Genomic DNA, 64,159 nt, shown 5'->3' on the forward strand with positions numbered 1-64,159 from the left:
TCACCACACGCTGAAGGTCATCATTCATGGAAGCTAGGGCTGCGACTTCGGTTTTTCGGATTAATAAGTTCGATTATATCAGTTTCTGGTTAATTTTTGTTTCTGAAATGCTTACCGAACTTAACCAAAATTAGGATCGGTTCGACTCGCAATTAGTTGTGTTATTTAGCTCTAAAACCGAAATAACCGAAATTATGTATTTTATACGTTTATTGGTCCAAGTCCAACATGCCCAATAATAAAATACTAAAAAAAAGAAAAGAGAATTGGCCCAAAACAAAATTGACTCAGTGAAACCTAAATGATTTTAGGTGTTATTCCACCTTTATCTTCTATTATTCCAGCGACAGCTCAAAAACAAAATACCAATCGAAACCGGCAACCCATTCTGTCATAATCGAGATCAAACGAGGATGACAACGATTTTTCGTGCAGAAAATAGGAAATAAAAAGTATCAAATCGGCTGAAGTATCAAAGAAGAAGAATTTGCTCAGTTACGCTCCCAAGTCATCTCTGGAACTTGTGTATTATCGAGGGCATGAAAGGAAAAAGTTGGCTGGATCTAAGAAGGAGAATTCATTATTAAAAATTTGTTTTTTTCCTTTAAAAGAAATTCGGTTAATCGTTCGGTTTGGGTGAACCAAACCGAGAATCTTGGTTAACCGATTCTAAATCATATTCATTCCGACCAGTTTGCTCAATTAAAAGAACCCGAACCGATTTGCTTAAATTTTGGTTCAGTTTGATTCGGTCAAATCAGTTCGGTTCGAAGTCCCAGGCCTTTTAATTAATGGAAGCTATCACTTTTACTTGCATACCATGCAAAACATCAGTGCAGTTTTGATTCTGATCTCATGTCCTTTTAATAAGACTGGTAAAAAACTCCTCTCCAACATTACCAAATCACTCCTATAAATATCCTTGAGTCCTATATTGCCATAATACAATTTTTAACAACTCCCGGATTAGCTGTAACATGGAAGAATTTTGTGTTCCTATCACTAAGGAAGAGGCACTTGTTGTGACATTTTAATTTCCAGTGGTATTCTTTATCTCTATAGGCTTGATTAAGATCATCCACTAGTCTGTTGATGTCATGAGTAGAGTGAGTACCATTAGTGAGCTCCTTATCCAATTATTTTTTAAAATTTTTTGATCTTCACGTAGCATTCAACATATTCTCTCTTTTGGGTTCGAATTCTCTTAAGGTGCATTTTTACATTTAATTTGGGTTAGTTCGGATACCTGGTCGGTTTTTACATACCACTCAAACCAAACTGTCAATTTTGAATCGGATTCGTGTTTGAGTTTTGGGTCGGTTAATATGCTCAGACATATATGTGAGTATTGCTGCTCGTATTGTATATATCAACCCGTATATGCTGCTGGGTGGATGTCAAAACAAGTTGTTAGCTCATCAACTCAGTTCAATTTTATGAATTCGAACTTTTTTTTTTAAACTCACAATTTTTTAAAACTATCAAGCTTTTTAAACTAATACATGAGTTATATGATCGAGTTTCACCTAGTCGACAATTATATAAACGAATTCTAACAAATTATAGAAGTTAATCGCAAATTAAACTTTTTATACTTGAAATGTTATTATTATGTATGTTATAAATATATACAGCTAAATACTACAACAAAAATCACTGTGTACGAACTGATACATCTCTCAGAGAGCTAAGTAGATCGACAAAACAACAACAAACATTTAATATTGGGGAGACAGGAACAATGTTTCCTCCGAGCGATTCCCCAATAATGCTCAAGTTTAACATTGGCCACTTGACTAAACGATAGATAATTAGTTGACTAAATGGAAATAGGGAGAAATTCACGTGTTTAGCATTTAATGTACGAAAAAAACATGCAAGTATTCCTCGTACATAATCTCTTTTAATATTACATGACTTATCTAAATGATTAGATCCCTATTTTTGTGTTTATGTGGCTTGGTAATAGATTCTTTGATATTTGGGATATTAGGAAGCTTTCTTGTGGCTTGGGATCGAGTTTTATGGGACCACTAGTTGTAGTGTATTTGTTATTATTATTTATTATTTATTATTTATTATAAAAAAAAGGGTCAGGTCGTTTTACGATAAAGCGTTGCAAATCATTCGCAACTTTTAGCGACTGGTTGGCGAGAGAACAACAACCAAAATTATCAGTCGCCAATTAGTAGTTGCGTGTTGACTCTTTAGCGACTGATTATTTTAGCGATGCTCTGTTTAGCGGCTATGTACGTCAGTCGCCAATCAGTCGTTTGGGACTATAAAGTGATTGTTTTGTAGTAGGTAATTCTATGTTTTCTTGTAGTGGATATCACGATGAAAATGAATAGAAACAAACTAGGTCGAAACATTTGTGGTCATATCACAGGACATTTGTGGTTTCAGTACGAAAGTAGCTACACCGAGGTAGCTGTCAGATTATGATGATGAGCAAATGTAAACTGTCTTACAAAACAAGAGTAGATTAATCTCAAGTAACAACAGTCAAAACACGTTAAACCCTAACAAATTTTATCCAAATCCAGCAACAAAATAACATTGTAGCTTCACATTAGCGAAAGAACAAATAGAACATACATGGCATCAATCAGATCGAATTGCAAAAAATCAATTAAGAATTAAATATAGAACAAATAAGACGGAACAATTCCATATTAAGCAGTATAATTAATTTTCTTTTTCTGTCAAATATTTTTTTTTTCTTGTAACAAAAAAAATAAAGAAAACTCACGATTACTGAGACTTCTTTTGATGCGGAATTAGCTAAGATGGTCGAGAAAGGATCGTTGAGAAACAGACTCTGGACGTACAAAAGAAAAAAAATCATAAACATCACTAGTAAAAAAAATATGTATAGCCACCAATATATTCGTGGTTGAGCCTAAATATTTGTGGCTATAAGTAAAAACTGTCATGAATAGTCACGAAAAAAAATCGTAGATATAGCTTCGTATCAAAATTATTGGCGTTGCATTTCGTAACAAATTGTTTAGACACGAATTTGTCACTCCCCTTCGTGACTATATATAGTTACAAAACGATCACCCTTAATTCGTGGCTAATGCTAGCTACGAAGGTATAACGGTTTGTCGGTGGCTAACATTAGCTACGAAATAGTCACAAATCTTAGTGGCTATATAAGGCACGAATTGGTCACATTGTTTGAGTAGCTAACTAGCCACGTCTTTGTCACCTCGATGGTTCGTGATAATATAGCCACAAATTTACAAAATATCAATTTAGTAGCTATGCTATGTAAGCCACTATAGTTTTTAGTGGCATTCCGGTGACAAGGTAGCTTCCAAAGCAACGATTGTAACTTGTTTCGTAGCTGATTATTTGCCAAAAAAACAATAATATTAATTACTAAAAATAAATACCTGTAACTAAAAGCCAAATTCTCAAAACGTGAAATCCAAATACAGATATTTTTCATTACCAAAAGTAGTTTGATGTTTACATATTACCAAAAGGACTTGCTAAACAACAATTAGTCTTACTTACATACCAAAAATAGTTACTAAATAACAATAAGTAGTAAACATCAAACTACTTATATTGTACCAAAAGATTTGCTAAATAACAGTCCATCCATCAGGATTAGATAAGCAGCTTGCAGCAGCATTCTTGCTCTTCTTCTTTGCTGGTTATGTTCCCTAATACTCCATTAGAGTGTCCCAATCAGCCTCACCAATGTACTTGGGTTTCTTATTTGCTCTCTTCTTTTTGCTGATGCGATCACAAATTGAAGTCATAGTGTGCTGCTTCTACTGGTAGTGGACAGTCTCATGAAAACGAGGTTCCCAGTAGTAGTGTTGCTACAAAAAAAAAGGGAGAAGAGAGATTAGTAGTTTGTAAGTTAGTTGGAAAATATTGTTGACTTAGGGTATAGAAACATTAATTACCGCAAAAGTTTGCCACCAATGATATGTCCTCTCATCAGGAACGTCTGACCAGTTCCTCCATAGTCCCATGAAATTTGCGTTCCATGTTGTTCGTACAAACTTGTAGACAGAGGGGTCAACACCAAACCTGAGAGAAGAGAGAGTAAAATTAGATTCAGCCCATGAACAAAAAAACACAATTGTAGTTCTTACAAACTAACCATAAAGCTCCATTGAGTTTTCTTAGGTGGAGGTGTGGCTGGGATTCTCTTTCAGGAGCACTCAGCAATGCATCGAAAGTTTGCTGGTTGTAGTTGTTTGCCTGTGAAGATGCTGCGCTTGTAGAACGTGTGGCTCCTGGCGGAATGGCACTTGGTGGCATCCATCTTCGTTAAGTTTAAACATAGAACAAAGCCAAGTTTAGAATCCATATCTACAAATCCTATCCATCTAAAACATGTTCTTAAGAGAGTGAAATGAGTAAAAGTTCAGGTTATAGACTCAAATTCAACAATCCCCTAAGACTTTTCTCATAAACATTTACGATGAGTTGAATCTACCAGCGCAGTTCATTAATCTTTACTTCTTCTTCCTTTTCCTTGTTTACAATAATAAATCAATTTTGTTGAATTGTTCCTTTTTTACGGCAGTAACCGAAGAACAACTCTCAATAATAAATCAATTTTGTTTGATATGTTGTAGAGTTACACACGATTAAAGCAAATACACAAGAAAAGATCTAAACAACCTTATAGAGAAATAGAAATAGAGCATGGAGACAAAGAGAGAAAGAGACAGAACAAGTAATTAGGAAACGAAAGAAGAAGAAAAATCAGAAGAAGAAGACAGATACCTGCTGGACCTGAATCGGAGGGCCGTGGGCGACGATGGCCGGAGATACTCATTTTGTGGGTCAAGGAAGAGATCGATCAAATCGGATTTTGAGTTCGGCGACAACAGCTTCAACGGAGGACAATAAGAGGGCTTTAGGTTTTTTTTTTTGGTTTTTTTCTCTAAGGCTTTGAATGGTTGTACAGTATGCTCCGAAGCAGACTAAAATTAGACTAGTCTGCATTTAATTTACCATTCACCATTGCATACCAGTATGCATTGTTGCATACCAGTATGCATTGTTGCATACTAAAAATCTCCATACTAGTATGCATTTGAGGTATGATAATTGAGTGGTTGTACGATAATTTGGTGGATAGTGAGGTATTTTGGGACTCCCCATGGTCCACGATCTTTTCTTTGGCTGTATGGTGGGGTTGGAAGTGGCGGTGTGGGAATGTCATTGGTGTGGTTGGTAAATATCGTGATATGGTGAAGTTTATTAAGCTGCTTGGGAAGGAGGTTTTTCAGGATATTGTACATACTGGTGCGGTTAGATTGGGTGCTGTAGGGTGGAGAGTATGATCTCATGGACTAAACCGAGTTCGGGATGGGTGAAAGTTAACATAGATGGTGCCTCTAGAGGTAACTCAGGGTTGGCTACAGTAGGGGGAGTCTTACGAGATAGTAATGGAGACTGGTGTCGAGTATTTCCCTTTAATATTGGCATATGCTCAGCGCCGTTGGCTGATCTATGGGGTTTATTATGGGCTCTATATGGCTTGGGAGTGGAAGGTGACCTATGTGGAGTTGGAGGAGGACTCGGAGGTCATGGTTGGATTTCTTATGAAAGGAATTAGTGACTCTCATCCGCTGTCGTTCCTAGTATGCTTATGCTATGGCTTTATTTCAAGGGACTGGATAGTCCGTATTTTTCACATGTATATGGAAATTAATCGTCTTGCAGATGGATTAGCTAACTATGCCTTCTCTTTACTGCTTGGTTTTTCTTTTCTTTTTGATGTTTGTCCTGATGATGTTCGTTTGGATTTGTTGGCGGATGTAAACTGGACTGTGTACCCACGAAACATTCGTGTGTAATTCTTTTTCTCTTTTGAATAAATTATAGGAGACATTGTCTCCTATTTCTGACCAAAAAAAATCTCATACATCACAATATTCACATCGAAAAATTAACCTCATGATTTTCAGTCTTATACAAAATTTTATCAATATCAAGCACAACTCCTAGATAAGATTCTTCAAGAAGAGAACTAGATATTTCAGGCATTATAATATTAAACTTGAGATTATGAGCATTCAATGCAAGGCATGTGAAAATCCTCAAAATAATGAGTGTCAAGGGTTAAAACGCATGTACCTTCTATTTCGATTGGTGGAGCCCAATATATTACCTATTCAAAGATCATGAGCTTCTTGTTCTTCAAAGGATGTAAGTTCCCTTACTCCAAATGCTGCCTGAAATGATAAGAGGGTTCAACCGGATTAAAACCGCTAAGTCACTCCTTACCAATGTAGGGTATTCCTTGTGATGTTCATCCAACTTCACTTTTTGTTCCGGTGTAAGAATACTCTCAGAAAATGGTGGTTCCACATATGACTCATCATTCTCTTCTTGTGGCATATCATTGTATTCCATGGCCAACACACCTCCCTTCTACTTCGCGACATTTTAAAAAAAAAAATATGTATTTCATATACACCTAAAACACTAAAAAGAAAGAGAAAATATTAGTTAACAACATAAATTTAAATGCTCTAGACTATAAACTAATCTTAAATCTCTAATGAACGCAATTGGTCTCTGGCAACGGCGCCAACTTGATTGCTCGAGTACTTACCCGATACATTTAATCGCAAGACAATATATATGGGGTCGAATCCACAAGGACCAATAGTACACTAAAGATTAGCGATAGCCGTAAATAGCTAAAGCGAACAAAAGTTAGTTTGTTTGGTTTCATGTTTGTAAATAAAAATGCTAAGAAAATAAACGATTAACTTATGAGCTTAAAACATTGGCCCATAGGGTTTCCCTTAATTAAAACCCTAAACCCCAATAGAGAGAATACTCACACATATTAAATTGAACAACACAAAGAGATGAAGAAGACATAATAGATTAGTGAAATAAACAAGAAAAGGGTTTATAAATCTTCTCCAAATTATCAAAGAGGATGGATCGCTAGAATCCCAAAATGTGTCTCACAAAAAAGTCTCAAAAGCAGCCAAAAACTCAGAAAATAGAATGTCTTCTGCTAAATAGGTTTTTGGGTATTTATATCCTTATTTAAATAAAAGAAATAAAATAAAAGTGAAAATAGAAAAATTCAGAAAAAGGAAATAATTGTCTGAAGCGCATGCACACTTCACCATACTTCTCATAGTCCAGCAGGCTTGTCCACAAACTTCACTAGACTTCAACAGACTTCTTTAGAAACTTCGCCAACTTCTCCAAACTTCAGCAGACTTATCCACAAACTTCTCCAGACTTGTCCACATACTTCAGCATACTTGTCCAGACTTCATGATTCGATTCAACTGTGGAGATGTTTTAAAGTCACTTCCTACTTCTTTACTCTAGGTAAGTTCAAATCCAACTAAAAGACTCCAAATCCAGCACATCTTCTCCACACCTAATTATAGCTCAAGAAAAGACAAAAAAGACACAAAGACGGACAAAAATGCGACAAAAGACTCAGAACAATTACTAAATGAAGGAAAAAAAACACCACATATCAGTGGTTAAGATGGAGATGATTGGGGGTTCTTAGGATAACAAACATGGGTGGTATGGGATTTTATCTAGGCTTACCTGAGAGTTTCGATTGGTCTAAAACCAAGGGTCTCTCTTTTGTTCGAGATAGGTTGCATAGTCGGAAGAATGGTTGGACGGAAAAATTGCTTTCAAAAGGGGAAAAAAAGTGATGATTGATTCAGTTGCAACTGCTGTACCAACTTTTATGATGTCTTATTTTCGGTCACCAAAAACAATCACATACAAACTTACAAGTGCAGTGGCAAATTTCTGGTGGAGTACTAATGGTTAGTCAAAGGATATGCATTGGTTAGCCTAGGAGAAATTATGTTGTAGGAAGCAGTTCGGCGGGCTGGATTTCAGGAACGTAGAGGACTTTAATTCGGCTATATTGGCAAAACAATTGTGGTGGCTGATTAAAGCTCTCGAATCGTTGTTTGCCAAGTTCTGTAAAAGTAGGTACTATCGGAATTCAAATCCAATCGTTGTTTGTCTGATATGATATCCTTAATCTAAAAAACAAAAGAGAGTATCCATATTCCATACTTGAATATATAATATCAAGCTATCGAAACTACAAAATTCCATAACAAAAACACTCATAAGTACGTAACTAGCAAGAAGGAACAAATAAGTGTAGGAAATCCATCGAGCATTTTGAACAAAAGTAAACTAAGCATCATCGTCCTACAACTTCCTCCTCTTGCATAAGGAAGTGACTACCAAGAAATAAATAAATATCTAAAGAAGACTCTGGCATCAAAATTTCTAAAGGAAAGCCCAATTCCATCGAGATAGCTGAAAAAAATAGAGCATTACTTTGAGGGGTGTGATGGATTTCGTCGAGATTAACGGCTATTAGAGCCATTATCTCGAGGGGGCGTGTGGAGAAAAGATCTCACATCGGATAGATGTGAAAGATTTGAGTAATGTACAAAGGGTTAAAGCCTCTCCACTCATAGTCAATTGGTTTTGAGTTGGAAGTCCATAACAAACCCTAATTTAACATAGTATCAGAGCTAACACATGTTGGCCCCTTAATTAATCCGGCTCGGAAAGGGGTCCGATCACCCTATTAATTGATGGTCCAAAGAAAAGCCCAATTCCATCGAGATAGCTGGAAAAAAATAGAACATTATCTCGAGAGGCGTGATGGATTATGTGGAGATTAATAGCTATAAGAACTATTATCTCGAGGGGGCATGTGGAGAAAAGATATCACATCAGATACATGTGAAGGGACTTGAGTAATATATAAAGAATTTAAGGCATCTCCACTCACACCCAATTGATTTTAAATTGGAAGCTCATATTAAAACCTAATTTAACAAAAACAAAGCAAACTGAAGCTGGTTTGCATCAACAAAATGATGATTCAAAAAACACTCTCAAGTATCAAACACGAGCACTATGACGAAAATCAAGATGATTATTTTAATGGCTAGTCATAAACTCTCTCAAGTATCATGATTGCTGTAAATCTAGAATCCAGACACCTTTCTTTGTAGTCTTATAAATAAGATTAAGGACGTCCTTCTCGTTTTTAATCATCAAGTAGTTTAATTTGTAGCAAATTTGCTTTAATTTGTCTCTGATACTATTTGTAATTTTATAGCTACGTTTAGTAACAAATTAGCTACAAAATTTATTACTTAAAATTTTGTCACTAATTTGTAATTGTTTGTAGTTAATATTTGTTATTATTTTTTTTGTACCAAAAAAATGTAACTATATGATGATAATTTACTAGTGTTTAGCTAAATGTGTGACTATACACATCCCTACTATATTAAAAGAGAAGTACAACTTATACATCGGACAAAAATACCCCTCACGCCAACAAGTAGAATCATCAGCGAGAAGGTTAACAGTGACTTTTGTGTTAGCTGAATCGGGTTTTATTAAAATACATACCCGAAATTTCGAAATCGGATATATTTGACAAATTGTGGGCTTTCTATCATAGACAAATTGTGGGCTTTCTATCTTCTCCTATATGGGCTCCAAATATCTATAAAAACAATAAAAATCAACATTAAAAGTCCTTTGCAAATTTAGAATATCTCAAATTTAAGATAGCAATCTCCTTTGCAACAAAATCTTCCCAACAAAATACAAAATTTAAGATAGCAATCTCCTTGCAAATTTAGAATATCTCTTAAAAATCTAATCAATATACTAAAAAGATAGCAATCTTATCAATTTTCTAAAATCCCTAAATAATCTCATCAATATAATTAATTACACCTATAAACAATAGCTTCAACGAACGTTAATAAGATATTTGATGAATATCCCCTAATATATACGAACAAGATTTTACCTAATTGATCATTAGTAACTCCTTCCTATAAATATAACTTTAGTATCAAAAGATCCAATACACCATACCTTCATCTCTCTCCTAGTAGACTCTCTCCAATGGCTGCCGAAATCAATCCTATCACAGATTTGCAAACAATCAAACCATTCAAAACAGGATGGAGGATTCAAGTGAAAATCATTCATTCTTGGAAGCAATACACCGTCTTCTCCGGAGAGACTCTCGAAATGGTTTTAGCAGACATTTCTGTAAGTTTTCTCTATTCTACTGCCATTGTTTCATTTGAACAATATTTAGCTATTAATTGTTTAGATAATCTACTTCTACTTTTAAAAAAATAGGGTACCCTCATTCATGCAACGGTCAAGAAGCCACAATTTGGAAAATTCCAGAAAATGATCATCACTGGAAATTGGGTGATCATTGAAATGTTTTCCCGGTTAATTGATTCGGGAAACCAAATTAAATAACATGTTTAGATTTGCAACTACTTATCTTATGGATATTATGATGTCTTGATATATATGCTTCACTTTGACTGTATATTCTTCAACATCTACTGCATAAAATGTATAATATGTCAAGTAATCATATACAAAATACTTTAAGTAAGCTGAAAGTATTGTTTTGGCTACACAATTATGATTTTCAAATATAAGATCGATTGTTTTGGATACATATAGGGTAAGGGTATAGTCCTATGTAAACAAAACAATATACAGAAAGCAACTGATAATTTAAAACAACTTACCAATCCAATTGAATTGGTTAATTGATTCGGGAAACTATTTGGGCGAAATTGGATCAATCCGATTGACACTTTTATCAACCACATAAACCCACTGAATTGCTTTAGATTAATTGGTTGTGTAAACCTGTCGGATTTAACAGCTCTATGAAAAAAGATTTGGAAGAATGGAAGATCTGGGATCTAAGGTTGATCGAATGGAAGATGAAGAGAAAACGATGAAAATGTTCACTTTGATCGAAAGAATGTAGTAAACTCAGATTCATTTTCCTGTTATCAAGATAGAGGTTTTTTTTGTTTAAAAAAAAATTATCCTAAGAGGTCTTCGTAGCCCACATCTGAAATCTCTAGAAAACTAAACCCAGACCTAATTTTGTAGGTGTATTAATAAAAGCATATTAGCCCAATTCATGTTACTCAAAAATCCCTATAACATATTTTGAAAAACCACTATTAAAAGTCATATACATATATACACTATTAAAAACCACTATTGTACTTAAAATTATTTACATATATTGTATGGTCAGCACATTTATATATAATATGGTCAGCACATTCACGGTATAGATTCAGCATGTATATGACGCCTACAAAAATAAATACATAGTATTATGTACATATTAATTTTAATAAATGAAAATTTCTAAATAAAATTCGACAACCACGTCGTAAGTATATTATTATTTCATTCTATTTATATCCCATCTTATTACATATTTCACTAACCAGTTTCTTAGAATTGTATACTACTGTTTCAAAATAATGGTCTACAAAAATTTTAAAACTCACAATGTAATAAATACTCTATTTAAATAGTGGTTTAAGCAGCAATACCAAATAGGAGGAACATAAATCTATATATTCAACAATCACTAACATCTTATATATTGTTTTCTGTTCTAACAATACTTAAACATTTCCTGCGCTGTAGCGCGGATCAGATTCTAGTAAGACAATTAAAAGGGAAGTACAAGAAGAAATGTATTGATATATATATATATATATATATATATATATATATATATATATATATATATATATAAGAAGCTGATAAAATTTAAGTGCTGAGGTACGACGGTTAGATCATAAAAACTTAAGCATGTATCTACCATAAATAATTATAAATTTGTTTCTAAAGCTAGCAAAAGCTACATGCTCATCATAAATAAATATAGTTGTATTTCTAAAGACTAACGTTCAATCAGAAAGTGATTCATCGATCAAGTATATATCTTCAAGAGTTCATAGAATTGTACCGATCCTAAACAGTTATAATTTTCCCAAACACCCCATACTTCTAGTCAGTGGCGGATCCAGAAAACAAATCGGTATGGGCACATATTATTAATTAATATTTTTAAATTTTATATAATAATATTTTTAAGTAAAAAATAACTTCTAATTACTTTTAATATATTAAAATTGTAAAATCAGAAAAGACACAAATTTATTTTGGTTTATAAATATATTTCATTACATATATACTATAATTTAGTTGCTAAGTTACAAATCAGAACAAACATGTAATTTTTTTAAAAGTATAATCGGCATTTATAAAATATCACATAAATCCAAACTCTAAGAAATAAATGAAAAAATAGATAATAAAATGTTTACTTAGTTACTCATTTTACTAACATTTTTATAATTCAAATGTAATCTTTACAGTTTAAAAATAATAATTTTGTTTCAAAAGTCAAAATGGAATTACAATGGTTAAAATAAAAGTATAAAACTAAGTGAATATCATTTATTGAGAAACTATAAAGTATAAATGGAATAAAGAAATTACCGACAAGGCTCAATCAGAAAGAAAAAAAAATGTTAGAACTTAGAAAAGACACTAAAAAGGACATGTAACAAGAAAAATATAGAACAATAACCAGAAAAAAACAAGAAAAGTATCTGACAAAAAAATAAAAACAAACAAAAAAGGAAAAAAAATGAAGCAGATAAAAAGTTATAAATTTGGGAACCCAAAACTTAGTGTGGGGCAACACGTAACCATACGAGCTACGAGATCATAATAACGAATTAACCACTACTTAAGCAAAATTTAACTTAGTATGGGGCACGTGCCCCACCCCATGACGACGTTGATCCGCCCCTGCTTCTAGTGCCAAGTTCTAAGGGTGATTTCTGAAGGATGCTGACGTATCTAACCTCGAGAATCATTGTGTTTGAACTGATCCATCTTCTGAAGAGCTTAGTATATCTACAAAACACCAACAAACATATAATATTGGCGAGACAGGAAAAAGGTGGCCTCTAAACAATACTCCAACGCTTGAAGTTAATATTGGCCACTTGGCTAAACGATAAATGATAAGTTGATTACATGGAAATAGGGTGAAGATGGTTTCAGAAGAATGTTAATATTCTTCGAGAGGGCTAGGTTGAAATCAATAAAGCGTAACCAAAAGACTTGTCAAGTAGATAAAACCTGACTCAGACAGTCAGAACTGTATTCACATGATATACCTGACTCAGACAATCAGACCCTTTTTCATATTGTATTTCGTTGTTCAAAAAATATTTGCAGTAGGCGGGTTGACCCACTTATACAAGTGCTTTCGACCTATGATTTGGAGTTTCATGCGGATAATAATATGGGTTAGTGAGCAAACCACATGTTTAGCATTTAGTGTCCACCTCATAGATAGGTCATTAAACCAGCTCCAATACTGAGAAACTCATTTAAATTTCTTAAAATTAAAATTTTTAAATATTTTATGAAAAAAAGATTAACCAATAAGAAAGAGATAAAAGAGTAGAAACGTTTGTACAACAGTTTCTAAGACCATCTTAAATGGAACGGTGAGACCTTTCCGAAAAAACTAAAAAAATATACTTTTATTACATATCACTCATTTTTATTTATTTATTTAATATGTGTACAATTAGATAAATGACATATGTCTATTTATTCTTTAAAATGTTTTTCAGGGTTCTCACACAAGCAACGATTCTCTTTTTTCTATTCTTTCTTTTTTTTTTATTATTTTCTTAATAAAAGCATTTACATGAGCAACCCCGATAGAGCTATCCTAAAGTACCTAAAACAAAAAACCTTTCTTAAATTTCTCTTTTCTTAGTTATGTATTTCTTATATTTTTAATATTGATTTAAAGAAACCCTTCCACAAAACAGAGTTGGAGGTGTTTTTAGAGCATCTCCGTTGTAGGATGAGAAAGGGTATCTCATAAAAATTATATTAATAAAAAAAAGTAAAGTGAGGGAGAAAGACAGAAATCGTTTCTTATTTAATTTGTGAAACTATATAGTTTGATCTTTTTGTAGACACATGTCATATACACAGCAATTCAACTACTAAAAATAAATTAAAAATAAATTGTATCACTAAAAGGATTTTATATATATTTGTAAAAAAATTCTCACTGTTTTCGAACGATGGAGCTGCTCTTAGTTACATTTGGAATCTTTTAAAAATATTAAATGAATGTATGAGCATTGTAAATGTTTGTTTTTTAATGAATGTAAATTTATTCAACCAAAAACACTTTGTTTAGCAGAATTTTTTTTAAAAAAAGGAAAAAAATATTGCTTATTAATTTGAAGCTGTAGAGCCATATAATTTATTGGAATTCTAGAGTTATTACTAAATCATTCGTACATAGAATGTTTACATATTTGTCTAGCTAGGTTAGATGGTCACTCTGTTTTAGTCATCATGTAGTGGCGGATCCAGAAAACAAATCGGTATGGGCACATATTATTAATTAATATTTTTAAATTTTATATAATAATATTTTTAAGTAAAAAATAACTTCTAATTACTTTTAATATATTAAAATTGTAAAATCAGAAAAGACACAAAATTATTTTGGTTTATAAATATACTTCATTACATATATACTATAATTTAGTTGCTAAGTTACAAATCAGAACAAACATGTAATTTTTTTTTAAAAGTATAATCGGCATTTATAAAATATCACATAAATCCAAACTCTAAGAAATAAATGTAAAAATAGATAATAAAATGTTTACTTAGTTACTCATTTTACTAACATTTTTATAATTCAAATGTAATCTTTACAGTTTAAAAATAATAATTTTGTTTCAAAAGTCAAAATGGAATTACAATGGTTAAAATAAAAGTATAAAACTAAGTGAATATCATTTATTGAGAAACTATAAAGTATAAATGGAATAAGTAAATTACCGTCAAGGCTCAATCAGAAAGAAAAAAAAATGTTAGAACTTAGAAAAGACACTAAAAAGGACATGTAACAAGAAAAATATAGAACAATAACCAGAAAAAACAAGAAAAGTATCTGACAAAAAAAAATAAAAACAAACAATAAAGGAAAAAAAAATGAAGCAGATAAAAAGTTATAAATTTGGGAATCGAACTAGACACCCAAAACTTAGTGTGGGGCAACACGTAACCATACGAGCTACAAGATCATAATAACAAATTAACCACTACTTAAACAAAATTAGTATGGGGCACGTGCCCCACCCCATGACAACGTTGATCCGCCCCTGACATCATGGCTGAAACCCCCAAAACTACCGACCAAGCTGCTCTCCAGATGCCTGGTTGGTCTCGTGGATCAAGATGATGATTGATCCAAAGCAGAGGGTGAGAGATTTAATATTTCACACAAACCTTTGCTCGTGATTTACGGGAACATATTCAAGACGCTTCCGTGTGACCAATGGACCACGTGTTCAACATCTATGACTGGAGTGGGCCAATTTTCGACAGCAACTGCTTCAGACGTAGCAGTAGTTTGTGTTCCTTCTGTAGCCATAGCATTCAATAAACAGAAACAAAGAAATTAAACAATGCAACCGATCGAATCAAGACATCTCGTCTACAGATTTAAAAGAGAAACAGACAAACAAAATCAACCGATCTAGAGACTAGGTTTCAGGATTTTGTGCTTTGATATCATGTTGAATTAAGAGAATATGTGTGCTCGTTACAAGAATATATACAAGTACAACTAAGAAAATTCCTAAACGTGACTTGTCGAGCAAGTAAATAACATAAGTGGGTAAACTAAGCCCATAGCCCAATAAATATGGAACTCTTTATCTATTGGGCTTCTAACATAAAGATAACTAAAGTAATCCACAACAACTTGTTCAATGTCTTCTTCTGAATCAACAACCACTCCAAAATTCCAATGATCTTGTTATTGGCACGACATTGTTTGGTAAATGCGTGAAAAAAATTAGTGTTCTCATCGCATATATTACTATGTATAAACAATGAAAATTACTCAGTTTCCACACGTATTCAAGTAGTTGTTTATACGTATTAAGCAAACGTATAGAAAAAATTTCTAGGTATTAAACTTGTGGTGGTTTCAGATCTCGTAATATAATTATCTTTGTTAATTGGTGGACCAAGGCCAGCACACATTATCAGAATTTGGTAACGTATAAAAAAAGTCTTTCACGTTACAATGTTGAATATACACAAACATAAAACAAAATGCATTAAAAGCACGTAAAATGGCCCTTGGATTTTTTATTGGTATGGGACACTTCACGCTTGGTGATTACTTAAATCAATTCCCAATTATAATCTTACGCAACTAAAAAAAATGATTTAAAACTAAGACAGACCAAATAAAATCAAGATTACAAAGGGTGTGAATGGTTGCATCGGTCAGGAGTACAAATCTATCAGTGGATTAAAACACTTTTTGTTTACCATTCACAAGTTTAGTGTGCAGTGATGTGGTCTGAAAAATACAGAAAGAAAACCGCTGCAAACCAACTACAAACTATTTTTGTGTACAAATAAAGTTGGTCCGCAGCGATCTGTTGTCCGCCTTATTTTTGAGATGGACTAAACCGTTGATGGATTTGACCGCCCTAACCGCAGTTACCATTTAGATCCAAAGTCTTTTACTTGATTTTCTAAGGCTAAAATGTTTTCTTATCCTCAACAATTATCTTAACATGCAGACTAAATAACATATGTACACCAAGATTACATAGTATTTTTACTTCAAGTAACGAAAACGTGAGCCTCACAACAAATAACTTTCTCTTCTCTCCAGATTGACATCTATATTTTTCTTCTCTTTTCTGTAATTCCCTATTATATCTTACTCAATAATAACAATAATAATAATAATAATAATAAGAAACATATCTATATCACCACACAAAAATCCATAGAGAAGAAAATTTAGCCATCTTAAATCCCGCTTTAACTGAATAATTATTATGAAAAAATCCTCAATAAAATCTGGTTGAAATTAAAGAATTTAAAATATATTGATTCTTTGGGTAACCTTTCACAGAACACTGCAAAGTCTGAAATGTCTGATTTACGGTTTGTGAAATTCTTCAGAGCCTACTACATGTGTAAGTTGATGGCGCTTCCAAGGAATCGATAAGACAATTTAATTTACTTGGTGCTAAATGTTAGCGGAGTAACCACTCCCGTCTACGCTTGGAAATGAAGGCTTTAATATGGAATATGAAAAATATCCTTTCAAAAATAATTGATTATCAAGTGTCCGAAACAAATTATACTCAGAGCTTGTCGTGATGAAATGCTCCGTGTCTATTAGAGTGACATGCTTTCTCCATTAATCTATTAGGTAAGTTTGAAATGCTCCGTGTCTTTTTATAGGTTTTTCTTCCATTCTAATAATTATCTTCGTTCTTATTTTAAAACGGAAAAAATGTTATTTAAAACATTAACTTTAAAATTATGGTCATTTAAACCATGAACTTTATTGTAAGTCACTTAAAATATTAATTTTCATTTGACTAGTTATTTTAAACATTAAGTTTCGTTGACTAAACTAAAAAAGACATGACGTTAAATCTGATAACTAAACAACTAACAAACGTTATTCTGCAGTTAACACTCTCCATTAATGATAAAACGACCAAAACTGTGTACTAAACGAAAGACGAAATACGCTAAAAAAATAATATATCACTTGCTTTGTTAAGCTAATTAATGTCATGTCGAGTTTAGCTTAGTCAACGAAACTTAATGTCTAAAAAATTTCATTCAATGAAAGTTGATATTTTAAATGGTCTTCAACAAAATTCATGTTTTATATAACCTAAATTTATAAGTTTATGGTTTAAATGGTCACAGTTTAAAAGTTCATAGCTTAAGTGACATTTTTTTCGAATTAAAATTTTCATCAAAACGACGTCGTTATGTTTTTTTGTTTGGTCAACAAAACTTAATGTTTAAATAACTTACAACAAAATTCATGATTTAAATGGCTACAATTTAAAAATTTATGGTTTAAATGATATTTTTTCCATTCTAAAGCATATTGTTTAATTCGATCCTTTAGACTCTAGATTACTATTTTCAGAATTTGCTTTTGTAAAAAAAAAAATCTTCGAATTACACAACCAATCATGATGTGATTTTTAATTAGTCGTGTTGAAATAAAAATCATTTTCCAGATTTTTATTATTATATATTAAATCCTCGTCACTCAACCTATAAATACTCTTGTAGATGACCAAACGAACAAATCATTCAAACTTCAAACATCTAATATATTGGTCCAATAAGCTCCATATCCTCCTGTACTGAGCGATTTTGATTCAATTTCTGGTAACTTCCTCTCTCTTCAATTCTAGCTCTGTTTTATCTGTTTACGTCCTTCCTTGCTTTGAAGTATAATTAGGTTTTGCACAATACATTCACTTCTGAAAATCTAGTCGACTTGTAACAGTTTTTAATACATAGATAGAACTATATACTGTTATATTATTAATTTAATATTTTTTGTGTTGTCGTACTTTCTATTTATTATTATATTTGTCGTTTTCATATTTTTACAAGTAACACTATTTTTCTCTCTGTACTTAACATTCAATAAGTGACTAATCCAAATTAAAAATTTTGCTTTGGAAATTTAGGAACCAATATTAAATTTTTAATCCCGAATGATGTGTGTTAGTAAAATTTAAACATCTATATACTTCTACAAAATTATATTTCATAACTAAGGATATTAATTTGTTTTTAACTATTTCTACAGAATTAGGCAATATAATTTAAGATCCAATTATTTTTGAAAAAAGGTGGTCATTAAAGTTTACGATTTATTAACAACTTTAGTTAAGAAGAAGGCATTAAAAATGAAAAATGTATTTTTATAGAACAAGAAAAACATGATGTATGCAAACTCTGCCCTAAATCTCTCTTAACTTCTCTTGATTTTTTTGCTTTTAGTAATATCATCAATGGCTTTATCCGAAGAAACGATGTCGAAATGCTCCGGACACCTGAGTGCTTACAAATCCGCTTGTGAAGACCATCCAGAGCTCAAATCCTTTGATGCTTCGCTTCAGCAGAAAACCGTCAAAGCGATAGACTCGCTTACCGACGGACACGAAGCACACAAGAATGTCTACCAGCACCTGCTTCAAGTTAGCCAAGAAGTATCAAACTTCATTCTTGAAAGCAAAGACGATGTGTGGGAGAGCAAAGCTCTAAGATCTTTGGTCCAAGCCTATTTTGACAATACCATGAAGACTTTAAAGGTTTTCGATAATGTAATGGAGTGCGTGGACAAAGCAGAACTGGGCCAACTCTACATTCGAGAGGCCATGGCAGAGTTTGAGAAAGAGTCAGCAGTAAAGGATGTAGGTGGAAAAAAAAAAGAAATATGAAGAAACCGTGAAGGAGCTGATGAAGTTTAAGGCCATGGGAGATCCTTTTGATGGCCAAGTGCTCACAACTCAGTTCGAGTTGATCAAAAACCAGCAGGAATCCCTTCTGTCGGAACTGTGTGTTGCTAAAACAAAGATAGCCGAGGAATATAGTACTGCACATAAAGCGAGTATACTTTCGAATGTGTTATTCGGCGCTGCGTTTGCCCTTGCTGCCGTCGCATCAATAGCTGTCATGGCTGTAGCCGTGGGTGTGGCTGCGCCCTTCGCTGTTCTACTAATACCAGTGCTTGCGGTGGGATGGGTAGGCGTCAGCGTTTACTTGGAGAGAAAGATGAAAGGTCTGAAGAAACAGGAGAAAGATGGGAACAAACAGGGAGGTGTAGCAGAGTCGGTGGAGAAGGGTACGGAAATCAACGAAGAGTCGTTGAAGGCCGTATCTGAACAAGTCAACGAGCTAAAACAAAAAATCTCGACTATTTCGATAGCTGTGGATGAAGTTAGGCCCTATTCGTTTCATCATTTAGCATTTCCATCTAAATGATCTATTTAAATGATACATCTAAATGATTCATTTCAATATCAAATGACCCAACAAACAAGACAAAAAAATAGTTCATTTCGATGGTCGATCAATAATTCTCCTGTTATTTTTGGATGAATCATCTTCATTCAAATGGTCCAACTAGAATCATCCAAATAAGTTTTAAATATTTGTCTAAAATTTTAAAACTCATTCAGATGACCCATGTGAATGATTCCAGATGATGCTCTTTTTTTTTGACAAAAACAAACAACATTTGAATGGTTCATTCAAATGGTTCATCCAAATGAATAAACGAACAAGCCTTAGTGCGGATGATGAGGAGAAAACGAAAAAAGCCCTGGAGTTCATCGGGAAAAGAATAGATAAACTAACAGAAAAAAATCAAGGAGGTTGGTGATAATGTGGCTGAGCATAGCAAACTGATCGTTGAGGCGAAATTTCACGTCCTGGAAAAGATCAACGGTTCTGGAAAATATCATCCCGGTTAAACTTTAAAGATCCTTGTTTTGTTGTTCGTTTTTTTATTTTTACTTTTGTAACATTGACCATCCCAGAGGATTATGGTTGATATGTACCAGTACCACTCTCTATCCCGTATGTATTTTATAATTCGTGTAATAAAGTTGTTATATTGTTTTTACATTCATCTTCACATACTAAACGACCAAAATAATTTACTTAATTTCCTTATTGTATAAAACAACTTTTGTTAGAGATTCACGAGGTGATCTGATTTCGATGTTCAGTTTCTCATGAACTAGTGAGTTTAAAATGTATATTTATAATATGTCTTCTACGATCAAGTAATCAAACTGCAAAATGCCGTAAGGAAAACAGTCAAAAGAAAACTAAGCATCAACCTACAACTTCTTCCTCTTGCATAAGGAACTAACAGTATTAATGAGCAAAAATAAGGAACAAATAAAGTCTTACCAATATTAGATCTAAACTCTCATCATGGTGCTCGGGAACGGATGCATCCACTGTGGGAGAACGAACAAGGCAAATTGCGATTCTAAAATGTATTTCATATCTCTAGGGCAATCACCGGAATTCAGAATGCGACCGTCGCTGCTACGTTCCATCGCATTGTGGACCGCAAGGCCTCCATTGTATAAGTTGATAGACAACAAACATTGGCTACTCCAAAAGTATACTGTTTTAGCATCAAAAGGGTTTATTCCCAACGGAACATAATCGATACTGGTCTTCATAAAATCCAAAGAGACGTCAGATACTAGTCGCCACTGCCAGCTCTCTAGCTTCCATATACATAACTTATCCTCTAGATTTCCATCATCTTTTGTTACGGAGAATATGTTCATATACATGAGAAAACCTTGAGAAGTTGTGCAAGACCTTCTGAATTTTGGAACTTTATCTAAATCAGGAAATGGCGTAGCACGGCTACGGTCAGAGCCCGTTTCAATAGCGTAGAAATCGACTGATACAACGAAATCTTGATAGTCCAAACCATGTGCAAGCCAGTGAAGACTTCCATTCAAGCTAATGGGATTGTTAAACTCCTGAGAGATATAAGTGAAAGGAAACTTTGCACTGTCGAGACTCCACAAACCTGTCTCAGATGAATATATGAGGAAAGTGAAGTTAGGTTTTAACAAAACAACTTTGAAACCTAAAACGACGCCGCTCTCAACTCTTGTGGCTATTCCCAAAATCCAGAAACGTTCATCCTTTTGTGAGGCTAGAGGAAGGATCTCGACGCATTGCCTTGAAACAGGATTAGCAACGTAGAAAGATTGATTGGAAACTCGATGAATCAAAATCAATCCAACTTCTGTGTAAGACACGACTCTAGCTTCATTATAATTCTCGAACTTGTCGGTTAGGAAAGACGAGATGTAAGAACCGAGAGAACGTTTAAGATTCCAGTTGTCTGATCCGTAGTGAGACATGATCTCTGTCTCACAACCTCTACACATGAGCGACCATGAGGAAGAATGAGAGTTTTGGTGGAGAGATTGGAAAAGGTCGGGGAAACAACGAGACTCAATGATTGATTTCCATAGCTTGCAAACGAGTTTGGGAGCGGTGATGATGCTCTTTAGTGGCAATCTCGCGAGTATCATCTCCCATAGATCCTCCGTGAGCAGATCTATGTCACTCTTTATCTGTCTGATCTCCATCAATCGGATTAGGTTTTTCTTTCGGTGAGCGTGCTCGATTAGGGTTTCACTCGATTGTGTAATATTGCCAATATTATATTGAGAACGGGGAAAAAGTCGGTAAATGCAGAGACGATGCCCCAAGATTTTTAGGGTAGACAAAATATAAAAAAATTAGAAACATTTTTATTGACCAAATAAAATCTTTCGGTTTGAGTTTCTGCAAACAAATCTTTCAAATTCCAAAATCGCCCATTTCTATAATTTTACTCTTAAAAATAAAAACTAGTAATCATACAAATTTAAAAAGATAATACACAATACAACTCTCAGATATATCTTCAAAAAGTTTTTAAGATTATCTATTTTATATTTGAATATTTTAAAATGTAAATTTAAACTCTTCGTTTCAATAACTTCAATTTGATATTGTGTTAAAATTTAACTGGTACACATATAATTTTTATGATTTTGATTATATTATAATTGATTAAGTTTTTTTTTTAATTTTTAATATAGATGATGGGGTGTTATAGATATATTTTAGTGTATTGGTAACAAAAAGTTGTGTTATTGAATTGTGATTTGTATTAATATTTCCATTAAAAATCGTAATTAAGGTAGATAAAATATTATGGTTAACATTCTCCATTAGACTTTATTATAAATATTTTATCCAATTTTTAATATTTATTCAAATGGCAAGGATTAATTATTCAAATCTTACAAACAAAAGATTACAACTGTACTTCAAAAATGTTATTATAAATTAATGACTTTTACGAACTTGACAGTGATAACGAGATGTTTTTATTTTTTTGCTCAACCAAAGATTTAATTAAAAAGGAATCCCCAAGGTTGATATCAAGATGTTATATCATGAACTATTATTTCTTTCCTTGGATTAATTAACCTTTATTTTTGGAGATTGAAAAGTGATAACAATGGTGTTTTGGAAAGTTTTTGTTTATAAAGGAAACCCTTCAGTTTTTAATCAATGCTATAAAAACTTCAATAAGCAATTTTTGAAACTGAGTATTGGTCCCATAAGACGACATACTAGAAAAAACTGATACTCCCTCTCTTTTAAATTAGTTGTCCTTTAAAATTTTTATCCACCAAAATTAAGAAAATAATTAAAATTTATGTTTTACCTTTCATTAATAAAGTTTCTAATTTTAAATTGATCAAGACATTAAAAAATTAGGATAAAATTGAATTAATTATCATTGAAAATCTAAAACGATAACTATTATGAAACAAAATTTTAATTGTTCTAGAAACGGAGGGAGTATCAATCAGCAAAAATAAGAATCGAGCTTATAAAGTCTCGTAGACATGTGCAAAACTCGTGTCACGCAATGTTGAAGAAAGGCAATCAAGGGATCTGTTGCAGGCTTGCGGCCATGGTTTGAGAACAAAGGTAGCAAAATATGATTCATATAAAAAAATATATATATATATGATTCATATATTCCGTCATTTGGATCCGAACTCGTGGGCAGAATAGAAAATGGCCAGTATACGTTCATTTCCAGATTCCAACTCTTTGTGGATGGTCTGACCCGTATTTAAAGCCCAACAAATTTATAAGTAGATTTTAGGGCATCAATATTAACAGTCACTTGCGATACAGCGGTTAAACATTCTTCAAAATCCGCTTTTCGCCTTTTGTAGCGATTTATGTGGGTTTGAATTTTTTTTCTTCGAAACCCGGGAAGGGAAGAAGGAGGTGGGATTTGGACAGTTTATCGTGAAAGCGGATTAGCTACGTAGTAAGTTTGATCACCGGAGAAATATTTCACACATATCAACATCAATCAGACATTGGTATAAGCAATAACTGTAAGTTTGTAACGTTTTAAATATATAATATTTTGTTTCCGGTTTAAGAACAAAGAATTTGAAATATAAGAACATCTCCTTATTATTGATTTAGAAAACTTTCTCAAAAACTAAATCTCTCTCAAGTTTTATGGAACACCTCTCCATAGACTCCTATATTTATAGGTTTTAACTTTTCCTAAACCAATAAGAATTAACATATTATAACTTATAAATTTTAGAAACTTTTCCTTTTTTCTATTCTATCTCTTTTGGCAATTTCCTAGGAAATAGCTTGTTCCTCAAGTTGGAATTATCCAACATTCTCCCCCTTAATTCCAACTTGAATTCCGGGTGCTTCGATCTCTTGTACTCCGATCAGATTCCTCATTTCTCTAAACTTTATTCTTTCTAGTGGTTTAGTGAGAATGTCTGCCTTCTGCTCCGCACCAAGAACATGTTCCACTTCTATCTGATCATTCTTTTTTTCATATGGAGTTTGTCTCGCTAGAGCTTTGGTAGGAACTCGATTAATAAGATATGTTGAACGATGTAACATCCGCGAACTAGATATTGCATTTTTGGTCTGATTGTCGATCGACACCCTTGGTGTATCGATCGACACCAACTTTCCTGGTTTCGACAGGTTTGTTTTAATTGTTGTTTGGTTCGGTTTGGTTCAATTAGAAATCCCTAAACCGCTTATATAAGTGGAGAAGCGACGAATTAAGGGTTTTAGTGTGTTGTTTGTCGCCGTTGAGTGAGAAAAGAGAGAAAGAAGAGAGAAAACGTTTGAGAGTGTTCTTGAGAGATTTTGGCTTGTTCTTGGTAGTTTTTGGTGAGATCTGTAGCTGTGGAAGGGAGAGTTGTTGCTGGGAACGAAGGAGAAGCTTGTGAAGGTGTTGTTTCCACCGATTCTCAATCAAATCTTCCTGCAAAAGAGGTGGGTGTTTGACCATGGCTGATCTAAGCCTGAGATCTCCTTTGTTATGGTTGTTCTTTGTTGTCGTGGTGTTTTGCTTGCGTGCTTTGGTTGGTTTCATGTTTCCTTAGGGATGGATTGGAGATGATTGGGAACGGAGATTCGACGATCGGCTTCGAGCAGAACGTGTCTGCGGGGTCGGTGTCGATCGACACCATGTTTGGGCCTGTGTCGATCGACACCTCTCTGGTGTCGGTGGACACCAACTTGTGTGATTCGTGATTTCCTGGTTGTCGTGTTTGTTTGTTGTTTGTTAAACATTGGAATCTCAATTGCTTGTGTGTATAGCCCAGTCGATGGAAGGATGACCTCACTGAGTGTTTATAACAATACTCATGCATCTCAATATGTGTTTGTGGTGCAGTTAAAGGCAAGGTTGGTTCGTGGAATCAAGGCGATGAGGAGGAGGATGATCTAGGGTCTCGTTGTGTGTTGATCTTGGTTATGTTTATTAATGTTGGAATCTGGTTTAGTAGCATGCTAGGTTGTTGGTTAGAGTGGTTAGGAATGTTCCTGTTGTTGGTATGTTTCCGCTGTGCATATTGGTTGTTATTGGTTTAATGATGGTTGTGGTTTGATGGTTTAATTAAGTATTATGGGGTGCTTAATTATATATTATACTTATTTTAAAAAAAAAGGGTCGTGTTGTTTCATTTTAGTATCAGAGCCTATACGATTCTAGGATGGTTAGGTGGAAAGTTAGAGCGGCTAGGGATTTAATTGGATGAATTGATCTCTATGTTGGTTGCTGCTTGATGATGTGTAATGGAATTGATTATGAGTAGTTAGTCAATTTGTTTGTGGTATGGAGTCCTAGTATTATCCTCTTCGAGCCTGCTTTGTGATTCCACGATGAGTATTTTTCTTTATGTTTGATTGTTGTTGTCATGGGCAAAAGAGAAATAGCTCGGGTTTCTATTTTTGGGAAGTTTCCATAAACAGAAAGTTTCCATAAAAGGGAAGGTTTCATAATTAGAAGGTTTCTCAAAGGAAATTTTTTTTTTATGGAAAGTGTTGAGGTAGATCTAGTCGGGAGATACTTTATGGCATCAGACTTGTTTGCTCAAGGCCGTGTTGGCCCAACTCATGTGATACCGATAGCTCGATGGACTTTGTGGCCAGAGAGTGGGAGTGGTATGTTGCCTCGGATGACGATCCAAGAGCGTGCTTTAGGGTGATGACCCAAGAGCGGGATTTTTGAGTCTTCCTGGATACCGTAGCTGGGAGTCGTGGCTCGGCAGTGAGCCGGTATGTCTCGAGGGTTGCGATCCGAAAGCGGGGGAGTGGGTGTGAGCGACTCCCTGGATACCGTAGCTGTAAGCGGTGGCCTGGCAGTGAGCCGGCATGTCTCGAGGGTTACGAAAAGAGAGCGGGAGGAGTGTGTGTGAGTGACTTCCTGTATGTTGTAGCTTAGGGCGGTTGGCCTGATAGCGAGGCGGCATGATTCATTGGTTGCAACCACAGACGGGGGAAACACTGAGTTGTGAGAAAATAACGTCTAGGATGTGAGTATATTGGCTAGAGGGAGACCTCGGGGGTCGGTCGGAGGTGTGCAAGCTGTTGCGACAATTGCACGGGAAACCTTGGCTGACTGTATTCAGTCCGGTCAGAGGACGTGTGGGCCGTGTTGACGGTGGCACGGAGGTCCTTTATGGATGGACGGTGCTGCGGGATTTGAGGACAAATCCTTGTTAGTGGGGTAGAATTGTAACATCCGCGAACTAGATATTGCATTTTTGGTCTGATTGTCGATCGACACCCTTGGTGTATCGATCGACACCAACTTTCCTGGTTTCGACAGGTTTGTTTTAATTTTTATTTGGTTTGGTTTGGTTCAATTAGAAATCCCTAAACCGCTTATATAAGTGGAGAAGCAACTAAGTAAGGGTTTTAGTGTGTTGTTTGTCGCCGTTGAGTGAGAAAAGAGAGAAAGAAGAGAGAAAACGTTTGAGAGTGTTCTTGAGAGGTTTTGGCTTGTTTTTGGTGAGATCTGTAGCTGTGGAAGGGAGAATTGTTGCTGGGAACGAAGGAGAAGCTTGTGAAGGTGTTGTTTCCACCGATTCTCAATCAAATCTTCCTGCAAAAGAGGTGAGTGCTGCATCATGGCTGATCTAAGCCTTGTATCTCCTTTGTTATGGTTGTTCTTTGTTGGTGTGGTGTTTTGCTTGCGTGGTTTGGTTGGTTTCATGTTTCCTTAGGGTCCTGAAGCATTTGGGAGAGTTTGGGATTGATTGGAGATGATTGGGAACGAAGATTCGACGATCGGCTTCGAGCAGAATGTGTCTGCGGGGTCGGTGTCGGTCGACACCATGTTTGGGCCTGTGTTGATTGACACCTCCCTAGTGTCGGTCGACTACAACTTGTGTGATTCGTGATTTCCTGGTTGTCGTGTTTGTTTGTTGTTTGTTAAACATTGGAATCTCAGTTGCTTGTGTGTATAGCCCAGTAGATAGGAGGATGACCTCACTGAGTGTTTATAACAATACTCATGCATCTCAATATGTGTTTGTGGTGAAGGTAAAGGCAAGGTTGGTTCGTGGAATCAAGGCGATGAGGAGGAGGATGATCTAGGGTCTCGTTGTGTGTTGGTCTTGGTTATGTTTATTAATGCTGGAATCTGGTTTAGTAGCATGCTAGGTTGTTGGTTAGAATGGTTAGGAATGTTTCTGTTGTTGGTATGATCCCGCTGTGCATATTGGTTGTTATTGGTTTAATGATGATTGTGGTTTGATGGTTTAATTAAGTATTATGGAGTGCTTAATTATATATTAAATTTATTTAAAAAAAAAACGGGTCGGGTTGTTTCAAATGACGTATGGCCTCTCGCCATAGTTCATTCGGCACTTCCTTCACAAAACCGGTTAAACTTAAGTGAGGTAAACTCTCCTCCCCTATCGGTGCGAAATGTTTTGATGGGCAATCCGGTCTGGTTCTCAATTCCTTCTTTAAACCTTTTAAACCGATCGAAAGCCTCGCTTTTCTCCTTTAGTAGCATTGTCCACATGTATCTGGAAAAATCATTAATGAGAACATAGACATACCGGTTGTTAGCTGGTGTTGGTGGAGAGATCGGTCCAGACAAGTCACCATGAATCAGCTCCAAGGCTTGAGCTGCTCGGAAAGATGTTGTAGTTGGAAACACAGCTCTGGTCCATTTTCCGACTAAACACCCAGTACACACATTCTTCTCATGGATTGATTGTGGCATTCCCACAACCATACCATCTCTTACCATGTTGTTCATTACTCCAACACTTACATGTCCCAGCCGTGCATGCCATGTTAGACTAGTGTTGTTGTCTTGGATATAAAGACACTTAGGATACTCAACTTCCATTGGCGTCTTGTAGAGGCGGTTTGATGATCTCTTGACACGTACTAACAACCGTCCAACAAGATCACTTAAAGTTAACATGTCTCCCTTCATGTTCACTTCACATCCAAATTCAGTCGCTTGTCCTAGAATAATAATGTTGTGCTTCAGGTCGGGAATGTAGTAAATCTCCTTGAGTGATCGCCTCTCAACTGTTTTTCCCACAAAAACGATCGATCCCTTTCCAATTATGTTTACAAACGAACCATCACCAAACTTGACCTTCCCTGTGATGTTCATATCTAGGCTGGAGAAGAATTCTTTGTTTCTCGTCATGTGGTTATTAGTTTCGTTGTCAAGATACCATACACTTTCATTGTTGGTATCATAATTCTTGGGAAACACCTTATCCTCATGAATGTAAAGTGCATCAGCTTCATGAGTTTCATTCAGATTTGTCTCTTGATGTCCAACTTCTTTCGCAGGACATGAAGATGCGTAGTGACCCGATTCATCACATCTCCAACAGATTATTTTCGATAGATCTTTCTTCTGGTTTTGATTCTGGTTTTGTACTTGATCTGTAGTGTCTCCTCCACGATTCTGGCCATTGAACCTTCCTCGTTCCCTGCCTCTGCCAGAATTATCTCCACTGTAGTTACCTCAACCAAAACCACCTCGACCATATCCTCCTCGACTGCTTCCTCTTCTATCATAACCTCCTTTGTTATAGCCTCCTATGTTTCCTTGATAACCGTCATAATTCACTTGATTGTTTGAATTTGAAAACATTAGTTTTGCTTGGTCTTCATTCCGGGTCTCCTCCCCTATATGTTCCTCATAGGTTTTTATTCGACCAACTATGTCTGCAAATCCGGTGTTCTTTAAATCTAAGACTTGTTCCAATGATGCAACGATATGAATATATTTGTGTCTTGGAAGCCCTGTTAGAAACTTCTTTTCTAACTTTGATTCTTCAATGTTTTCTTCCAGAGACGCTGATTGTGACGTCAGGCCTGAGATCTTGCTAGCAAAGTCATCAACAGAGTCGGTATCATTCATCTTTACCCGATCAAGATCTGCAAGTAGAGTCTGAAGCCTCGCTTCCTTCACACGTTCCGCACCATGATGACGTGCTCGTATGGCTTCCCATAGGGTTTTAGCCGAACCTTGATCTCCAATTTGCAGTATAAGTGACTCGGGGATGGATTGAAACAGAAGAGCGGTCGCCACGTCGTTCTTCTTTTGATCAGTGGATCCAAGATCTATAGTATTCCACACCTCGCTAACTCGAATTGTAATTCTCATACGCATCGACCAAAGAGTATAGTTTGTCGATGTTAACATCGGACATTGGATGGACGGTGATTCAAGGTCTTTGGTTCGCGACGATGGATTTGGTTCGTCCCCCATACTTGGTTATGAACAGCTTCTTCTCCACAACCTTTGATCGGAGCTACAGCCTTAGCTCTGATACCAAATCTAAGAACAAAGAACTTGAAATATAAGAACACCTCTCTTATTATTGATTTAGAAAACTCTCTCAAAAACTAAATCTCTCTCTCAAGTCTTATGGAACACTTCTCCATAGACTCCTATATTTATAGGTTTAACTTTTCCTAAACCTATTAGAATTAACATATTACAACTTATAGATTTTAGGAACTTTTCCTCTTTTCTATTCTATCTCTTTTGGCAACTTCCTAAGAGATAGCTTGTTCCTCAAGTTGGGATTATCCACCGTCTGGGGCAAAAGTTTGTGTTTCTCATTCCAGATTTTGGACATGTCGGCTACAAAAGAAGAGACGTGAGAGACCCTATTGTATAATGTGGCTTCCCATAGTGACTAGTAAGCCATGATTTCCATTGATCTCTGTCTCTTTCATTGTGGGGTGTGTTTGTTCCATAATTGACCTTGTACGTCATCATTGATGTGTCTATTTATAAATACAAAACTGTCAAATACATATTGTGGAAAGTATAATAGATTTTCCATGTAAATGGTACTGCAAAAAAAATAAGTGTTACACAACTGTTTAAAATAAGAGGAAACCCCCGTCTAAAGCCTCCATCTATTAAATTTCATTTATATGTAAGAATCATTAACATTTTTTGTTACATGACGAGTTGACGACATAAGTAAAATTTTCTGTAACGCTTGCTAAACCTTATTTGTTCAATGGACACAAAATATGACAACTAATTCCTTTACTCAGGATGATGTAAAAGCCGAACAAAAACAGACCTTGGTCATAACCCATATATTATTTGGTAATTCGATATAAATCAATATCCTCGAAGTATTTCAGTTTTATGTACATCAAAAAAAAAGAAAAAAAGAAAAAATAGAATCCATGTAATGAGTAGACAAAATTTACCATACCAAAAAAAAAGAAATAAATCAAAGAATCTCTAACTCTTGATTGTACTGAAGATACTGTCTCTGTGACTTATGAAGATCATAAGGAGCCCAAAGATAATCAATCGGACAAGGCTTACCATCATCAAGCCTAACCCATGGCTTGCCTTTCCCACTCCAATGTATCAAACTAACCGGACCAGGATGCAACGATCTACAACTACTCACAACGTTGTCTCCACCTAGACCATGCTGGTTCCATTGATGATCAATAGCTTCAATCTCACCACCAAACACAAGTAGAAAAGGCGGTAACGAACCCAATTCGTAGATTCTCTTATCTTCTTTCTGAATCTTCATCCAGTTTTCGATCTTTCTCGTGTAATCTCCTTCTCTCCATCTATCTAAATCGATAACCATCACTCCCGTGTTGAAATAACAAGGCGTTTTCGAATCGAAGACGCTCGAGAGTTTCCGGTCGGACCAGAACTGATCTGTGAAGTACTTTGTGAAATTTGCGTGGCAATACTCTGGTGCACCTATTGTTCTTGACCCGGATAACGTAATCTTCCATAGTTTCTGAATATCGTCGACTACAATCACATCTGAATCGAGGTAGATCACTCGGCTAACGCACGAAGAAAGGATCTCGGATAAGTAGCTTCTTGCGTAATTCAAAGGACTATCAAGAGCTTGTCTTATAGACGAAGAGATCAGATTCTTGACCATGGTTTCATCAAAAGTGTAGACTTTGAAACTCAAAGAAGGGAAAACAGAGGAGAGAGTCTTAGCGAGCGAACCCTGACTTGAACCGGTCGCAATGAAGTGGAAGAAGATGTTTTCAGGACAAGAAGTGTGTTTGAGAATAGAATGAACTGCAGATACCGTGCCTCGCAAGTAAGCTGGATCTAGTGTCATAGCTATATGAACAGCTGATGGATCACAAGCTAACAAGAGTCTGTTTTTGGCTAAAACAGAGCATTCGAGACCGTTTTGATATGCTGGAGCTTCCATGAAATCTGAAGATGCATCGTCAAACGATTTTGGAAGCAATCGAATCGATCCAACGGTGAAGATGGCTGTGGAGATTATAATGAAGATTATTAGTCTAGAGACGAATCTTGAACTAGACATCTTTAGAGAGAAGTATGCCTATGATTTCTCAAAAGCAAAGCTCTTTTTTAAGGTTTAGTCTAGAAAAAAGTTTCTGGAATATTTGAAGAAAGAGAGAAAGGTCGAGGAAGAAGACGAAGACAAGAACTGAAAACGCGGTTTTGTAAAGAAGATGGTCAAAATTCGCTCTTTTAAAACTCGTTTTTCTTTTATGTCACTATCATTGTTTTTTTTTCCTTAGATATTTTTTTTATTTCTAGAAACCCCTAAAAATTTACTATTTTTATTCTATCACAGTCAATTCAATACAATTTATATAGTATTTATTTAGGACATTTAATGGAAACGCGGCAATAAAAAAATATATCGGTAAATACTATTGTTCATTGTGTATGGTAGCAAAGACTAAAAGGATACTGTCTAGTTCAATATTTCGCATATATCTCTTCTTAATTTATTCAAAAGTTTTTGTGAATTTCGAGTTGTTGTTCATATTCAACTTTAAGACAATTACTACATTCTAAGCCGAGACAAAGATACTAAATCAACGATATATAAGTTTAACCTATTTTTGTTTACAGAAATAAATGTTAGGTTTAACGAACTCATCATAGTCAACATTGACATAAAGTTTTTATTAAATATGAAAGGTTAACTAATTTTTTTTATAATAAATTAATCAAATGAATATGCATGGAAACGTATACATTACACGCATCGACATAAATGTTACAAATACAAAGAAAAGCATGTTAGGCTGTAGGAATCCAGCAATTTTAGAATATGGGTTGATAATGGTCCAATGAACACATGGCTCCATGTGCCTTTCTACTTCTTTCGATATACAAAAACTATATATAACCTTTTTAATAATATGTAACTATTGACTAACGCCCAAAAGATAATAATTATATTTTAAATGGTCAGCTCACATTCATTGGATGCGATGCTCTTCTTATGTTAAAAATTATTAAAAAGTGTTTGTGTTCTACTACAAAGCATGTGAGTATTCCTCGTTTAGATGGATTTTATTTGCAGGTTTTCACTGATTTCTATGACTAGAATTTGTTGTTTCCCTAAGTAGAGTTTATTAAGTTCTCTTGTACTAACAGTGATATACTAATTGTAGTATCATGCCAAACAAATCTAACCGTTGCAATATTTTACAAGACCCAATATTTTATGTTTTAGTATTCACATTTTGAAAGTTAACACATTAATCTCTCTGGGTAAACAAATTTTCTTAACTACTATTTATAGTATTGATAAGTTCCACACAACAAATGCTCAAGGCTATTAAAAGTCGAAATGGTAGACATCACCAATTTTTGTAGATATATTTTGATCTGAAAAAATATGAACGAAAGAAATAACCCATATTGAAAAGTTATGAAAACTAATATTTCGAATAGAAAATAGAAGATATTTCAGAAGAGTCGTTATCGGTTTTATGTTTAATCATGCAAAACTGCTTTCTTAGGAAATTGATTTTATTTTTCTTTCAAAAAAGTTCATATTTTCTACCAATTGTTCAATAAAGTTACATTCGAAAACAAGAAACAAAAATACAGTGTAATGTTTGAATACAGCTGTATGTGCGGCTGTGGGCTGGCAATTTCATTATTCTTTGTAATGAGTGTATATCTCACTTTGGAATCATGTCTACCTGATTACAAAAGTTCCTAACATTATACCAGTTCTAGCGACTTCTCATTTTAGAAGCAACTTAACAAAAAAGAATCGTTTTGGTACGAGTTGCTTTCAATAATGTCAAAGCTGGTGAAATTTTTGATTATAAATTATCTCTGTATAATAACTTTTATTTGTTATTTACTTTATATATTATATCTATTAATAATACCAATGTTAATTTATGTTTTGCAAAATTGCCTATTTTTATCACAAGAAATATTATGAATATTTTCTAGTAGGAAGATTTGGTCTTTTCATCGTCTCATATCTGTACTTTTTTTTCATTAGAAATATAAATAATTCTCAAAAAAATTATAAAATGTTTAACAACTAGTAGTGTCCAGTACTCATATATCCCGTGAAATATAAAACGGACCTTAATAGTTCTCAAGTCGTGGCCTTTAAAGAAATGTTCTCAATATTATAAATTTTACCAATTTGGCCCAAAACCGGCTCATTACCATTTTCTTTTGATAACCATATCAAATTTCATATTATTCATGAAAGTTACCCATATCTTAGAGCAGCCCATCACTTGAATAAAAGTTAAACTTGGGAGTAAAATTAAAGTGGATTTATGCCATGTTCCAATGATTTCACATCATGATTCGAATTGTTGAAGATGTGTAAACCTCATATATTAAAACTTGTAGATAAGAAGAGCTTTTTCTTTTTTTGGCAAGATAAGAAGAGCTTTATCTTAAAACTTTGAGACTAAAATTGTGTAAACGTTTACTTTATTTATTATTATTTTTTTTAACATTCCTTTGCTCTAGTGTTGAAATCGTATCCTGCTTCAAACACATGACTTTTTGGACAATTTATTTGCTTAAAAACAATAAAATGTTGTGGTCAATTTCATTAGAAATGAAACAACATTTTTTTAGTTAACAAGAAGTTGTCTGAAGACTGACCAATGAGAAGTAAACACCTGTAGGACCTTTCGACAACAAGGAAGAGTGAGTCCCACGTTCCACAAGTTTCCCTTTGTCCATAACTGCGATTGCATCACAGTTCTGAATTGTGCTCAGTCTATGTGCGATCACTACACTCGTCCTCCCAACCATCACGCGCTCGAGCGCATCTTGCACCACCCGCTCTGACTGGCTGTCTAAAGCGCTTGTTGCTTCGTCTAGGAGCAACACTGATGGGTTCTTTAGAACTGCTCTAGCGATTGCAATCCTCTGTTTTTGACCACCTGATAATTGTACTCCTCTGTCTCCACAGTAAGTGTCGTATCCATCTATTAACGATGTGATGAAGTCGTGAGCGTTCGCTGCTTTCGCCGCCTCGATAACCTCGGACTCGTCGATCTTGTCACATGCTCTTCCGTATATGATGTTCTCTCGGATAGTCCCAGCGAACAATGTTGGTTCTTGGCTAACCAAAGCTATGTGTTGACGAAGTGATCTTAGATGATACGACCTTATATCACGACCATCGATTTTCACAATACCCTTTAACGGGTCATAGAACCGTTCGATCAAGCCGATAATAGTTGATTTACCTGACGCGCTTGGACCAACGATCGCTGTGGACTTCCCCTCGTCTATCTCAATGGAGAAGTTCTTGAATATAGTCACATCCGGTCTAGTCGGGTAAGAGAAATCCACGTTGAGAAACTCAACTCGACCTGTTAGTCTTACTGGCTTATATCCATCTTGATCCTCTGGATCAATAGATGTGTAACGATCCAAAACAGCGAATACAGACCCGACAGCGTCTGAACCTTTGGCTAGATCTGTGGTCATACTTCCAGCATCAGCAATGACACGACCAGTACTAACCAAGATCATAAACGTTTCGAACAAAGCTTTAGCCGTGATGTACCCATCTTGTATCAATCTACCACCGTACCAGAAATCCAAAGCCCAAGTACACGACGTGAGGCTCTGCGACATCGCAAGCCCGAACCCTGCGAACCACGACTGGCGGATGCTTTCTCTCCGTGGACTTTCTTGGGCCTTTTCGAGCATTTTCATGATACGTTCTTGTGAAGAAAACGCTGTGATGGTTCGGACGTTGGAAACAGCCTCTGCGGCTAGTTTGCTACTTTCGTCTTGAGCCTTGATTGCTTTTTTTGACATGCTTTTGAGTAGAACACGGCGAGTATAAAAGCAAACAATAATCACTGGTTGCACCGCGATCATCACTAGTGCTAACCTCCAAGCTATGACCAAACCCATTGTGAAAGCTATGGTTACAGCCGATACGGTTTGTACCACTAATGCCATCCGATCACCTACCAACGATCTCACCTACAACAAAGAAAAAAAAAAGATCAAGAAACGCTATAACATTGTTCGTTAAGAAGATTTATGTACTTACGTACCACATTAGCATCTTTTGCGAGTCTAGAGCAAATAGCGCCGCTTGAGTTCTCATCTTTATCGAACCACCCGACCTCAAACGTTAACACCTTAGAGAGCATACGTTCTCGGATACGTTTGGTTAAATATTCACCCATGTATGCGAAGTTGTAGTGTTGGCTGACATTGATCAAGAATGAAAGAACGGCTAGGCCGACAAAAGATAATGCGTAGATCCTTGTTTTCTCCTTGATCTCGTCGTGGCTGGTAAGAAAATAAACAGACACCATCGACCCCAAAGAATACGCGTACGCTGGCTGTATGGCTCCAAACAAAGTTGCACTTATGCAACCATACAACGCTTGTTTCCATTCCGGTAAATTCATTGCCAATAGTCTCTTAAACGACGGTAATTTCGGCTTGGTATCTTCGGAAAGATTCTTCACAATGCTTGGACCTGTAAACGAGTTAGCAGAGCTTGAACGGCTAAGAGTGGAGACTCTAGAACTACTTCTCAAATCTTTGTTAGGATCCGGGATTGGACCCATTTGTACATTGACGTTGATGTTTATATCTGAGTCTTGCTTTTCGATCTGTTGTAAGCGGACTAATGAAGCGTATTGACCATCTACGTTTTCCATTAGCTCATCATGTGATCCAGTCTCCACAACCTGACCGTTCTGAACCACCGAGATAACATCAGCATTGCGGATGGTAGAGAGACGGTGAGCGATAAGAATAGTTGTACGACCAATCGAGGCGTTTTCTAAGGCTTCTTGAACTACTCTTTCGGATTCAGAGTCCAATGCGCTTGTTGCTTCGTCTAGAAGAAGAATTATAGGCGATTTGATTATTGCGCGAGCGATTGCAATCCTCTGCTTTTGTCCTCCTGACATTTGCACTCCTCTTTCCCCAACCTATTTGTTTACACAAAAACTAACTCAAACCTCCGCTAAAAAAAATTATGTGATCGATAAGTCTTTCAGAACTGGGATCTAACCTGAGTTTCGTAGCCATGAGGTAGCTGAGAAATGAAATTATGAGCATTAGAGGCTTTGGCAGCTTCCATAACATCATCCATGGATGCATCTTCTTTACCAAACAATATGTTCTCCTTTATCGTTGTGGCGAAAAGTGCTGGCTCTTGGCTAACTAAACCCATTTGTGACCTCAACCACTTCACCTGTAGCTTATCAATGGATACACCATCTATTAGAATCTCTCCAGCAAGAGGATCATAAAACCTTTGCAAAAGCGAAATCACGGTTGATTTCCCCGAACCGCTTCCTCCAACCAAAGCCACGGTTTTGCCTGAAGGAACTCTCAGACAAAAATCCTCAAATATCGATGTTTCAAGTCTCGATGGATACACAAACTTTACGTTCTTGAACTCGACTTCTCCTCTAATGTTCTCCAACTTGTGGCCATCAGGGTTGTTGGAATCAATCTTGGGAACTCTGTTTATCACTTGCATGATTCGCTCCCCAGCTGAAGACGCCTCAAAGAAGTACTTGAGATTAGACAAACCACCACCAAGTGATCTGAAGCAATAACAAATATACCAAAATTACCAATCAAGATCATGATACGGGTGTGATATATTAAAGAGTATTTATCTTTCTTTTGTTACAAGAAACAACTAATGTATTTTGTTTTTACCTAACCCTACAAGAAAAGAAAAAACCCCACTAAAACACTCACTACTCATATATAGACATGTTAAGTTAAACTAAATTACCATAACATCCAAAAGTGCATATGGAAAAAATATATATAACTTAATAATAGAAATATCCATCTTTTCATTTTTTTCCTACTACCATAAATACATATTTATTAAATTATTAATGAACCAAAATATATATATTGATTGAAAATTTTTGTGAAAAAGTATTTCTGTAACATTTTGTATATGATACTAATAATATTTACTTGTTGAACTTCTCATAGAATTTTTTATATATATTTTAATTGTTGCAACCGTTTTGCATATATCACACTGTAAATATAGTATTTATTTTTTTTCGCACGGGTCATCTTTTAGATAGAGATACTTACACGCCACCGATAGCAATAGCAGCAGCAACTGCAAAGACGGTACCACCCTCAGCACCATGGTACATGACCATCCGGCTTCCGTACCAAGACATGAACCCCCACATGGCGAAAGTGATTCCATTACTTCCAATGGTGATCCCCTTAGCTAGTCCTTGTTTAATCCCTAGCTTCACCGACCCTTGAAGCGCGGTTGAGAACTTGGATATGGTCTTCCTCTCTCCTGAAAACGCATAGACGGTTCGTACCGAAGAGATGGCCTGCTCAGCTACAAAACCAGCCTCATTATACTCTTCACGTATCTTCGTGGAAATGCTTATGAGGGCCCGTCCATACATAAGGCCAGGAATCACTAAGAGGACAATGAATGGTAAGCCAACTATGGCGAGTTTCCATAGCAAGACAAAGCCGACTATGTAGCTTCCAACGAACATTGATGCGCTCATCAAAAAATTTGGTAACTACACCAAATCAAAACCCGGTTTAGGAACACAAGAAAATCATGATAAGGATTATGAAAGATAAATCATGATCATGATAAGCGACCTTTTCACTAAGGACGTCTTGGATGAGGAAACTGTCACTAGAGACACTAGTGATAACATCAGATGTGCTTGTGACATGAAGATCAAAGTAACCCACATCTTGTCGTAACACCGCTCTTAAGTACCTTTCTCTCATTCTTGCTGTTTGTCTCTCCCCTGTTCTTGTCCAACAATATCCTTCTGTTTTTTTCAAAAAAAAAATATTAAAAAAAAAGTTCATCCCATCCACGAATTAATTAATTTTAAAAAATCGTTAATTTTAAATTGGTGTTAGTCAACTAATTAGAAAAGGAAAGGTAACATTATTAGAAAGGCTTACCAAGGAAACACACAACCCAAGATCCACAAGCTACATAAAGCAAAGCTACAGCGTTCTGTTGATTACAGAAAAACAATATACATCATAAGTCCTTTTTCCACTTGCCTCATCCTCATGAGTATATATAAAAGTGCATGTGTCATATATGGATTAAATTCTAATAAAAAAAATGACTATGAGGAGTCAATCAACTTATTTATATGTTTGTAATTTTGTTGTTTTTCTGACAATATGTCAACGGATTCTGGAAAATAAATCATCCAAGTAACTTGAACAATTTGTGATCATAATTAAGATATATATATAAAAAACTAAAATAAATAGTACCTTGGAGATGCTTTGCATGAAGGTTTCAGTGTTAAAAGATGAACCGCCAAGGTTGTTCATGAGCTTGCTTGTGATGAGAAGAACAAGTGGGGTTGTGAAACCATCACCGATGGCTCCGATGAACCCTAACCCCATCAGCACCCAATCTACACGGTCGGCGTGCATGAATATCGATCTAACGCTTCCCAAACCCTTCATCTTATTCTTCCCACACTCTTTCTCTTCTTCTTTACCCATATATGTCTTTAGTACCAAAAGAGAGAGAAAGAGAGAACGAAACGACACCTTGACCTTAACGAAACGACAAGAGTTTGTTTCTCTCTCTCTGTTTCTTGGAGAGGTTCTCTTTTCGTGCAGTAATTAATATTATATAAGTGGAAACATTTTTTTTTTTCCTTTTGCTTCTTTGTTATGTGATGTTTTAGTTCACATTTCTCGTCCATCGAATGTTGTAGCCAGCGGCTATTTATAGAAACCGAGAGAGAGAAAATCCAGTTGGCTTCTCGGAACTTCGGCTGCTTAATAATGTTACATGTTTTGGTCAGTTATAAATTAATCAAACATATAACTTTTTTGAGAAAATATACTAAAATGATAAATGCAAATTTTATCTAATTAAATTAATGATAAATAAATTATATTATTATTTTGAACTTCATTATTCATAATTATTAGTTAACTAGATATAATGCGGGTAAATTTTTTTTTTTTTTTTTGAGGATAATTAAGTAGTAATATACATGTTTTTAGATTTTATCTTGTAACATTTTAATATTGAACATGACTTCTCATATATCATTTTAATACTCTTTTAGTTTCATTATATAAGAGTTTCAAAGTTTTTTTGCTATATTTTCTTAAATTTCTATGTATAATTTTATTAATAGAACAATCTATGAATCATGTATATTATACTATACTATACTAAATTATATTTTTATTTTGAACTTCATTATTGATTATTATTAGTTAATATCCATACAAAAGATTTTTTTAAAATATATGTCAAAATAAAAGTAAGTCATAAAAAAAGTAAAATTAGCATATATAAGAGACAAAAGTAGTTAATGGGCAATTGTCATAAATACTACTAAAATAGGTTTTTATTCTAAAAAAACCACAATTTAGTTTTTTTTCCCAAAATTACCACTAAAATATACCTTTTTCCAAAAATACCACATAATTAAACTAAAGTTCTAATACTAAAAACTAATTCCTAAATTCTAAATACTAAACCCTACCCCTAAAAACTATACCCTAAAACTAAATTTGTGAACTCAAACCTAAGAAAAAAATTCTACATCCTTCAAAATTATTTTTTTATGTTTGTGGTAATTTTGGGAAAAAAAACTTTTGTGGTATTTTGGAAAAAAACTAAAATATGGTATTTTTGGAAAAAACATTTTTAGTGGTATTTAAAGAAATCTCTCTAATATCTCTAATAGTTTTACGTTAGAAAAAGTTAAATATTTTAGATACATGTAAATTAGTATATATATATATATATCATTCTTATTTCTTTGTGGAAAAGTTAATATTTTATACGAGTCAATATATGATCGGTAGACTTGATGAATATTATAATCATGTTAGTGACTAAATTTAAAATCAAATTTAATAAGTGAGATATTTCTTTTTTTTTTTTTTGCAAAAAAAATACATTTTATCCCATAATTGAGTATTAGTGTAATGCGCGAATCATCATTTTTAGTGGATCATCCGCTCTTTTGGGATTCGTAAACTTATTTTTGTTTGGTAACTCATGTATGTATTTTACTTCTGAAAACTTTTAAAACATTAATTAACTTTACAAACTGCCATGTGATCTTCTTTTGTATTTGATTTAATAAATTTTGATTAGATAAGTATAGTGATTCAATAAATTTAATGTTTAAAAGGATTTGATCTCTAACCTTAACTTATAAATTATAGGGTTGATTTTATAATTAGAGACCACTACTACTTGGTTATCTAATCTAATAAGTATCACAATTAAGTGAAGTCGGTATAATTCTTACTGGTTACTACAATAGTTATTATTAACATATCTAATACGCACATGCATGGAATTGAATTCGTCTTCTTTCAACATTTAAACCTGCGAGCAATTCCCTATGCTGGTCATGTGCATTGCATGCAGCCTTTTTTAACAGAACTCTGTATATTCATTTATTACTATAGTATTTTGACATCATTTATCTATTTATATGTCGTTTTGTCCCAGATTTGGACATAACCCTCATCTGAAGTCTTGTTTTACCAGTAAACCAAGTGATAAGACGGACTTTTTTCCTCAGAAAAGATTCGGTATCTCAGAAAGTAGGGTAATTAATTATTTAGGATTAAGATTAATCTAAATATACATATACTGTAATTATTGTTTTTGTTATAACTACGTTAAAATTGTTTTTTTTTTTGCGCTTATATATACAGTATTTGGTTTCCTCCAGTAGATTTATTGCTACATTCAATAGCAATGAATTAAATTATTATATTTGTTGGGTGGTGATGTATCAAACTGTCTTTTTGTTGGGTTTGTTTTTATATACCATACTTATCCTACTAATGTATTAAATTGATTAAAAACAAAAGGGTTATAACTAATATTCGACTGACGAACAAATATAAAATAAATAACTAATCTTCGACTGTAGTTCAAATCAAAATATTACATATTGTTGACAGAAGCAAATATATTTTTTTTAAAACAATAAGTGTTATATATATAACCAACTAACTACCTTAAATTTTAGCTATCTCAAGTTCATTCTCGTCAGTTAACATATATGCATGGGCACATTCAGTTTCAATGCTCCTCGCATGCGTTTTTGGCTCATTCTTTATCACCTTAACGATATTCTGAAAATTTTGTATGACTATTTCCACCTCTTTTCCCACTTTTAAGGGTGATCGCATGCGATATATTCCTTCTTATTACCCACTCATTCCCTTCATGTGTTGAGTCCCCACTAGATTATTAGTTTCTTATGAAGTCTGACGTGAAGCTAATAAGTGTTTTAAATTTTAATTTCCATTCAAGTATACATGATATCTATGTTAGTGCTAATGTTATTGGTACCCTTCTACTGGATCTTAAGGATGGCTTATACCATAAGCTGGAGTTTAGGGGCTTGAGGTGCACACGCAATATTGGTTGAGCATGGAATGGAAATCACGGTTGAAAACCCGTATCATAGTCCCATAAACCATCTTTTTTGTTATAAAGTTGAGAAAAGATCCTGGGACAAATGGTTTGGGTTAAAATTGTCATCTTTGGGCGCGCGATTGCTTCGATATGATAAACAAGATCGATCGTTAGGGTTTGACGCTAGTACTTTTGTATGATAGATTAATTCATTTCATGTAGTTCTGGTTGAATATGGTTAAAACCTATTTTGATGCATTTTTGATATTTCACCAACTCATCACAATAATTATTAATTAATTAGTCCATCGTTGACCTTTCAGAAGCAAATCAACACTAGATGTTAACTTTTCGATCTACTTAATTAGGCTCAGAGCCAGAGCAGTGATGCAGGCCGTAGTCTTATCATACTCATGGTAGTAGTTGCTACTTTTAACACGATCAGCTTAGTATGTTTAGGTACAACAATTTTAAAATTAACAATTTATAAAGTTAGTTTACACCAATAATTTTTTTTTTATAAAGTTAGTATTGTATATATACTTCCAGATTAATAGTTTATAATAATATTCTTGAACATGTCACTAATAATCAAGGGGCATTTTCAAAAATATCCTTTTATGTGGTTCGTTTTCAAAAATACCCCTTTTCAATGTATAAAAAAATTAAATTCTAAGCCCTACACTCCAAATACTAAACCCTAACCCCTCAAAACTATATCCTAAATGTAAAATAGGGAACCCAAATCTTAAAAAAAAAAATCTAAAAATTAATTTAACATATTGTAATTGTGTAAAAAATTGTAAAAATGAAAATGTTCAGAAAATGGGTATTTTTGAAAAATGTATCTCAAAAAGGTATTTCTAACAAATTCTCAATAATATCAATCATCTAGTTCTGATAAATTTTCAAACATGTTTCTATGTGTGGATTGTGATATATTAGCAATTATAATTATCCTCCTCTATATAATGTTATCATCAAATAATTAACAAATGACACAGTATAATTTAATACATTAAGCTCTCATTATGTTGGCAAATGATACCTTCCTGAGGTCATTATACAGGATTTTTACGTATGTGGTGACGTTTTTTTCCTGATCGCCTAGCTAAAATGTGTAAACGCTGACTTTTGTTACTTTGTTAATTAGTTTTATTAGAACTTATACGTAGTTTTAGCTAAGTATTGTTTTAATTATATTCACGTATATATTTGGTTATTGTACTCATTCTTTTTCATTTGTTCTAATCTTCGTTACTAATTAATATTTGACATAACCATAGAATGATATGATGGATTACCTGCAACTGCAACTGCAACATATACAAGTATGATAAACAGTTTCCACAAACATCGATTCCACGATGCAATTTTGTTTCTATAATATATGAGTTTGCGATAGATGATTATGTAAAACATTTTCAGAAATAAGAACTTGCTTAATTAGATTAAATACTTGCCTTGATTCCGATATTTCCCGCATTTACCAAGAAACAACTAAATAATTTCATGGTCGCTCTACGAAATTTTATTATACATTATTTTTTAACAAAGTTTTGTTATACATATTATGTCTACATTCTTATGCTTTAAAAAAAAAAAAAAACTTCTTAAAAATCCAGATCGCAAACAATTGCTGAAACAGAATGCTCAAACTCCGACTAATTAAAGGTGCAATAGTCTCAATATAGAAGTTTCAATTAGTTATTTAAGTATGTATATTAATATAACTGACCGTTTGGGTTTTACTCAAACGTATTTCAGTACTAGTACTACCAGTTATAATGTTTAGGAATTATTCTGTATATGTTCCTCCAAGGATTCAATAATTAAATAACTATTGACGGTCTGACGTGAAAGAAAAAAGAGTTTCATGAATAATGCCGAAGTGTAATGATTTGTATGTTGCATTCAACAATTTAGTGGCACACCCAGAGTATAAACCGGTGGGGGACACATTTTTTTTAAAGTTCATAAATTTCTTTATGTTTCACTTTCCTTCTTTTTTTTTTTTAATTTAAAAAAAAAGAACATTTCACTCAAAATGTCACTTCTTTTAACATTGTTAGATGTTCGTGAGCATAATAATAGTAAGTTTTTACACCAAGGTATCAATTCCCTTATGCAATTACATTACAAAAGATTATCAATCCGAATCTTGATTATGTTACCAGATAAGATGCAATAAAAAACAAGCAAGTCAAGTCAAGCAATAATAGAGGTTTTAACTAACAACTTAAAGATGAATAGGAATAAGAATATAAAAACAAATAACTACACGACCAGGGTACACAATACAAGCAATAATGTACCAGATCGAGTAGATGATCGGGCACTAAGCTAAAAAGAACATAAATCAAGAACAACTCGAAGTCCTACACGATGTAAGTGATCGAGTATCAGATTGGGTATGGGATCAAGTTATAGATAAACTGTACACACTCAAGATACGAAAGCTCCTAATGAGGGGGTAACTGGTTCATTGGTATCTTTAATCAACTTAGAATGTTTTACAAGCCTCAAACAAGCTATTCCCTAGAAAATGAACATGAAAGATATAACTAATCCAATCTTTTGGTAGAAGCTACTCTGGCTTAATTACTCTCTTACCCAACTCTCATTGGAGAAACATAATCAATAAGGCAATAAGAATCAGTTCATTCATCTCAATAAATTCCTTACACATCTAATCTCTTAGGCTAAGTGAGTAAATCTATTTCATTAGTTAATTCAGGCTTTTTATCGAGCACCTTTTGGTGTGGAAATATCTAAAACCTAATCCCAACCGCTCGGTTCAAAATAACATTAAGATCACTACTCTAGAAGGGAAAATTTCATAAACAGTCAATCTAAAATATCCTAAAATATTTAAGAACACCTGATAGCCTATTCCACTCTTAGAAATTTTAGTATACTACTCAGATCTCATGGCAATCGACATAAACTCAGAAACAAATACGAATTGCATAACAAAAATGTTGGAAACGAATGTAATCGATATATTGAAAAGAAGCATATATATATATATAATACAGAATCAAAAGTAGAAAAAATGCAAAACAGAAATTAAAAAATCCTAACAAAGCTTTTGAAATTTAAAATCGGCTCTTTGGTCGTGTATGGTGGTTCTCTCTCACTTTCCGGATGTGTCTCGAAAATGGGTTAAGATGGGGCTGTGAATCACTTGGCCTAGCCTCACTATCTGTCATCAGAGGCGCCTACACGAGGCTAGGATCAACCTCCACTTCGGGTTGTGCATCGGATGGTTCCTCTTGTGCTCGACTTCACTAAATCGGATTGAAGTCTCGGGCTGTTCTTCTGCATGATCACACCTTCGGGTTAGGGCTCAGGTTACTCCTCTCTTGCCCCTTTACTCCTTCTCTCCTACGCAGTAATAGCTGAAATTTGTTCATCCTCATTTTTACGCTTTTTAAGCTCTAAAGCATCTGTTTTCATCCATAATGCAACAATGCAGCAATGAAATATACAAACAAACTAAATGCAAATATCTAATGTTAGAGATCTAAAATACTAAAGAAAAAGTCTAAACAATGCATGTGTATAATAAAGAGACATCCCATAACTGAACACGGAGACACGAATGGGATATTCAGGACCGGCCCGGGGCTAAAGCCCGACAAGCAGATGTTTTAGGCATCAAAATTATATAAACAATTTAAAGGCATCATTTAGCAAAGAAATTCCTTTAGTACAGTGGTGAAGTCTATGTTTAGCACCTCATAGGTGTCAGATTCGAGTACTGAAATATGTAGTTTGTCAATTAAATATTCTACATTTTTTACGATTCCAAGATCAAAATTTGCTAGATCCGTAAAACAACTAACGAGTAAACAGAGGAAGGATATAATACTTGACTCCCTATCCATCTATCAAAATTTTGGTAATGATATATGTTCTTAAACCATTAATATTTGTTTTGCGTCTTTAAGTTATATAAATCGAATACTAGCTAGATCATATTGAATAATACCAGATATCTTCTCAATGACTGTTCAAGTGGTAAATAACTGAATTTTATGAACATTTGATTTACTATCTCTAAATCGATAATTAAAACGAACTATACTACATTTTTTGAATACTGCTTTTTCGTAAAAGATTTCAAGTTAGCCACCCAACTTAAACTCAGTAGTGAAACCAACCAACAAGGAACGATACATTATGAAATGACATGTATAATCAGTGCTTCATCTCTATTGCCATGTTAATAATTCATGCTTTCTAGTTTCCACTGTCAACTGTGATTTCTACTAGACATAATATGTGGTTTCAGTTTGATAATTAATCAAAAAAAAGTACAGTATGTAATAAGATTCTCCCTTTTTAATTTCTTTTTAGTACGCTCCTCATTAAAACCTGATTTGAGTCTTTAACAAATAACAACACACACATGCATCAACTTAGTCAGGATGATTAAAGAAACTAAATTTTGTAGAGGGTGATTGTATTTTGCTAGCTCCGTAATTTAACGGTAAACCCAAGAACAAAATGTACGAACCCCATTTCCACATTACTCAGAACTATTTATATTCATCAGTAACAAGTCGAGCAAAACATGTCAGCAAATCATAAGAGATGCAGCCTACAGGTTTCTATAAGTGGCAAAAGGCTCATCAGTCATATCACCAACTCCTTTTCAACTTGGCCAACTTGTGAAGTTGTACATCCACACCAACCCTCACATCATGATTATTGTATCTCAACGTGGAGACCTATATAGTGCTTACCCTGTCTTCTTGCAAGTTTGAGTAAGGGATTACTAATGTATGAGTAATTGATATTTTCCATAAGTCTATCTATTAGAGGATAAATAATGTTTTTGAGAGTTAGGGATTAAACAGTTAAATACAACATCATTATTAATCGATATATATATATATATATATAGATAAATGAGATACATATCTCAATTCCTATTACACGAGATTAACGCGATTTAGGAAAGTTGACCTTTGGGGGAAAGAAATCGCAGAAATGGACTGTTTTGTTTAATACTCATCAAATTTTTCGTTCTTGTTGATCTATAGTACTCTTTTTTTTCATGTTTAGAATGAAGTATATGAAACATCAAACAAGAAACAAAAGAAAAATATATTTTGCTGAGTAAGAACTAATAGTAACTGTGTCCACCGAAATTTAATTGAGGAGAAGTTTAATTACTTCAACTTAACGTACGTGTTTTCCATTATAAATTACAATAGTCAATTTAGTAATTAAGTCTTAGCATAGAAAAACAAACATTCAGATATGATATTGGTGGATTTAACGTGGCTCTTATGTGGATCCTATGAACATTTTTATTTGGTCACAGATTCTCCAAGAACAGTGCCATCAACTTATTCTGTTTAGCCTTTTTCGTATTGTTGTATAGAAACATTTTTGTAACAGTACGATGAGATTTTCTAAAACACATACCTCACAGAAATGTGTCATTGTTGTATAGATTCTCCAAGAACAGTGCCATCTTGCATTTTGGTAAACACACATACCTCACAGACAGTATGATGAGCTTTGGCAAGCCATAGCACTTCGGAAACTTTTGATTTTATAATCCAATATCTTCTTGCAATTTTTATTCAATAAAGAACACTTTTGCTATTTTAATAGAGAAAATTTAAACATATTTGAATTGGTAATTGGTATGGATTTCTAGTATAGATTTCAAATATGCTTCTCTTCATATACTATTAGGTAAGCATGATGATCCACATTATGCTTCTCTTCATATTTCTAGTATTGATTTTTGCCATTTGTTTCAATAATTTTTAATTTTGCCATTTTTGCCATTTTTAAATATGAAATATTTCAAAGTTTTTTTTCATAAAATACATACTTCATTACAAAAACTATACCCTAAAAAAAACTGGAATCTAATAAACCCAAACATAATGTGTAAATTTGTGTTTTAGATATAAAAAAGTGGCATTTAAAAAAAAAAATTGGACAAATGACAAAGCCTATAAACACCCCTCAAATAAGTCCCTATTTAGTAATTAACTTTAATTCATAGGCATAAAACATCCAACCCAAAACAAAATTAATACAATTTTTTATTTATTTATTTAAGTTTTCTTTGTTGCCGTACCTTTTTCTTATTCATGTATGATATGATGATATTCATCTTTGCCACTAGCAATCGTCTTATTTGCATATAAATTTATACTTATAATTTTATATTTTTTCATAACTTTCGCGGTATGTTCGAAGCCACCAAACGATTCAAAATATGTTAAAGGTTTGGTGACGTTTAATGATATGCTCAAATTTACTCTAGAACTACTATCTCAAATTAAGAGATCACTGTTGATACGGACATCAATCCTACTATCCAAACCGTTGAACCAGATCCTGTACCAGAAATACGAGATGGTCCTGTGACATGAGCAAAGGCTAAACAGCTAAGGAAGAGGTCTAACCTAGCTGTTCAAGACATCATAAGCTCCCTAGAGCTGAAGGACGTCAACTGGTCAGTACCACTATCATGCCACCATAACGGATATGATTACATTGCCGAGGAAGAGCTTGTTGAAGCCTTCACCCAAATGAGCCTTGATCAAACCAGTTCCCCAGGTATGAAATCTCTTTTGGCAGGTCAAGAAACCCTAAGAAGCCAAGAGAAGAAAATGAAGCTGCAAGAGACATGCGATACAAGCTTCACCTCACCTCCAAGAGCGATCAAGATAGTGAAAATCAAGACCACGACATAAAGGACATGGACGACCATCAAGAGACTGATCAAGATACTCCTAAGGACTCCAGGAAGACCCCTACTTCAAGTAACAAGCCAACAAACAAATACAAGACAAGAACCCTGAAGAAGTACATCGAGTAGTACAAAAAGTGATTCAGAGAACACCAATTGGGCCTAGATCGCATCCAAGTAAGTCCTATTCAATATTTTTGATCCATGCATGTCCAACAAACCCCAACAACGGCTAGAAGACGTGCTCACCAAGAGGGATCAAGTCTACTTTAGTATTTTCCTTATTTAGTTTATTTTCTTTCCAAAAAAAATGGTTTTGTGATTGCTTTTATTTCTTTCCTTTGTTGCATTATTTTTGCATTTATTTTGGCCATAGGGCTAGCTGAAGGGCTCTTATAAAGTACCCTTGCAGCAGTTGTACAAATTTTCACCTTTTGATATTAATAAAAACAATGAAAATTCTTACTTCTCGTCTTTAAGTATTCTTGAGAGAATAAGCTTGTTCTTTGTCTTGTGTGTGAGAATCCACAAGGCTGAGTTCGTGTACTGTATCAGAGACCAATCACATCTCTGTGGTCTACTTCATTCCGCCAACACTTCCCCTTTACCGATCCCACACGAGAGAAGCGACCACCATCGTCTCGGATCTACATCATCGACCATCTTTCCTTCACAAGAGAGAAGAGACCGCCAGCTTGTGAAGCCATCATCTTTATCCAGTACAAGTCTCACCACAGAGTCTTGTATCTATTGTAATATTTAGGGATCGAATTTCACAAGGACTCTTGTGTAGACAATAGATTATTAAGTATATAATTAAGCTAAACCAAATCAATTTTGTTAAAATAAAAAGCAAAAAATCAGTTAAAGCAAGTGTGAAATCAAAAAGAGAGAAGATAGGCCCATGGAAATTCTCAGAAAATTCAGAATTGCAGTTAAAATAATTGTCAGGATTTATTAAGAACCATTCTCGAGCTCAAATCAGAAAAGAAAAATTAACCAGCTCTCGATCGCTGCAAAAATTAACTAAGTCTAAAAACTAGTTGCAAATCCTAAAGATTAAACAAGCATTAACTTCAGATTTGATAAGTTCACAAAATCCCTAAACAAAATATCCTTTTGAATATGTATTTTGCTCATCTAAGATTATTTCAGGAAATCAATAACACTCTCGTGTCTACCAATCAACCTAAGATCAGATTCTAGGTTGCTCTCGCTACTCTAGAATATACAATAACTAGATGAAGAACTCTATAATATTATCCTAACAATCCGATAACCTAACAATTCATGAATTCTTTTGAAAACCCTGAACCTAATAAGAGATCTACTCAAACATGGTGAATGAAACAAACATCATAAATTAAAATAAAAATCATTGAGAAATAAATAGAAGAAGTAAAGGAGTTTTGAATTTTCTCTGAAGGAGTCTTGATTCTTCTCTCTAAAAGCTCTTTAAAAATCTCTTTCTCAAAAGTTTCAGGGAAAAATAAATCTAAGTCTAAACTATGACCTAAAAATTATATATATAGTGTAAAATACGTCTTGGGCCTTAATTACAATAAAGAAAACTTCTAGGACGAATTTGGAAATCTTCTAACTTCAAAAAGATGGGCTTTATAATTGTGGACAGAATGACGTGTCGCTCGACACATGGTTTGCATCGATCGATGCACCACACCAGTTGTGCTCTTCGATTTCGTTTCCTCGGCAATGTTCCTCCTGATGCTCCAAAATGCTCCAAGATCTACAAATAAGTCCAAGACGTACCTAAACCTGCAAAGACTCAAAAAGACTCTAAAAACACCAAAAAGACTCTATAAATAAGACTTATATATCATATACCATGATATATCATATAACCATGATATATCATATAAACCATGATATATCATATAACCATAATATATCAATGTTTTAAAATCGGACCGGAAGGTGAACCGATCATATAACCATAATATATCATATAACCATGATAAGCAATGTTTTAAAATCGGACCGGAAGGTGAACCGATCACTGGGTCAATTAGTTTGTTGGTTTGTTTACATTTTGTGAACATAACATCTACTTTTCTATAAACACATGAACAAAACATACTTAATTAAGTACTAAACAACTTAAATTAAACTTTTAAATGATTAGATAAAATAACTAAATGATTCTTTTATAAATAATAACAAATATTTTATTTGGTTTGAGTTTGCAGTGTGATAAAAATAAAATATTTTAAGTTGAGACCGATCCGTCAATCTGACCAGCCGGTTCAACCACTGGGTCACAGGTTTTTAGCGGTGTTTTCGGTTCTTTGTTGGTTTTTATTTGTCCGATTTTCAGAGGTAACCTGGAATGGAATGTCTACTGGGTCGCGGTTGGACCGGTTCGACCGGCTGCTCCGGTCCGAGTTTAAAAACATTGCTTTCAACGATCTCTAAGCCTTGAGACATATTTTTTTTCTATATATAATACTAGAAAAAGTCCCACACGTTTTTTAAAAAAAACCAAAAAAGTATCAATGCGTGGGTAAAATGAACGTAACAAAAAATGGTTAGTTATTTTAAAATACATTCAGTAATAATTAACATTAATATTATGAATAAGATATACTATCCGTAAACTAAAAATCTATTAGATCTTATAAATCATTATCTAGAATTAATTTTTTATATTAAAAATTTATCAGATATATCAAAAGAAACAAAGTAAAATATTGATACACAAAATAAGCATTCTAAACAACATTTACTTTTGCAAAACAAAAAAAATCATTTAATAATTTAAACACACGAAAAAATAGAAACAAAAGGTAAAGAAGATACAAAATACCTTATTCATCTAGGCTTTTCACATATGCTCCAAAATTTTGACTTTATTTATTCGTTTTAAAACCTTGAAAAGTGACATAAAAGAGAAAAAAAAATTAAGATATATTAGTTAAATAAAAATATATATTACAAAATTTAAAAATTTATGTGAGAGGTAGAATATGATGTTTGAAGAAGAATTTGTCTTCCTATTTATTGAAAAATATGTGGTATCAATATATCATTAGAATCATGAGAACTAATTACGATTTAGTTTTTTTTTGGGTCAAACATCATGGGAACTAGTTACGATTTAAATATGTCATACATTTTATTTCTGTTTTTTTTTCTTCTGATTTTTTGTAAAAAAAAATTGTATGGGATTAATACATTAAAGTGTATTAATATGTTGAAAGTTTTCTTTAATTTTTTTGTCAAACATCATGAGAGTTACATTTTAAAGAATTAATATGAAATAAATTGTGATAATTTTTATTATTAATGAAAAATATCATTATTATTTAATATCTTGAAATTATTTAAGAATAAAATTGTTTTTAGTTTTAAAATTATAAAAGAAATATTATATTCTTGAATTACTGAAAAATTATTGAAAATTACAATGTTATGTTAACTATATACAATATTGATAAATGATACCTGATAAGTAATATATTTAATTACAAAGTAGGGGAGAAAATCTGCTGTCCAATAAAACATATCATATTGTATTAAAATGATGAGTGTTTTTTTTTACATTAATAAGTTTTTCTTTTCCAGAAAACATTATGAGAGGTACATTTTAAAGAATTAATACATATACAATAATTTGTGATTATGATTATAATAAAGAAATCATAAAATATCATATTGTTTTCTATCTTGAAATTATTATTGTAATTATGATTATAATTAAAGGAAAATAAAATATCAAATTTAACAAAATCTTGAAATTTAGAAAATTTATTTGATCTTTTCGCGCAAAAACTTGTAAACCAAATATTAGATTATTTTGTTAACAAATAAATACTATAAAATTTTCATATTTTTTAACATCTTGAAATTATTTTAAAATAAAACTACCATAACTATAACTTTTCCAAAACTATAATATTTTAATATTTTATTCTATAAATATCTGCAAGTTATTATTTGAGAAATTATAATGCTATGGTAAGTATATATAACTAGATTAGGACCCGCCCGATGTGCGGGTTTATAGTTTTTAAAATAAAATAAAATTTATCAAAGAATATAAAGTAAATATTTTTAGTAAGTAAATAGATACACCGAGGTGTCCAATGTGATATTTGATGTAAAAGATGCGACTCTACGGTTGAAACTATTAATCACGTTTTTATTTTGAATGTCCTCGTTCGTGTGAAGTTTGGGATTTATCTTTGACTCCGGTCTTGTCAGAGGGTTTACCATATGAGTCGGTGTACTCGAATTTGGATTTTGTATTCTGGAGGGACGCCTCTTATCAGGATGATCCTGATAACCTTCTTCAATTACCATGGATTTTATAGGCAATCTAAAGGCCATAAAAAATCAAGGTTAAGAGATAGAGGCGAATAATATAATTACTCAGATTTTGGGCGATAATTTAGCCTTGGAATAGGCGCTCTCTTTTACGGCAGTAATGTCAGCTCCATCTTCGTATTCAGACGTCCAGGTTTCTTCACCTTGTTGTCAGATTGATGGTTCTTGGAAAGCAACCAATGTGCATTCATGATTGGGCTGATGGTGTTGCATTGGTGAGGAGCGAACCTTGTTGTTGGGGGCCAAGTGTCTAACATAGAGCCCCTCCCCCTGCATTCAGAGTTAAAAACGTTGTTGTGGCCATTGAGCGGATACGTGTTGAAGGGATCGCTTGTCAACTTTTTGAGCCTGATTGTGCTGAGTTACTCACTATGGTGCAGTCTTCTGAATATTGGCTGTCCTTCTCCAACTTGCTCGATGAGTTTAACTCGCTGGAGTCTTTCCCACTATTCTCCATCTCTTGGATCCCGCGTGCGTCAAATACAAAGGCGGATTGTCTTGTCCGTGCTTCGTGTTCTCTTATCTCTGAAGTTTCTTTTGTAAATCCTTTCCCTCCGGTTTGGGAAGCTAACCGAGAAATTTCCTTTTAATTGTTTGATTGAAAAAAAAAAACAGTAAATAAATACATTTTTAGTTAAAGAAAATAGATGTAGATGAGTTCAAAGTTATTAAAATAAAATAAAATTTAACAAAAGAATATATATATTTAGTTCTTTGTAAGTAAAAACAATATATAAAAGTAAAGAGATAAACTTTTAATTATAGAAAATAGTTGTTTTTTTTTTGCTATAATACACTAATGTATATCCATTTACAAATCTACTATCTACATCACCACTAAAAGTGTATTTGTAAACACAAATAAATTTTACTATTAAAATATACTCTTTAGTCTTTAGTACTACCAACAAATTGTCTTTATGAACACATTAAAGAATATATTATATGTCTCTTTACTTTAACATATGTGTAGTTACAGAAACGCATATGTTAATTTTACATACTCCTATCTTATATATTACAATAACAATATTTTTGAATAAATTATTTGATTGGTGTAAAAAAATATGAGACAATCTATTTTTTTTTTCAACAATTTTTCTTTGTGTAAAGGTGGGTATTTACATTTGTTTAGAAACTGTAAATAATTGTATAATTTTCACAATCACTTTTTTATATATAAAAAGTAATATTTTTCTTGTAAAATTAGCAGCTTAAAATTAAAATAAGTAAACAATATTATAATTTCGAATTTTATGATATATATATATATATAATTTCCTTATAATGATTTTTTTCTAAATTTTAAAACTGTTTAAATATTTTAAATAAAATTAGGTTTTCTTTTCTCTATTTTACTTTTATATAAAACCTTTTTATGGTAGGTTTTGAATTTTTACATTTTTCTTTTTTTTTTATATTTTTAATAAATTTAAAATTGACATGTATCAACATCTCAATGATACAATTGACACATGTCACGATCTTGTTAATGAGTAATTTTGATATCAAACTTTATATAATAAGATATTGGTAAATGGCACACACACACACACACATATATATATATATATATATAATTACTAAAATGTAAAGATATCTTAAAAAGGACATTACTAATATATCAAGATATTTCAAAAAGGACATTGCAAAAATGTCAAGATATTTTTTTTGGATATTTTTATGTATATAATTATGAGAAGAATTAGTGCCACTTGTTAGCTTATGTTATTTGAATAATTTTAAAAAAAAAAATTACAATCTTATGTGAGGTTTGAGAGATGAGGGTCATTAAGAATTTACAAAGTGTTATGAATATATCTAGTATTGTATGGATGCTCATTATTGGCCCATTAGTAAACTTGTAAACCATAATATGTATCCCTATATATATGTTGTATCATATGGAACAAATGAATAACAAAGAGAACTATTTCCCTAATTTCTATGTTTATAACACGTTATCAACACGTAACCCTAACCGACTGAGCAAAAAAAAATTACCGCTAGAAATCCTAATTAGTCTCACCTCCGTTTTCATGCCTTTCGTTTACCGCTAGAAACCCTAATATGTATCCCTATATATAAGTTATTTTTTTTTGACAACAATGTAGAAGATCAGCTCAAATGAGCCAATTAGTAGGAAAGACGTATACATAGGTAATTTGTTGCGACTCGATTCTAGCACGACGCGCCAGCTTGTCCGCATTACCATTTTGTGATCGAGGGATGAAAACTAAAGGAAAAGAGAGGAATTCTTCTCTATCCATTTCAATCTCGTCCAAATAACATAAGTCAATAATTTCAATAAAATGAATTTTAGTAGCTTAAAGATGTATATGATTATTAATATGAGGGTTAGAATATATGTGATAGAATTTGAAATTTAGTAAATATGTGAGAAGATTCACTAAAAATACATTTATTAGTTGTTTTAAGTATAATTGTTTTAGTTATTATAACTATAAATATATCATAGGAATTTCAATGTAATCAAATTAATATGAGATTTACAAAATATGTGACAAATATGAAATTTAATAAAATATGTGAGAAGGTTCATAAATAAATACATTTATCATTTTTTCAAATATAAATTGTTAATGTAACTAATAATATCTGATAGGAATTTCAATCAAAACAATTATATATCTGTTATAATAAATAAATAAAGGAAAAAAGAAATAAAAGAGAAAATCATTATTTTAGAAAATATGCTACACAAATTAAAGAATAAGTAAACATTTTATAATATATAATATCAAATTATATTTTGTCTTAACTATAAATATAAATAAAATAATGTATAAAGTTCATTGAAAAAAACACACTAAAAATATCAAAGATAAATGATCGATATTGCAAGAAGAGAGTGCCAAATAGCAACTTCTTATAGCCTGTCAAAAGAGAACCTTACTAAAATGTCAATATATATCAAAAAAGAAATTACTATAATGTCAAGATATTTCAAAAAAGACATTGCAAAAATGTCAAGGTATTTTTTTGGATATTTTTATATGTATATAATTTTGAGATAACATATGTCATATAAAGTAAATATATTTAAGATAATGTATATCATATAAAATAAATTGAAAAAAATACACTAAAAATATTAAAGAGAAAATGACCCATATTGCAAGAAAAGAATGCCAAGTAGCAACTTATTATATTCTGTCAAAAAAGAATCTTACTAAAATGTCAAGATATATCAAAAAATATTACTAAAATGTTAAAATATTTAAAAAAAAGAACCTTACTAAAATGACAGATATTGCAAGAAAACAGTACTTAATAACAAGTTCTTACAGCTTGTCAAAAGGAAACTTTATATTATTATATAAGAAGATTATCTCATTACAGGTGCTAACAAATTAAAATATTTGCATTACACACGTTGGAGCAGCCGTTTTTCTTGTATTTTTTTTTACACTGAGTCGATTACCATGATGCTCGTTACAGTATTCTTAACAGTGGTTGTATCAATTCTCACAATCCTTGTCTCGACTTGTCAAACCGGTTATGGTACCTTCGTACCGCCTAAAATCCCTGCTTCGCGTGATGTTTTCTCGTTGGCAAAAGTGGTTAACTTAGCCGGAGCCTCCGGTCCGGAGAGTATAGCTTTCGATCCAGCAGGGGAAGGTCCATACGTTGGTGTCGCCGACGGTCGAGTATTGAAATGGCGCGGTAAATCACTTGGATGGACAGATTTCGCTTACACATCGGCTAATAGGTACATTTTCAAATTTTAAAATTCGACAACTTTCTATGAGTGATTCTGAATTTAGCCCTAGAATTTGGTTTCTGGTTGAAGTGAAGTGATTGCTTAGTGTTTTGTCAAAAAATTTGTCTTTCTGTCTGAATTTGATGAGAGGTAATATAACTTTAGGATATTTAGTGAGATGCGTATATGTTTCAGCATTTTTGTAAGGAAAAACAAAAATAGTTATTGAACATTTTGGACAAATATAAATACAAAAGTCTACAAGTAAAAATGTGATAAACATATGTTATTGAATACTATATGAAAAGCGTAACTATTGCATACTTCATAATTCATATACACTGCCTAATTTCTGATAATGAAACTAAGGGAATTTTTTTTTAGATACACAAATTAAATTAGAATGGAAAACAAATTCTTCCGAAAAAATTCGTAATTTAAACTAAAAGAAAATCGTTAATATTTTAAAGATATGTGTTTGCAATTTTGTTTCTTAAACTTTTCTAACATAAAAGGAAACGTGAGGATTCACAAAAAGTGTTTAATGGCATAGTTAAGTACATAACAACAGTTTTATTTTAAAATTTCCCTTTTAAATATATAGTAAATACATTTTCATAGGTGATAAACTTTATTTTCAAAAATATATAGTAGATACATACTCATCTGTTACAACTTGTGAAAATTGGTTACTAGGCAGTTCTGTGTTCGCCCTTTTGCACCATTGTTGGAGCCTGTGTGTGGGAGGCCATTAGGATTGCGGTTCCATAAGAAAACCGGAGATCTCTACATAGCGGATGCTTACTTTGGCCTTCTTATCGTTGGTCCTGCTGGTGGTTTAGCCAAACCTTTGGTTACAGAAGCTGAGGGGCAACCGTTTCGTTTCACTAATGATTTGGACATTGATGATCAAAATGATGTGATTTACTTCACAGATGCTAGTTCCAAATTCCAGAGATGGTAATATGAAGTAGAAACACCCTAAAATTTTCATCTTTCTTATTATCCATGTTTTCAAAAGTGTGAACTTCTTACATTGATGCTTATATCATGTTTATCCTTTTCTCTTTGTGATGATAATTTAACTCCAAAGTGTATTCATGGTCAGGGAATACATCGGTTCTTTTTTGACCGGTGATAAAACTGGACGGTTTATGAAGTATGATAGATCAAGCAAGAAAGCTACGGTCTTATTACATGGCTTATCATTTGCAAACGGTGTTGCACTAAGCAAAGACCAGTCTTTCGTATTGGTAGCCGAAACTACAAATTGCAAAATCCTAAGGCTTTGGCTCTCCGGTCCAAAAGCAGGGACCCAAGATGTGTTTGTTGTGCTTCCGGGTTACCCTGACAACATCAGAAGGAACTCGAAAGGAGAATTCTGGGTCGCTTTAAACTCTCTGTTCAATGAAGAAATACGTTATACTAAAGCCGTGAAGTTGAGTGAATCAGGAAAAATTTTGGAGGTGCTTGGGGATAAAGCAAAGAGATTACGGTTTATAAGTGATGTTGAAGAGAAAGATGGCAAGCTTTGGATTGGTTCTAGTGTCGCGCCATTTGTTGGTGTTTATGATTTGTAGTTTTGTACGTTGCTCAGACCTAATTGTCTTTGCATTGTTATAAGTGATGTAATACTTTTATCTCTTCAATGGAACCACAAGCTTGCAATGAATAAAATCAAAAGGAATATTGTTGGATAGTTTGAATCTATCTAACATGCTGGATGATTGAAACCATACTCAAATATTATTGGACTGTGTGAATCAATCCAACATGCTGGATGGTTTAAACCGTAAACAAGTATTGTTGGATGGTTTGAATCTATCCAATATATTAGATGACTTAAACCGTACACAAATATAGCTGGACGGTTTGAATCTATTTAACATGCTGGATGATTTAAACCGTATAACTTATTAAGTGTAACATCCGCGAACCGAAATCCCGGTTTAGGGGTTGCATCGGTCGATGCACTATGTGTATCGGTTGATGCATGTCCGGTTTTCTCGGTCGAGTTTTAAGTTAAATGCTGCGTTTTAGGTAAAGGGAAAACCCTTAAACTCGAGTTTTGTCTCATTAGGCGTGTTTAGCTGCTTTTGAGAGAAACGAGAGAGAGAGAGAGAAGAGTTTTTGGTGTTCTTGAGGGTTCTTGGGAGATTTTTGGAGTTTGAGGCTGTTCCTATAGAGATCTGTAGCTGGGATCGTTGTAGGAGCTTCTTAGGAGCGTTTTCTTCCTGTGTTTGGGTCGGATTTCTTTGGTGGCATAGGTAATGCATGACCATGGCTTATCTAAGCTGGAGATTTCTCTGATTTGCTTGTTGTGTGTTGTTAGGCTTGTTAGAACGTTATCTGGGACATTGGGAGGATTTCTTGTGGCTTGGGATCGAGTCTTGTGGTTGCAGGAGCGAAGATCCGGCGAGAAGCTTCGGAGAAAACGATGCTCGGCATGTGCGTCGGTCGATGCAAGTGCGATGACGGCGCATGAAACCTTACGGTTTTCGTGCTATGTCGAGCATGCGTCGGTCGATGCAATAGGGAGTATCGGTCGATGTAAGTGACCCTTGCATCGGTCGATGCATACCCCAACTGGTGTCGGTCGACGCAACCCCAACTGGTGTCAGTCGATGCATGTTTGGTATCGGTCGATGCAGAGTCCTGGTTTATTATTGTTGATCGTTGATTGTTGGTTGATGGTTAGAGATGTCTCTATTGCTTGTGTGTATAGCCCAGTAGATGGAAGGATTGCCTTACTGAGAGTTTGTAAAATATGCATGCATTGCAATTTGTGTTTGTGGTGCAGGGAAAGGCAAAGTGGGATCGTGGAATCAAGGCAATGAAGAGGATGATGTTCTAGGGACTCGATTGGTTGTTGTGTGGCATTTCTAAGTTGCTAGAGTTGGGTTATTAGAAACATTGCTAGGTTGTTGGTTTGGTGTTTCCTGTTGTTTGGTATTTGGATAATGTTTACGTTATGATATTGGTTTATTATTGGATATTTATTGGATATTGGTATTGGTTATTTCCGCTGTTGGTTGTGATTGTGGTTAGTTGGCTAGTGGATATGAGACCACTAGTTGTATTTAATTTATTATTATTATTATTATTTATTATTATTTTTTTTTTTTTTAAAAACGGGTCGGGTCGTTTCTGTTTGGTATCGGAGCCCTTACGGTTCTAGGTTTGGGTTCACTAGGTATCTGTTGTGATGTTTGGGATTGCATTTTTGGATTGATTATGTGATTTAGTCAATTGTGTGTGACATGAAGTCCTAGAACATCCTCTTAGAGCCTACAATGTGATTCCATGGTGAGTTTATGTTTTAATTGCGTGCTTAGCCTTCTGTTCATGGTAGTGCAGATGGTTAGAGAGGATGTTGTTGCAGGTCGTGGTCGTGCTCGTGGACGCGGACGTATTCGGGGTAAGGGCAGAGTTCCAGTTGTTAGCGAGAATGCAGACCAGAGTGTGACAGCAGAGGGTGTTGGCGAGTCGCAGGGTGTCCAGGGGGATTCCATGAGTGTGGCCGGAGGGGTGGTGTTGATGCTCCAGTAGCCGGTGATATTAGGTCCCCAAGTGTGGGAGTCCCAGTGGGTGGAGTCTCGAGTGTCGACCTTGCGGGTTTGCTGACACAGTTGTTAGCGCGGTTACCGGCTGTGGTACCGGCTCAGGAACCAGTAGTGCCGCCAGTGGCGGCGGGGGTGCAGCAGCCAGTGGCTGCAGATGTAGGGATTCATTCTCGTTATGTGAGCATGCATGCTGAGAGAGATGAGCCGTATTGGTACCAAGCGGTTTTCGGGAGGTACTGATCCTACTGTTGCAGATGCGTGGAGGACGAGTGTAGAAGGTAACTTCCATACTCTAAGATGTCTTGAAGAGTTTTGGGTGGACATTGGGGTCCACCATTTCACTGGTGATGCTCAATTGTGGTGGAGTGTTGTGGCTGCTAGGACAGCGCAGAGGGAGATGTCTTGGGCTGAATTCGTCTTGGAGTTCAACCGCAAGTATTTTCATAGAGAGGCACTAGATAGGTTGGAGGTGCAGTTTCTTTAGCTAGCTCAGGGGACTCAGTTAGTGCGGGAGCTTGACTTGGAGTTCAGTCGACTTCTGAGGTATGGGGGTCGGGATATGGAGTCTGAGGAGGCTCAGATCAGGAGGTTTTTGAGGGCCCTACGTGATTATTTGAGGTTTCACTGTAGAGGGCGGAATTATGCTACGCGTGCAGAGCTGATTGAGACTGCAGCAAGGATCGAGAAGGATATCCGGGCTTAGTCAGCGGCGGCTAGCCCAGTAGTTCAGCCTAGTAAGGCTCAGCATCAGGGAGGTTCTAGCAAGGGCGGTAAGCCTGCGCAGGGAACCAAGAGGAGATGGGAGGCTATGCAGAGGTCGGGTGGTCCGAGTTGCTTCGGGTGTGGGGGCAAGGATCACAAGATTGCTAGCTGTCCCAAGAGGAGTGCTCCGATGGCAGCAGCTCGTGTATGCTATCATTGCAGGGAGCCAGGGCACATCAGGCCCTTGTGTCCCAAGTTGCAGTCGGTAGCAGTGGAAGCAATGCAGCAGGTGCAGCCGGGAGGACAGCAGGTGGCACGGATTGAGAAGGCACCACAGGTTTACACGACTGCAGAGACTGGTGGAACCAGTGCCATGGCGATCACAGGTATAATTTCTGGTACTCTTTCTTTGTGAATTCTTAGTAAGTTCAGATTTTATGTTGTCGTGTGATAAAGTGTTTGGTTCTCAACACATGAGGTTTGTGTAGAGACCTTGTTGGTGGGCGGGTTTAAGTCCCATGTTATGTTTGATTCTGGAGCTACTCATAGCTTCATTATCCTGAGAGATCTCGGAGAACATGCAGGAGTTGTCAGAGTTGTTGGAGGCAAGTTTTTGAGAGTTATTCTTCGAGCGAGGGGTATCGATATTCAGATCGCGGGAGAGTCTTGGGCTGCAGATTTGCTTATCAGCCCAGTGGAGCTGTATGACGTTATCTTGGGGATGGAGTGGTTGCATCGGCATATGGTTCATCTGGATTGTCATCGGGGTAGAGTGGAGTTTGAGCGCTCAGGAGGGAAGTTGGTTTTTCAGGGGATTAGACCGACTTCGGGGAGTCTCGTGATCTTGGCCATTCAGGCTGGGAAGATGATCGAGAAGGGCCGTGAGGCTTATTTGGTTACTATATCTATGCTAGAGTTAGTGGGGAAGTCTAAAGTTAATGGTATTCAGGTTGTGGAGGAGTTTGAGGATTTGTTCCAGTCACTGCATGGATTACCACCTTCTCGGTCTGATCCTTTTACGATTGAACTGGAACCAGGGATGACACCGTTATCCAAGGCTCCTTACAGGATGGCTCCAGCAGAGATGGCAGAGCTGAATAAGGGGCTAGAGGATTTGTTGAACAAGGGATTCATACGTCCTAGTGTATCACCTTGGGGAGCGCCGATGTTATTCGTTAAGAAGAAGGATGGGAGTTTCCGCTTGTGTATTGATTACAAGGGTCTCAACTGGGTCACTATGAAGAACAAGTGCCCTCTTCCTAGGATTGATGAGTTGTTGGATCAGTTGAGAGGTGCTATTTGGTTCTCCAAGATAGATCTGGCGTCGGGTTATCATCATATTCCGATAGATGAGGCAGATGTGAGGAAGACTGCTTTCAGGACGAGGTATAAGCATTTTGAGTTTGTGGTGATGCCGTTTGGGTTGACTAACTACACCAGCAGCGTTTATGAGATTGATGAACACCGTGTTTCAGGAGTTTCTCGACATGTTTGTCATCATTTTCATCGACGACATCCTGGTTTACTCTAAGAGTCCTGAAGAGCATGCAATGCATTTGAGAGTCGTTCTGGAGAAGCTGCGTGAGCAGAAGTTGTTTGCTAAGTTGAGCAAGTGTAGTTTCTGGCAGCGGGAGATGGGTTTTCTGGGTCACATTGTGTCTGCAGATGTGGTTTCGGTAAATCCGAAGAAGATTCAGGCTATCAGAGATTGGCCTAGACCGCAGAGTGCCACATAGATCATGAGTTTCCTTGGTCTGTCAGGTTACTACAGGAGGTTTGTGCAGGGATTTGCGAGCAGAACACGACCATTGACTAAGTTAACAGAGAAGGATGTTCCTTTTGTTTGGTCACAGGAGTGTGAGGAAGGCTTTGCAAGCCTCAAGGAGATGTTGAATACTACTCCAGTGTTAGCTTTGCCATAGCAGGGAGAACCCTATGTGGTTTATACAGATGCATCCAGAGTTGGTTTGGGGTGTGTGTTGATGCAGCATGGGAAGGTGATTGCCTATACTTCACGGTAGTTGCGGAAGCATGAGGACAACTATCCTACTCATAACTTGGAGATGGGTACTATAGTTTTTGCCATAAAGATTTGGAGATCTTATCTTTATGGTGCAAAGGTACAGGTGTTTACAGATCATAAGAGCATGAAATATATTTTCACTCAGCCTGAGCTGAATTTAAGGCAGAGGCGGTGGATGGAGCTGGTGGCGGATTATGATTTGGAGATAGCCTATCACCCTGGTAAGGCTAACTTGGTTGCTGATGCTTTGAGTCGGAAGCGGGCGGCTTCGGCTCAGGAGCAGGATATGGAGTCTCTGGTAGGAGAGATCAGTGCGTTGAGTCTGTGTGCTGTGTCACATGAGCCGTTGGATTTGGTGGCAGCTGATAGAGCAGATCTGTTGAGCAGAGTACGGTTGGCTCAGGAGAAGGATTTGGGGCTGGTGAATGCCTCAAAGGATGTGGATTCATAGTATCAGGTTTCAGCTAATGGTAATTTTTTGGTGCATGGGCGGATTTTTGGTGCATGTAGGATTTGCTGAGGATGTGTGTGTTGGATTGGGGTGGCCTATGTGTAGGTCACTTGAGCTTGGTTGAGTTTTCTTACAACAACAGTTACCAGGCGAGTATTAGGATGGCTCCTTATGAGGCTTTGTATGGGAGGTCGTGTCGTACACCGTTACACTAGATTCAGGTGGGGAAGAGGAGCATGTACGGGGCAGATTTTGTTTAGGAGACCTCGGAGAAGATTCTGGTTCTCAAGCTGAACATGAAAGAAGCTCAGGATCGACAGAGGAGTTATGCCGATAGGAGGAGGAGAGATCTTGAGTTTCAGGTTGGAGATAGAGTGTACCTCAAGATGGCCATGTTGCGGGGTCCGAACAGGTCATTGACTGAGACTAAGTTAAGTACGAGGTATATGGGTCCGTTCAGAGTGATTGAGCGAGTTGGACCAGTGACATATAGACTGGAGTTACCTGAGGTTATGCGAGCATTCCATAAGATTTTCCATGTGTCTATGTTGCGGAAGTGTCTCCGTGAGGATGATTGGTTTTTGGCTAAGATTCTTAAGGATCTTCAGCCTAACATGACTTTGGAGGCGAGACCAGTGATGGTGCTCGAGAGGAGGATCAAGGAACTTCGGAAGAAAATTCCTTTGATGAGAGTCCTTTGGGACTGTGATAGTGTTGAGGAGCAGAGTTGGGAA

The 64,159-nt window shown here is 34.7% G+C and overlaps 4 protein-coding genes and 1 pseudogene across 4 annotated transcripts; 2 read left to right on the top strand and 3 right to left on the bottom strand.

The window, feature by feature from the left end:
- The first annotated feature begins 18,798 nt into the window (after positions 1 to 18,798).
- Positions 18,799 to 19,779, top strand: LOC104698721 (UPF0496 protein At3g28270 pseudogene; annotated as a pseudogene).
- A 900-nt stretch (positions 19,780 to 20,679) lies between these two features.
- On the bottom strand, positions 20,680 to 21,967 carry LOC104698722 (F-box protein At3g28330-like). The gene has a single exon (XM_010414130.2). It carries the CDS (start codon positions 21,927 to 21,929, stop codon positions 20,727 to 20,729), a length of 1,203 nt encoding a protein of 400 aa, XP_010412432.1. The 5' UTR covers positions 21,930 to 21,967; the 3' UTR covers positions 20,680 to 20,726.
- An 8,306-nt stretch (positions 21,968 to 30,273) lies between these two features.
- On the bottom strand, positions 30,274 to 31,766 carry LOC104790474 (putative galacturonosyltransferase-like 10). Its single transcript, XM_010516233.3, has one exon. It carries the CDS (start codon positions 31,518 to 31,520, stop codon positions 30,429 to 30,431), a length of 1,092 nt encoding a protein of 363 aa, XP_010514535.1. The 5' UTR covers positions 31,521 to 31,766; the 3' UTR covers positions 30,274 to 30,428.
- Positions 31,767 to 33,911: 2,145 nt separating this feature from the next.
- On the bottom strand, positions 33,912 to 39,188 carry LOC104790475 (ABC transporter B family member 15). The gene is made up of 7 exons (XM_010516234.2): positions 38,747 to 39,188; positions 38,420 to 38,474; positions 38,102 to 38,280; positions 37,559 to 38,016; positions 36,501 to 37,041; positions 35,524 to 36,417; positions 33,912 to 35,449 (listed from the first exon to the last, which is right to left on the bottom strand). The coding sequence occupies exons 1-7, from the start codon at positions 38,981 to 38,983 to the stop codon at positions 34,079 to 34,081; spliced, it is 3,735 nt and encodes a 1,244-aa protein (XP_010514536.1). The 5' UTR covers positions 38,984 to 39,188; the 3' UTR covers positions 33,912 to 34,078.
- Positions 39,189 to 56,283: 17,095 nt separating this feature from the next.
- LOC104698723 (protein STRICTOSIDINE SYNTHASE-LIKE 10-like) lies at positions 56,284 to 58,383 on the top strand. Its single transcript, XM_087455706.1, has 3 exons — positions 56,284 to 56,695; positions 57,383 to 57,646; positions 57,795 to 58,383. Exons 1-3 carry the CDS (start codon positions 56,409 to 56,411, stop codon positions 58,264 to 58,266), a joined length of 1,023 nt encoding a protein of 340 aa, XP_087311832.1. The 5' UTR covers positions 56,284 to 56,408; the 3' UTR covers positions 58,267 to 58,383.
- Positions 58,384 to 64,159: the final 5,776 nt, after the last annotated feature.

This window comes from Camelina sativa, chromosome 6 (assembly GCF_030686135.1).
Source record: "Camelina sativa cultivar CO46 ecotype springtype chromosome 6, ASM3068613v1".
Taxonomy (NCBI): domain Eukaryota; kingdom Viridiplantae; phylum Streptophyta; class Magnoliopsida; order Brassicales; family Brassicaceae; genus Camelina; species Camelina sativa.

What these genes read in the sequence shown, in the direction of transcription:
- LOC104790474 (XM_010516233.3), bottom strand. Translation starts at nt 31,520, where the DNA reads ATGTCTAGTTCAAGATTCGTCTCTAGACTAATAATCTTCATTATAATC.
- LOC104790475 (XM_010516234.2), bottom strand. Translation starts at nt 38,983, where the DNA reads ATGGGTAAAGAAGAAGAGAAAGAGTGTGGGAAGAATAAGATGAAGGGT. An exon ending in TCATGCAAAGCATCTCCAAG is followed by an intron (nt 38,475 to 38,746) that starts GTACTATTTATT and finishes TGTAATCAACAG; the next exon opens with AACGCTGTAGCTTTGCTTTA. An exon ending in TTGGGTTGTGTGTTTCCTTG is followed by an intron (nt 38,281 to 38,419) that starts GTAAGCCTTTCT and finishes TGAAAAAAACAG; the next exon opens with AAGGATATTGTTGGACAAGA.
- LOC104698722 (XM_010414130.2), bottom strand. Translation starts at nt 21,929, where the DNA reads ATGGAGATCAGACAGATAAAGAGTGACATAGATCTGCTCACGGAGGAT.
- LOC104698723 (XM_087455706.1), top strand. Translation starts at nt 56,409, where the DNA reads ATGATGCTCGTTACAGTATTCTTAACAGTGGTTGTATCAATTCTCACA. An exon ending in GCTTACACATCGGCTAATAG is followed by an intron (nt 56,696 to 57,382) that starts GTACATTTTCAA and finishes ATTGGTTACTAG; the next exon opens with GCAGTTCTGTGTTCGCCCTT. An exon ending in AGTTCCAAATTCCAGAGATG is followed by an intron (nt 57,647 to 57,794) that starts GTAATATGAAGT and finishes ATTCATGGTCAG; the next exon opens with GGAATACATCGGTTCTTTTT.